The following is a 57263-nucleotide window of genomic DNA, read 5'->3' as shown; positions in this document are numbered from 1 at the left end:
TCTTTCGTATGTTGAACCATCTCTGCATCCCTGGTATGAATCCCACTTGGTCATGGTGAATTATTTGTTTTATATATTTTTGTATTCTGTTCACTAGTATTTTGTTAACGAATTTTGCATCGGTGTTCATTAGGGATATTGTTCTATAGTTCTTGATTCTTGTGGGATCCTTGCCCGGTTTTGGTATCAGAGTTAAACTAGCTTCATAGAAGGAGTTCAGGATTTTTCCGTCTTTTCCTATGTTTTGGAAGAGTTTGTGTAGGATTGGTGTTATTTATTCCCTAAACTCTTGGTAGAATTCTCCAGTGAAGTCATCTGTTCCAGGGGATTTTTTTTGTAGGTAATCCCTTGATAACCTTGTCTGTTTCTTCTATTGCTATGGGTCTGTTGAGATTCTTGACGTCCTTCGGGGATATTCTAGGGTGGGATTGTTTTTCCAAGAATATGTCCATGTCTTCCAAATTGTTGAATTCATTGGAGTACAATCCTTCGTACTACTGTGTAATTATCCCTTTGATTTCATTAGGGTCTGTTGTAATGTCCCCTCTCTCATCCCTTATTCTTGCTATTGAAATTTGTTCCCTCCTTTCTTTGGTTAGGTTTGCCAGTGGTCTGTTGATTCTGTTTATCCTTTCAAAGAACCAACTTTTAGCAGCATTACTTTTTTCTCTAGTTTTTTTATTTTCCCTCTCCTGAATCTCAGCCCTGATTTTTATTATTTATTTTCTTTTGCTATTAGTAGGATTGTCCTGCTGACTCTGCTCTAGTTGTTGTAAATTTCGTGCCAGCATATCAATCATGAGTCTCTCTTTCTTTCTCAGGTGTGCATGTATTGCTATGAAACTTCTTTTGGTAACTGCTTTTGTCGTGTCCCATAAGTTTCTGTACGTCGTGTTCTCATTTTTGTTGGTTTCTTGAAATTTCCTAATTTCGTCTCTGATCTGTGCCATTACACACTCCTTTTGCTGTAGATAGTTACTCATCCTCCAATTGTTTGCTCTTGTTTTCTTTGCCTTCCTTTTGTTTATTTCCAGCCTTATGGCACAGTGGTCAGAGAGGTCTGTATGATATCAATGTGCTTAAATTTATGTAGATTCTCCTTATGTACCAGCATGTGGTTTATCTTCAAATATGTGCCATGTGGGCTTGAGAAGAATGTGAATTTTTTTTTGTATTTGGATGAAAAGCTCTGTAAATATCTATCAGGTCAAATTGTCTATTTGTAGTGTTTAGATCTCTAGCCTCCTTGTTGAGTTTTTTTCCTGTGATCTATCTTTCTCAGAGAGCAATGTATTGAAGTCACCCACTATAATTGTTGAGGCTGTGATTTCTTTTTTCATTTTTTTGGATTGTTTGGTTGACGTGTTCAGCGGGTCTCATTCGGGGAATATATGTTTATAATGCTTAGTGGTTCTTTGTCTACCATATTCCCTTGAGCATTATATAGTGTCCCTCCTTATCTCTTTTTATGGTTTGCACTTTGAGGTCAATTTTATCTGAGATTAGGATTGCAACCCCTGCTTTTTTTGAATTGTTGTTTGCTTGGTATGACTTTCTCCAGCCTTTGATTCTCAACCTATTTTTGTCTGTAGCCTTGAGATGTGTCTCCTGTAGGCAGCAGATTGATGGGTTGTGTTTTCTAAGCCAGTCTGCTACTCTCCATCTTTTAATGCCTGAGTTCAGACTATTGATATTCAGGGTTATTTTATTATCTCCATCTGCGGACTCTATGATGTCATCTTATACCTTTTGTGTTGGGTGTTTTCCTACTTTTCTTTCTCAGTGTGTTGTGCATGTGTGTGTGTATCATTCTTAACTTCTTTCCATTCTAAGCCAGTGCTATCTTGGGGTCTGTTTTCTCTTTGTTGCCCTCTGGGTGAGGTTGTTCTATGTGGCGGTCTCTTATTTATGCTTAATGAGTGTTCTTCTGCCCATACTGGGTCGGCAAGGATCTTTTGTAGGGCTGGGTTTCTTCTAACATATTCTTTGAGTTTTTCCTTGTCTGGGAAGATTCTTACTTCTCCATCTACCTTGATCAAATTTGGCTGGGTAGAGGATTCTTGGATTTGCGTTGTTTTCCTTCAATTTTTGGAATATGTTACTTCACTCTCTCCTCCTCTTCATAGTTTCTGTTGATAGGTCTGCTGAAAGGTCTTACTTGGGAACCTCTATATGTGATTGCTTGTTTTTCTGTAGCTGCTGTCATGATTTTCTCCTTTTCCTAAAAGTTGGATAGTTTAACTATTATGTGCCTTGGTGGCTTCTTCTTGGGATTCAGTCTAGCTGGTGTTCTTTCAGCCTCCTGAATGGTTGCGTGGTTTTCATTCATTAAGCTGGGGAAGTTTTCCTCCAAGAGTTCTCTCACTATTGTTGCAGATGACTTCTTTGTTGTGTCTTCCTCAGGTAAGCCAATAATTCTAGAGTTGTTCCACTTCATAGCATCACACAGAGCTCTTAGGTTTTCTTCAGCTTCTCTGATCTTATTAGATTTTTGTTCGTATTTGGTAAAGTCTGCTTGGCTGTCCTCCCAAGTCACTGATGTGGTTCTCTGCTTCCTCCAGTGGATTCTTGAGGTCCGTGTTTCTACTACTGGTTTTTGTTATCTCCTCCCTAAGCTCCTGTATTTCCCTTTGGTGTATGGCCTTTATCTCCTCTATCATTTCATCCTTTTTCTGCATTGTTTCCCTCATATCCTGTATGACTCCAAGCAGCATTCTGAAAATTTCTTTCTGTGGCAGCTCAATGTCTGCTTCTTCTATACATGTTGTTATGTTCAGGACATCTGCTGTCATTGCCTTTTGTTTCTCCTGTTTTTTTTTCATTGAGGTCATCTGGGCTGATGGCTGTTTGCGTTGCATTTAGAGGAGCCAGGTGCCATTTTCCAGGGAGTCGAAGAGCACTGGCTCTCCCTGGGAGACTTGTAGGAATGCTTCTTTGAACTGCCTACAGCCAATTTCACTATGGAATTAACTAACACTTTATCGCCCTGTGGCTTCCCTCTCAGGGGAGTGCCCCAGAAGGCTGGTGGGTTGCCTGCTTTGGTGTTGAATAAGTTGGGAAGAGTTCTTGCAGCAGCTTGGAACATTGAGGAGTGTTGGCTGAGCTGCCTTATGCCCCCAGGAACACAGGCAGGAATTCCCCGGTAAGAAGTTGGGCAGAGTATCCCCTGGTGGAGGTCGACAGGGCTTTCCCCTGCCTTGGGTTAGCTGTACAGGGTGGAGCTCACCTAACTGTGTGTGGTGCAGGTGTAAATGCCCTAGGCTAAGGGGAGTGATTTGGAGGTCAGCAGTGGAGTGCGAGAGAACATGAAAGAGACAAAGAGGAGAAAAAATTAAAAAATAAGCCTGCTGAGATTGTGCGGGACGTGGGGGGGGGGCGGATATAGAGAAGAGAGGGACTCAAAAGTAGGGGGGGCAGATATAGAGAAGAGAGGGAATCAAAAGTAACAATGTAGCTGATTCCCAATCCCTGCCCATGGAGGCAGCTGCAAGGGGTTAGTCCCTGTCCAGAGGCAGGCAGAGGCAAACTGTGGCTGTGTTGAGATTAAGTCCCCTTATGGGCTCCAAATGGTCCAGGCTCTGGCAGAGACAGTGACAGGGCTAGGGTCAAGCCCTAGCTGGCCTCCACTGTGGTAAGTCAACAGCCCTCAGTCCCTCAAAACCTTGTGGGTCTGTGCATACTTATCTTTATAATGCTCCTCCTGTGTTCTAGCAGTGTTGAATTTCCCTCTAGGAAACTCTCCTGGGTTGAATTCTGTGGAATCCCTCTGGTATGTGTTACTCCGTTTCCATCTTCCCAGAAGTTCTAATTTTCATCTTACATCATCTGCTGTCTTTCTTTACTCGCTTTTCTGTTGTTCAACCCCCTGGGATGGGGTTATATGTCAATCCTTGTGATTGATTTTTCCCTTTCTCCCCCAAGCTTCCCCTCCCCCTCCTGGTATCTCTATTCTCATTGTTGGCCCTGAGGGGTTTATCTGTTCTGGATTCCCTGTGTTGTGGGCAACATTTCCTGGTCATCAGGTTTGTAAGGTAGAATTGAGGTCATGAAAGGGGGGAGGAAGTATTAAAGAACTAGAGGAAAGTTGTATGTTTCAATGGTGTCATACTGCACCTTGACTGGCTCATCTTTTTCTTTTGACCCTTCTGTAAGGAGATGTGTAATTGTATACAGATGGGCTTTGGTGCTCAACTCCATACTCCCCATCATTCACAATGATGTGATTTTTGTTCTGAGTCTTTGATACCTGATACCAGATTCCATAGGCACCTCCTGATCTCATAGGCTGGCGTGCTTCTACCATGTGGACTTGTTGCTTTTTAGCTAGTGTCCACTTGTTTAGCTTCAAGCCTTTAATAGCTCAGATGCTATATCCCTTGATAGCTGGGCACCATCAGCTTTCTTTACCACATTTGCTTATACATCCATTTTGTCTCCAGCAATTGTGTCTGGAAGGTGAGCATCACAGAATCTTGGATTATTAGAAAAGATGCTATACTTCTACAGGAGTAGACAGCCTCATCTCTCTCCTGCAGAGGAGCTGACAAGTCTGAGCTGCTAATCTTTCTGTTAGCTTTCAAGCACTTAACCCCTGCGCCACCAGGGCTACTTTCCATTTAGTCTAAAATGGTAAAGGCTGGTTCATTTCTGGAGGTCAGGGCAAGGGGTGAAAAAGAAGAAAAACACTAGATGGAAAAGTAAGTCTGGGTCCCTCTTTTTTTTTTTTTTTAAGCAAGGAAGACCTGAGGGAGCAGATTGTGAATAAGCAGGAAGGTTTTTAATTACAAAGATGAGTATAGAGAACAGTTCTGTAAAATACATGCATTGTAAAGCTCTGTGGGAAGTCACAGAAAACCAGGTAGAGTGATGTGATCAGGGCTATTTCCAGAAGATGGGCTAGGGCACTGGTGTGACTGAGCTCTCAAAACCAGCCACCCTCACTGCCCTGATCGCAAGGGCAATCAAGACTCGTTGCAATGAGCTCTAGATAAGTGCAGAGGGCAGCAACTGCCAGCGGGAACACAAACCAAGAAGGACAACTAGAAAAGCACAGAGAGCAATGAGCAGCTATTGATGGATTGACTGGTCTTGCCTTGGGCCAAGGCAAGCCCCTCCCTCTTTGAGTCCTCCCCTACAAGATGGCAGTGGTAGGAGTGAGGCAATAATCAAAATATGGCATCAGTGACGTATGAATCCAGGAAAATGAAATGGAATGCACAGACTGGTATCAGCCATTCAGAGTTAGACAAACACCTGGTCTAGTATGCCTGGGATATCATGAATAGGAATGGCATCCCATTTAGAGTTAAAAAGAACATTTCATAGACATCAGACTTGAAGGGGAGGGCAGGGCTTGGCACCTCATCAGACTAAATCAGAAAACTACATAAGGGTCAGCAGACAAACCTGCAACTATTTATAGACTCCCCCTTTTAAAAAAATGTGTATCTATATAAGATAGGCAAGATAAAGAATCCTAAGAAAACAATGGGACTGATGATTCTGGGGGACAAGGGAAATGGGGGAAAGAGAGAGGGGAGCCATCAAACCCAGGGACAAGGGAAATACAAGAGATCTAAAATCAATGGTGAGGAGGGTGTGGAACGCCTGGTGAGGTTTGATCAAGTACAGTGTAGCTGAGAGGAAGTTCAGAGAGCCGAATGATAGTGAGACAGGAGGAGAGTAAAAGAAAATAGAGGAAAGAACTAGGAGGCAAAAGACATTTATAGAGGTATAAACGTAGGCATGTACACATGTAAATAGATTAATATATAACAATAGGGATATAGGTCTATGTACAAATATTTATAGGTTAAGTATTAAGGTAGCAGATGGACATTGAGCATCTACTCAAGTCCTCCCTCAATGCAAGAACACTTTGTTCTAATAACCTGGCATTCTGTGATGTTCAGCTTCCTGACGCGATGATAGCTGAAGTCAAAATGGGTGCATAAGCAAATGTGGTGAAGAAAGCTAATGGTGTCTGGCTATTATAAGATATAGCGTCTGGGGTCTTAAAGACTTGAAGGTAAAGAAGCAGCCATCTATCGGGGAAGCAACAAAGCCTACATGGAAAAAGCACACCGGCCTGTGTGATCACAAGGTATTGACTGGAGCAGGTGTCAGGCATCAGAAGACCCAAAACAACCAACCATGTCCAGGGCAGCATGTGCTGCTTGATGGCATCCCCTCCAAGCCGTGCTGGAAGCCACAGCAGCAGCGCTGGTGCAAACCTCCCTTCCTGTCAATGTCCCACTATGAGGATGAGCTGACAGGCTGTAGGTGGAGCAGGCCAGACACAGGATCAGCCACGGTCGACATGGAGTCCCTTTCTACTCACAGGGACCCCGTGTGTGACAAAGAAGGCTTTCAATGTACCCGGCTTTTCTAAAAACGATGTCAGATCGCCCTTCCAAGGAACCTCTGAGTGCACTCAGACTTCCAAACTTGCAGTCTGCAGCCAAGCATCTGAAAAGTTTGCAACCAATTCCAAAGTGCATCCAACATGATGTTACTCTCATTATTATTTCTATTGTTTTCACACAAGAAACTTTCAGATGGTCGAATACACCTTTATTAATCCTAAAATATGCCTTTTTAGTCCACAATGTGGTTTATGAACACTTAGACAATTATTCATTGGTTATGTTCGCATTCTTTGGAAAAAGATGCTACATAGGATTTGAACACACATACATGCCCAGTTCTTTTAACTCGAGACAAGTGCTGGCTGAATTGACATGGGGTGAAGACACTTGGCCCATTACTCGGGGAAGAGACCCTAACTCTGTTTATCCAGTAACATGTAGATGAGGAACACCGACATGCAATTTAAGCCAATGGCACCTACCACATTTCATTAGCATAAAAGTCACACTGCTTTTAATTAATAGTATAAAAATATTCTGAACATTATTGGTTAATACAAATCAAATATTTTCAAATTAGTCCAACAGCCTGACCATTGTAGATCAATTTGTACTTTAAAAACTATTGTTAGTTTCCTGAAGTAACTGGATGTTGTTGAAAAGGAGACTTCTTGCATTTTGGATGCAAATACACTTCCAAACCAAAAGAGACACCACATTTTACAATCATTTATTTCAATTTCTCTGAAACAAACCTGTCTATACAACTAAATATATTTCCCAGGCAATTGCTAACTTAATGTTTTCACATGGGTACATACGAGAGAGCTACTTTTGATTGGTTGCTAATGACAGCAAACACTAGACACCTAGGGATATATATTTACATACATACATATTTATGAGAACATCTAAAGAAAACGGGGCAGCTATCACACACATCGTCAAAGTGCCTCAGAAATTTCACCTGGCACTAGTAAACTCCAAGTACTGCCAGGACTCTGTAAATATAGAGAGTGGAGAAGCAGTCTTTACTAATGGAGTCCACTGTTCTTAATAGAAAATGTAATGAAAGTGGTTTAATTGGCTCATATGAGGAATGTCTGCCATTCAACCAAGTTCCCCGCTGGGTGAACATCAATAAGATTGTAATTCTTTCAGGGAATTCAATGTTCAATTACACTGACCATCGAATACCTTCAGTGATCTGCAATCTTTTCTATGTGGAAATAATTTCCAGAGAAAATGAAATATTCCACTGGGTACAATACATGATTCCATGTGGATTAATTAAGAACTAATTGGGAGGAGGTAAACTTTAGTTTTTTTAGCTCCAGTTGAAGGAAAGACCATGTGTTTTATTTGCCAAGTGAGGGGGTGGGGGGCTCTAATGTGATAATCAACCCTCCTACAGGGTCCAACTAGTGGATCATATTAGAGCGTGAGACTGTCAGACGAAGTGAGGACCGTTATAGATTGCCATCCAGTTCCCTCCTCCTGATGGCGACCCTGTTAACCACCCTCATCCCACCCCCAGGTGCAGAGCAGGTTCTCAGGGTTTTGTCCTTTGAAAAGCAAATTGCAGGTCTGACCTCGGGATAGGATAGATCAACTCTTTGGGCTAATAATGAAGCACTTAATGGTCTGTGCCACCTGAGGACTTGATAGTGATGCCTTCTGCATCATCAGTCAGGAAATACCCTCTTCCCCCCGGGCACAGTGACACTGAACGGGTCCACATTGCTATTGATACAACACATACTGTGGACTGCTGTCCCGCCTTTAAGTCAATTCTGACTCAAAGGACAGAGAGGATCTGCTCTGTAGGGTTTCTGACACAGAAGCGGCAGCCTCGTCTTTCTCTCATGGTGAATTTGAACTGCCAACCTTATGGTTTGTAGCCCAATGCCCCCGCCACTACACCATCAAGGTTCCTGGTAAATTAAAACTGGGCACAATTGATCTATATATTGTGATGAAGTGTATGAGCCCCAATAAATTGATTAAAAAAAAAAGAATCCTTAATCAAAAATTTAATAAAAGTAACTGGCACTATCCAAAATAAAATAAAATAAAATAAAACTGGGAAAAATTCAGAGGCTGCAAGTATGGAGTTAATAATATCAAAACAAGGGCTACATTATGGGAAAGATTATAGTGTGGAGATAAGAGGAGTTGAGAGTCCTCATTTGGAGGCTGCTGCGCACCTGCAACTCCTTTCCTCTCCCCTGGTTTTTCCATCGGTTGGATGTGTGTGCGTTAGCACTTATCTCAAATGCCCCTGATGGACTAAAACCTGTTCTGTGCATTTTCCTTTGGAAAAAGATTGCAATCAGTGCACTTGAAATCCAACTACAATAGCGAGGTGACATAATAACCACTGGTCTTTACATAATTTCCAATAAAAGCATTGCTTAGAATAGCAGATATAAAAATTTTAAAAAAGTTTTATTGACATGTAGCTCACATAACATACAATTAAACAGCTTAAACATATTAAAAAAAGCTGTGGACTCTCATCACAATCAATTTTAGAGCATTTTCTTCTTTTACTCATTATTGTTAGCTCCCATTTGCTTCCAACCTTCCCTGCCATAACCTTAAGAAACTAGTAATCCAATTACTATCTCTAAATCTACCGATCTTAGATTTCATATAAATAAAATATACCCAAACCAAACCAACAAATAACCCCCCCAAAAAAACAAAACAAAAACAATAACAAAATAGAGAAAAACCTCAGGGGAAAAGAAGCAGAAAACAATAAAAACTACATCAAACTTAAAACTGGTTGAAAGGGAATACAAACAATAAAATGTTAAATTTTAATCCAAGTACATTTTTATTAATCCATTTTCCAATGCGCTCAGTCTGATAGGAAGACTATTCACATCCCTGGTCAACGGTCAGAGGCTTAGTCCATGGGGGTCCCCTGCAAAGGGCTTTTGGGGTTTTCCATCCATCTCTTTCACTGTTATGGAGGCAAACCTTCTACAAACTGGGTGCTCAAAATTTAAGCTCTAATATCGTTCCCTCTTCTGGTCTTGGATTTTATTATTTACAACCATTGGGTCGCATAAGCTAGTGTGCTTCTTCTGTGTGGACTTAGCTGACATTCCACTTTGATGGCTGTTTGTTTTCAGACAAGCCTTTAAGACCCTATATGATATTTTTTCTGACATTTTCACCACACTCTGCTAAAGCACCCATGTCATCTTCAGTGATCTCTTGGGCCATGTCATAAGAACTGATCGTTCTTAGATAAGGGCTATGACTAAGTAAAAATAGATTTTGCAACACACACAACAAATGGGTGCCAGTGCAGGAGGCTGAAAATAATGACTCAAATCACGAAGGCCGTGACTGCCAGCCTAAGGAATGTGCCCTCTTCTATAAGGCACAGTATTACCTGCAGGTTCAAGAGAATGCTTATGTTAGGGAATGTTATTATTCTTGGGCACGCTCAGCTCAGTTAATTTAAGTTCAGCCCTTAATAATGCTAATACGCATTTCGATTTCTAAGAGAAGCTTTTAATATTGCCTTTCTCAAACTATACCCTCTAACTTGGGATGCAATGTACAGGGGCAGTGAATTATTTAATGTGGGTCTTCTCACCAAAGCCTCTTAATCTCACCAAATGACTTTTTCCATCATGGAAAAGGTGGGGGGAGATACTGGTAGGATTCCCAGGAGAGTAATTGTAAACAGGATTCCCTGGAATGCCATCCTCCTGCATATAAAATAAGCTCTCAGAGAAACTGGAAGTGGGATCTAATTACTAGCAAGAGCCAGGAGTGGGGCAAGTCCTTGGGAAGGGAGATTCCTGCTCAGCAAACCTCTTGGATCCACAGCTGTACTAGCAGAGCAGCAGCAGCAGCAGAGCCAGGAACCAGAACTAGGGGGAGAGTGGGGACTCGTAGCCCACAGAGCAAGTAAAGCTGAGTGCTTTGGGGCAGGAGGCTGGCTTGCAGTGTAGGGTGCCTCTGGGCACTTAGTTGGGGAAGTTGGGCTTGAACGGAATGCTTTCAGGGCTGAGGCTTCCACTGGAGGAGTATACATACCCCTTAGAGCATTTTTAGCAGGCCTTAAAGAACTTCGTAATATGCTCTGATGGTTATACAACTCAACCCTGAGCATTTCTCACTGGCAGTAAAACTTGTTAACTTCCTTAATGACCCTTTCATCATGAATTTTGTCCGTGAGTTCTGGGTAGCCACTGCAATGGATCTTAGGACCCAGAGAAGTGAAATAGGCACACCAATCAAGACAGCAACGCACGTGAGGACTTCAAGCTTTGCACTTTTAGTTCAGCGAATAGTCTGGGTCCACTCCACACACCCAGTGTTCACTGACCGTGCTAATGCAGCCGGCACACAGTGGGGCCCAGGACACAAACAGGACGAATGGAACACCTTAAGAGCCCTCACTTGCTCATTGAATGGGAAAATACTACTATAATTCCTAGGAATTGACAAGTTGGGAAGAAGTGATCACAAAGCCTTTTGTAAGTAGAAGGAATTCTTTTGTTTGTTTTGAGATTCAGATCAAAGTAACATGTAAGGGATTTCCTAAAAGAACTCAGCATTGTTGTCTTCAAGCCTATTCAGCTAGAGGTGGTCAACAGCTGTCTCACTGCGAGTTACATGTTGGAAGGGTGACATGAGTAAACCGATCTAGTCTGCTTAAGACTAGGTTTACAGAAAAACTCAAACGGTAGCAGTCCCCTCCCACCTGAACTGGCAGGCAAGTTGAGATTCACGTGTGACTTGTATTTTCCTTTTGAAGACTATCCAAAAGGTGAGTAAGATTTGAACTTGTAAACATATCTACATAATTTTGCTCTTCAATGGCTTTTTCTTTTTTTAACCCAAAGACAGGAGGCAATTTAAAGATCACAATTTTAATGCTTTTCATATCAATCCATTTCAGGAGAGTTTGCCAACCACAAAGGTACATATTTGGAGTTCAGTATTTGCATACAACATAACAGCTGGATGCCTAGAATTCTTGAGCTCAGCAGATAAAGAGCACAAGAATGCAGTTATTAGTGGTGTTTTATTGATAGCTCTGTCAAAATTACGTGAAAGTGCTTTTCTCCCAAGAATTGGTCCACAGACTCTTTTCTGGAAAGCTATGTGTGTATGTATAAGAGGTTGCTCACAGCTGAAAAGCTATTCTGACACGGTCTAGTCAACCGAGTCCCATGGAATGGCCTCTAAAGGGTAGGGTCCCCAAGACAGACCTGACTTCCAGCACAGATTTCCAGCAGCAGGGCTAGGACTACAGGTGAAGCATGTGACAACAGGCTTCAGGGGAAGGAAGCACCCACTCCGAAGCAGGCCACCAAACCTAGTGGCAAGACTGTCTCCACTCTGAGAATCTTCCTGTTCCACCCAGAAAGCCATTCCCAAGGCTCAGTCTCTTAATTGAAGAAGTGGAAGACACATGGAATCAACTTTTAATTTATTCTACTGTCTCTTCTCCTGGCTCTTTCAGTACAAAATGTGCATAGAATACGACAATCCTATGTATTGTTTCCCGACAGACACCTTCATCCACAAAGAAGGTGATGCGGCAATCCCATATTCAGGTCAAAATAACTTTCAGGCAGACATTTAAAATCACCCTTCCAATTTCTTTGAGACCAGCATCATTATTTTAGGTTTGAGCACAATCACTGAAGAACCAAACAGTAATCCAATTCATGATGTTCCAGCTAATTTAATTAATTTTAGTGGGAACAAACAAACATTGCCCTTTCATCAAGTGGTCCATCAAGCCTAAAGGCTTTTGGCAAACCATTGATTTTCTACTTACTAAGGGTTACCTGAGTCCACCTTCCTGGGTCAGCCTATTTCAGCGTCTCCCAAGTTTCCTGCACCTGTTCTCATTCTACCGATGTCTCTGCAAATATGGCAAAGATTGAAACAGACCGATGGTGAAGTCCAAATGGATCTCACCTGTGAACTTCACTGTGAGGTTACTACACAGTCCCCGGGCTATTAATCTATGTTGTAGTGGCGAGTTTCTGTCCAGTGAACTCTGACTCATGGTGATGGTATGTACGACAGAATGGAGGTGGCTGATCTTGTGCCAGCTCCATGATCGTTGTGTGTGGACTCCATCTAGTCCGCTGAGGTTTTCCCTCATTTTCTCTGAGTCTCTAGTTGACCAAATGTGCTCAGCTATTTAATGGAAGATGGAGGCATGTCTATCTGGAGGTGCCGCACAAGAAAGGCCAGGTGATCTCGTCTTGCAAAAACAATCCACCAAAAACCCGACAGGGCACAGTTCTACTCTTACACACATGGGGTCACCAGGAGTTGGGAATGACTGTAAGAGAATTGGACACTTGTCACAGAATTCTAGTTGTAGAATTTGTCATATATTATTTGTCAGACCTTTAACTTTTAAGTAATAGTTTTTTCCTCCCTATCTGAATTCTTATAACAAACTATTATTACTTTATGTAAAATAAATGCCTGTGTTTTATGTTGAGGAATCTAATAACAAATCCCATATTACATACTACTAAAGTCACATATCTTGTTACCTTATCAATCCTTAACAGAGCCTTTAAAAAAAAAAGGTGTATTAACCAGATTCTTTTATATCTAGATTCTTATTTCATAAATACCTCTTCAATCCATAAGAAAGCAGTAATACTTAGTCTTTTAAGGATAAAGCCCTGCTTCCAACCAACTCACAGCCACTGAGTCAATGCCAACTCCTCATGACCCTACCAGAGAGGGTGGAACTGCCTCTGAGTTTCCGAGACGGTAACTCGTTACTGCACTGGAAAGCCCTGTCCTTCTCCTGCAGAGGGCTGGTGGTCTGGAGCTGCTGATCTTGCAGTTAGCAGCACAGCTTGTAACCAGGATGCCACTTCTCACAGGGCAGAGCGAGAAATCGCGCTGCAGGCACTTGCGTCAGCTCCTCATACAGGTAGACTCCATCCTCTCTCCTGCCAACGGCACCTTTAAGCTTCTAAGCAACACAGAAAATCTTATTATTCACTTATCTAGAGACAGGATGGCTTATTATAGAAATCTTTGTAATACTTCTTGTTATGAATCTCTTTCCACCATCCCTCACTCTTCTGAAGACCTAGTAGAAACCAGCCTTAGGGGCACAATGACTCAGCCTAGGAGCAGATGGTCCAGTGGACACATGGGCAGTGCGCGTGGATCTGAAATCCAACCAGGGCAAAAGAAATCACTACCTTCCTTCATTTAAAAAAAAGTGTTATATTTTAAAGATGTATTTTAAAACAGAATCTTGGGGCGGGGGGTGGGGGGGGGGGGTGGGGGGGGGGAAGATAGAAAAACAATAGCATGCAATCCTGGAAAATGACAGATTCTTACAAGAATTTGGTTTTTCAGGGGTAAAAGAAATCCAAACCACACAGACACGAATCTTCTAATTCCTTCTTGAAATCTCTCACGTGAATGATCAGTCTCAAATCCCTTTTCTTGAACTCTTTAAGGGCCAGCAATGATTCTGTCTCACGGATTAAACAGAAGTTGAACGCACAGTCTCTGGAGAACAAAACACAAATGGGTCTTAAGAAAGGGTAAAACTGGATGCTGTCTCAGGTGACCCCTCAATCAGTCCCCCTCTTCTCCGCAATGAGACACCAGTTGCCGTGGTCATTCCCGGCGCTCAGGATGCGCAGCTCGGCCACGTGCTCCGTCAGCAGGCCGCACAGCTCGCCTTCGCGGAACACGTGGTAGTAACGCATGAAGGAACTAGCATCCAGAGCTTCCCGCTGCCGCGGCGCGACAGGAATCGTGCCCTCTGGGATGGACTCCGTGGAACCAGCGGTAGAACTCTTTCTCAACCGTGTTCCAGCAGGAGGATGGCCTTCTTCTAAGCTACCTGCACCCACACGGCTCTCAGGGCCACCGGGCCCTTCTCCATTCCCCCCTGTCCCTCCTCGATGGCCTCCTCGATGGTTCTGTGCTCCTGGCGCTCTCAGCCGCTGCACGTTTGTCTGCGTAGCAGGTTCCTCAAACACTTCCTCATCTAAAGTCTGACCTTGTGTCGACATTGGCTCGCAGCGACCCAGGTCTAAACTGGAATGCCTGGAAGGCTGAACGGAGACAGTGTTGTCAGCCCATCCAGGGTTTGACAAAGGTCTCCCTCTGTCAACCTGCTTCCTCAGAAAGGATTCATCCAAAGATCTGGAGAAAAACCAGGAACGAAACGATTTCCCTAATGTGTTATAGAACCTGTTTTCTTCCTCGCCTTCCTTAGAAATGTTGGCACAACAGGTTCTAGCCATATAGTGGCCTGTGTTGTGGGACTGTTTGGAATCACCTCTCTCTTTAAAACAAACAGAATAGCTACACTCCGAACACGGAGAGTGGTAAGGATGGTTCCTTTCTGCATGTCCGCCTTGTCGAGTCCTTCCAGACTGGCTGGGTTCTGGGAAGGCTGGGGAACACAAGGCCCTGTTCCAGGGAACAAGGACATCTTGCCTCTCAAAGTGACGGTGCTTTTGTTCCATAGCCCACACATAGATCATCAGCTGGCCTCCAGGAGCTAAGACTCTAGCCATTTCTTTTATTGCTCGGATTCTTCTTTGTTTTGTAGAGAAATGATGGATGACTGAAAAAGAAGACAGTAGATAGATCTCACTGAGTATTCACACAGCCATCTACGTTTACAGCCTAGCATTTTCTATACAACAACGAGAAAAAGTTACAATTCGTAAAATCTTATGTCCTCCAGGATAAGTCTGGTAGTGGAAATGGCCTGACTTTAAACCACAATCACAGACCCGGCTGTTGAGCTGATGCAGACTCCTCGTGGCCCTAAAAAAACGTGGTGGAACTGGCTCCCAAGGCCACAGACATTCACAACAGCAGAATGTCGCGTCTTTCTGGTCTGGAGCAGCTAGTAGGTTCCAACCACCGACCTCGGGTGAGCAGCAACATGCTTTATCCCCTGCACCACCAGGGCTCCGGAGTCTCGGTGTACGATGGTGAGCTCAGGTGCTGTCAAGTCAGTCTGACTCAGAGGAGCGGATGTAAAACAGAACCAAACACTACTCAGCTTTGTGCTGTCCTCACAACTGTGAGCCCGCGTGCAGCCGAGGTTTAGGAGAGACAGAGCCGTCACCGTGGGCTTCCGGACTTATCAGGAAGCTCTTGGGCAAATGATTGAACTTCTATAGATTTTAAATGATTTAATATCCAAATAAGTAGCCCAGAGTAAATAGTTTGTAGGGCTGCTAACTGCCAAGTCAGCAGTTTGAAACCACCAGCTGCTCCCGGGGCGAGAAATGAGGCTTTGTGCTCCCATCAAGATGGACAGCTTGCAAGCCCATACTCCGTCCTCTACGGTCACTATGAGTCACAATCGACTTGATGGTGGTGAGTCTTGGAAGATTTCTTCTAGTTCTGAAATTTTATGAATTTTGACAACCAGAAGGATAACCAGTGTGCATTTATAACGTTTTAAAGGAATTCCTAAATTTAGTAAATGTTTCCTGGTAGAGCTTCTTGAAACAATTCATTGTTCTAAGGGGCAACTGGCACTTGTAAAGCACCCAGGGATTAAAACCACCAGTCAATGTTAATGACATTAATAAAGCAAGTGGAAGTGGCAAACAAACGATCAGGTTCTCCAGTCTAGATAATGCAAAGATAACCGGCTCCACATGCGTCCAAATGATTGCTTATCACTTTTAAAGATTTCAGTATGCTATAAAATGATTGTGTATATTTAAAAAAAGCAGCCCAATGGTCATCATTTTACTTCTAACTCCTGCAAAGCCAGTGAGGGTCAAGCAGAGCTGCCCTTAACTAGTCTCCTGTGTGTCAGTAGACATATTTCTAATCCATCACTTGACAGGCAGTGCTCATCTGTTAGCTCCTGCGGGAGTACAATCAAGTAGTATGCCAAGGGAAAACATCCAATTAGTTTTCCACACACATGCCCACCGGGTATCCTGGGGAGGAAATGAGTCCCAAGCAATCTCTGAACACTCCTGTTTGGGCAACCCTCTTCAGTGCCCCATGTCAGCAAGCTAGAGGCTCACAGCGGAAATGTGTCAGCAAAGGCCATCGGTGTGATTCCTTCTAGAGCCACCAGTCGCCAGACTTGTGCCCCTGGCCTGTCGTTTTATCTCACTCCAGATTTCAGACTTTTCTTTTCAACTTTTGTTTTGCCTTTCAAGAAAATAAACCTCCAGATAATAAATTTAAAAGCATATGTATTGAGAAGCAGGGTCTTGGGTCATTGAGCCAGAGGGGGCAAGCCAGAGAAAGATTTGCAATGTCTAACTCTGACGCCTCATAAATATTTGCCATCATTTACAATTAATTCACAGTGAACAGTTTTCCAAATCTTCTCTCTTTATTGATTGTACCATAAGAGAAAAGATATCAGTAGAACAGGATCCTTTGACTACAACAGGCTTTGCAGTTGACTCAGAGAACGCTAGTATTTAGATTCTTAGTTAACAACACACAGCTGTCAGGGCTCAGCTCCTGGGTACGGTGTAGGCCTGTGCTCCCTATCATTTCCATCGCCCATTTTCCAGAAGGCGTTTACCAAGCCTGTCTTCTGAGGGGCCTGTGGAGGGACCTGAACCTCTAACGTTTGGATTAGCAGCTGGGTCTGTGAGCCATTTTGCACTCTATCGGGCTTACACACACTTGTGATTGTTTCGTTTTAAAGAGGACGCTCTTTACATTCCTGTACTTGGGCATTGATTCTTCAATACTTGAAATACTATCATTCCATTCAAAAAAGACCTGACTTTCACTTATGATTTTATATTTATATTTAACATGTGATAATAAATAGCTCCCTGTCATCTGAACATTTATGAAAAAGGAAAAAGCTTACAGATGAAGATTTATTTGTTACATATATAATGTATAATGCATGCATATCTACGCATGTTCTATTAAAAGCATTGTGAACAGAACTAAAATTAGATGGAAGGATGTGTTTCTTTCTATGAATTGTCAATGTCAGGGAACGATGTTGACTTTTTAAAGGATGAAAAAGATGCCCCTCCCATTTTAGAAACCAAAATCATAACTTAAAGGGAAACATATCACTCTCCATATGTTCTCCTGAGAGCCCAGAAAAGAAGTAGGCTGAATTCAAGTGCTGGATTCCAGAACCCTCTTGAAAGGCCTGTTGATACTGTATGATGTATTGTTGTTACTCTTCAAGTGCGTATCTGGTCTTGCTCACCATAAGCATATCTCAATCTGAAGCTATGGGTTTAGCATAAAGCAGGGTTTCCTAAGCTGTGCGTGATTGACACCACGAGTTACTTAATCCTTTGCTGTGTACGTGGAGGGGAGGGGGACACTCATTAAACCCACACAACTGTGACAACTTCCAGACCTTCACAAGTCTTCTGCGGGTGGGGAAGCCAGCATCACCCCTGTTGAGGACTACTAGCATGAAAGGGGTAGTTGGCCCACACTAGCTTAAGGTGCTGCCAAATTTCCCTTGAACTTCTCCAGACTATCCAAAAGGAAGTGGAGTTTCTCATTTCCCAATCTGTTAGTAAAACAGGGATGTGTAGATAACTCTCATGTTCTCTCTCATATTATTATTATCAAGAGACATGGAAAGCAAAAGATATATTATATTCTTGATGTTAACCCTAATTACCCACACATGCAGATATAATTAGGGAAGTAAATCTATGTGGGTGCAAGAGAGAGATTCTTTTGAAATTGCTCATGTTAGAGCTCTAAATGAGAAATCTAGCTTATAATTACCACACGACATTAACCTACAGTTACAGCTCATAAACAAACATGCTATTTCTCCATTTAAGGAGAAAAACGGTAACCAGGTGTGCTCTATTTCCTCCGGGGGCAAGGTGTGAGACTCAGCTGCAACTCTGGACTTAACTGTGCACTTCCCCCCAGGAGCCATGGTCACTATCAGGTGCCCCAGAGGGGGTCCGGACTCAAAGAGCCCCAACCCCCAACAGAATGAAACATGGTCGGCTCCTGCCCCATCCTCACAGTCCTTTCCACGTCTCTCCCACGGTTCAGTGTCACCGTTAGCCTTATGCTAACATGAATGTAAACAGCGCCAGGGCACTTCTCTGATTTCTCATTATTTCAGAGGAAAAAGGAAGCCCAAGTCTTTGTTTTGGGCAAGGGTTCCAAGCATTGTATCATATTGCTTAGTTCAAAAAGAATCTCTCATTGCTTCCAAGCACAACGGACTTCATTGTTTCAACTGCAATCAAACAGGGCTGCCCTGGAATAGGTTTCCATGGCAACCAGCTCCTGTTGGTCCCAACTAGTTTCAAGACTAGGGGGCCTGGGCACACCTCTTCGCCCTATGCAAAAGGCACTACTCCCACTGAATGTTGAATAAATCGCTCCTCCATCCATTATGGGGGAGGAAAAAACCCCTCTCATTCTGTATTTTTATCATGAATAGCAGTCCATTTTTCATAGTCTCCCCTGGCTTTAGAAGAGTTTATTATATATTAGATTAATTTTTAAAAAGTGCACTGAAGCCGACAGTTTGCTTTGAAAGGGGTTTTTCTTTGTGCAAAAGAAGTTGCCACAGAATTGCTCTAGTAAATGGTGGCTGCCTCTGGCCTATCTAAATGGCACTGACAAGCTAGGTTTCAGGAGCACCAGTCTCAGGGGAAATGTTCCTCACCCGTGTGTCTTTCAGGCATGGGTTTTTGCTGTGTCCGTACCTTTGGGGCTCAGGTAGTTGTGGGTACCCTGTTGGGAGGGCATGAAGAACTCCTCTGCCTAGATTCAGGAACACTTATTGGCAGTAAGGAAGCCGAGTGGCCAGGTAAACAATGCGATCTGGGGCCTGGTGGGACCCATCTTTCTCAGGGACTCGAGTGCGAGTGGGTGGCTGATTAGACGACACATTCTGGGTCACATTCAGGGCCCGAGTCGCCTACAACAATCTGCTCCCAAAGGGCATCGTGTGGCCGGAAACGGTAATATGACGCCTGGGAATCAACCTGACGTTGGAGGAAGCTGAGCTCCTTTCAGTCTAGCCCAGGGTTACTCTCATGCACACAGTTCCTCTGGTACTCTTACTCCCAAGAGAAGTAAGCCAGAAGGAAACACTGGACCGTGTACCGTCACACTGTGCAGGTTTAACCGCTTCCTACCCTAAGTGCATTCAGTGGCTATTAGCTAAATAACAGTTGAAATACCAAATCAAAACCAAATTCCAGCCATTGCGGGGATTCTGACTCCTAGCGCCCCTCTCAGACAGCGTAGAACTGTCCCTGTTGGGTTTCTGAGCCAATGATTCTTTATGGGAGTAGAAAGCCTTTTCTCTCTCCCTCAGAGCGGCTGGTGGTTTGAAACTGCTGACCTTGGAGTTAGAAGCCCAATGAGTAATCATTATACCACCAGAGCCCACTAACTGAAATACACACACACACACACCTCACTAATTGAAATACACACACACACACACACACACACACACACACACATATATATGTATATATAGTAATTAGGTAAACATGAATGATTTAGACCTTGCTCCACAGAATGGAAGCTGGATTGTGAGAGTGGCCTCATCAACCCTGTTACATTATTTTCATGGCGAAGAGCGGACTCGTGACCGGGCTGCCTTACCTCCTATGGAGATGATGGTATCGAAGCCCTGATCCCTAAAGGGGAGATTAAGGTTGTCACATACCATGACTTCACACCCTCTATTCCGGGCAATCTCTACCAATGGCCCGCAGTGGTCACAGCCCAGGGTGTGTACCTGGCTGTTCACTTTCAGATACTTTCCAGTGCCACAACCTGAAAGAGAAAAGCCCTGAATGACGCGCTGTCCTTAACCAACAGAGGAAAGCCTGCCAGCTCGTTTGTCTCGTAACAAAGCACCTGTGCTAACGAATGTACCCAAACAGAACACAACACAGCACGAAGACATTCACAAAATTGAAAGCCAGCTTCCAGGGAATGCTTAACGCATTTCCATATGTCAAACATAGAAGAGAAACAGGAAATGGAAACAGGCAATAACATCTGGGGGCAGTTAAGGAGATAAGGTCCGTGGAGCTAAGCACACTGTTGAACCCTCGGAAGAAGTCTTAGCTGACCACAGGGGACTATGCAGTCCCTGGATGCCAGTCACCTGCACCTGAGGATTTCATGCAGTATGCACAGACGGAGGGGCTTCAAAACGTTCATGTACAACTGTGACAGGAAGCTTTTTCCCTCCATCAATGGGCTGTCTTTGACATTCACTTCTAGGATTTGTGCGGCCCAAAGATCAGGCCAATTAGGCCTTACTGATATTATTCAGGTAAGAACCACGCAAGCAACCGACAAAAACCAAACCCACTGCCATTGAATTGATTTGGACTGGGAGAGATGCTCCAGGACAGGGCAGATGGGACCCTGTGGGTTTCTGACACTGTAACTCCCTTTGCAACTCTCTCTGGGAGTAGAAAACCTTGTCTTCGTCCCGAGGAGCAGCTGATGGTTTGGAACTGCTGACCTTGTGATTAGCAACGCCACATGTCACCACTACACCACCAGGGCTCCCATGACTGATGCAGAAGGTCATCATATGAGGGAATAGCTATCTTGAAAAACAACAACAAACTTTTATCCAGAACTTAATACTCTATTTCTCTGATATCTCATTCAGTTTCTTTCTAGAAACATTTAAAGTTTTAACATCTCATGAATCAAATGGAAAGCTTCTATTCGAAAAATGTAACAGATTCATAACCATCATGATCAGAGAAGATAGTGAGCTTTGAGCTATGGGTTACAGAAGAGAATAATAGCAAATGTCCAGCTGAGTTCCAAAACAGACAGTTTTGTGTCTTGTAACAGGTGAACATTTTCAGCATTCTTGTTCATATGTAACCTAAGCTTTCTACAGAATGCAGCTGGTACTGCAGTTATTTAGATACAAACAAATACCTCATTAAAAAATAAAGATATCAGTTGGAGATATTTATATATACAGGTATTAGTGATATATATTTAGCCATTACCAAAAAACAATAGCTATTTAAAGATGATTTATTTGCTACTTCTGACATAATACCATGGCATTCTTTAATAACTCCTCTTGATATGTACTTTTCAGAATGTTCTGAAATGACACAAGCATAATTAAGGTGCATTGATTCCAGCTGAGGGTGGGGTGTTTGTGAGTTAAAAAATATCCAGTGTTATTATTTCGATGTTCACGTCTGGGCTCTGAGAAATGTTTTAGATCAAATGGGTCACCATTCCTAATGATGCTCACTGAGAAAGAATATCCATTGTTTGAGGGCAGAAAAATCACTGCCACCTGGTTAACTCCGCTTCACGGTGACCCCATAGGATGTAGCGCAATTGCCCCCAAAGGTTTCCCGGCTGTCAGCTTCGTGGAAGCAGACTGCCACCTCTTTCTCCAGTGAAGTGACCGGCGGGTTTGAACTGGTGACATTTTGGTGAGCAGCCTAAGTGCTTTCAATCACTAGACTCTAAACAAAACAAAACACACTTCCAATGAGTCAACTGCCCCTGCGGGTTTCTGAGGCTGTAAATCTTTATGCGAGCAGTAAGCCTTACCTTTCTCCTGCTGAGCGGCTGGTGGGTTCAAACAGCTGACCTTGTACTTTCCAGTCCAACAAGTAACCCACATGGACACCAGGGCTCCTACTGGGCTCTTGATTCGAAGGCAATCCCACTAAGTCTCTTTATTCCAGAGCAATCATGGAGAAAATAAAATTCTCTAAGTGTTTAAAAATTAAACCCGAGGGCTTCCAGATGGTGCTCATACATTAAGAAACATTATCCTATAATTGTTATGATTTTTGGCCTTTTAAAAGAAGGATCAGGGACTACATTTAGAGAACTAGAAGGGAAAATTATTTCAAAGATACTATTAAAACCAGGTTCCTAGCCCATTAGAGCTAGAAGGACCTAGCTCTCCAGAAACTGGAAATGAGGAGGAAGCAGAGGTTGTTTCAAATCTAAATAGTCCCTGACACATCCCCAAAGCTCCGGACACCTTTATCAATTTCAGAGACGTGCAATCTTGGTGAATCTCCCAAATAGAATGCAATCATCCATGACCTAATGGAGTATAATGGGATGCTGGAAAGGGGAAGTTTTTATCCTGAGGAATTCAGAAATATTGCCAGGTCTGGCCAGCCAGAATGCTCGATGCCACAGTAAGCTCCGGACTCAACAGTCATACTTCTTTAGAGACACTCCTGAAATGGTCCCCTTGCAGAGAAGTGTGTGCAGGCGGTACATGCTGTTCTGCACTCTGTACAACACCATGCTAAAGACGAAAAATGATTATTTCAATTCAATAACATGGTTCGGTCCATGGAGGGCATCCACTTGTTGAAGCGAACAAAGGGAATCTGAATGTTTCCTCCGAAGTTTGCAGAAACAACTGCTTCGTCACCCTCTTTGGGCCAAATCTTAGCTGAGTGAGAATTGGTTTTTCTCATGAGAAAGAGAAGACTGTATCCCATTTGTGTTCCCATTCATTTCCTGGGCCAGAGACAAGGGGGAATAAGATTTATTCTGTAGGCCCAGGACCCACCACAAACGAAGGGCTTTACCTTTCCAGAGATTCAAGGAGAGAGGATGATAGAGAATGGCTTACCAAACTAACTGGCCACAGACATTTTGAGTAATAAGGGCCAGAGTGGGAGAAGGATGGGGCTTTCTACTCCTGGAGAGAGTTGCAGTCTTGGAAACTCACAGGGACAGTTCAACTCTGCCCTAGAGGTTCGCTATGAGTTGGCATTGACTCAATGGCAGTGAGTTTGATTTTGGTTTAAGGGCCAGAGGCAAAAGGTATCTCAATTACTTAAAAGATAATGTATATTACATACAGTAGAACCCCGGTACTCAACTGCATCAGTACTAGACATATACCGATTTCGACTCGAAATGTCGAGGAAATTTTGTATCAGAGCTTGAACAAAACATCGGAATTCGACCCTATGCATGTGATTTTTTTCTTTAAAAAAATTATTTAGGGCTCATACAGCTCTTATCACATTGCATACATTCATCCATTGTGTCAAGCACATTTGAACATTTGTTGCCATCATCATTTTCAAAACATTTTCTTTCTACTTGAGCCCTAGGTATCAGCTACTCATTTTTCCTCTTCCTCCCTCCCTCATGAACCCTTGATAATTTATAAATTATTATTTTTTCATGTCTTACACTGACCGATGTCTCCCTTCACCCACTTTTCTGTTGTCCGTCCCCCAGGGAGGAGGTTATATGTAGATCATTGTGATCAGTTCCCCCTTTCTCTACCCACCTTCCCCTTCCCCTCCTGGTATTGCTACTCTCATTATTGGTCCTGAGGGGTTTATCTGTCCTGGATTGCCTGTGTTTCCAGCTCTTATCTGTACCCATGTACATGCTCTGGTCTAGCCGAATTTGTAAGGTAGAATTGGGGTCATGATTTTGTGTGTGTGTAGGAAGCATTAAAGAACTAGAGGAAAGTTGTATGTTTCAGCAGTGCACCCTGACTGGCTTGTCTCTTCCTTGTGATCCTTCTGGAAGGGGATGTCCAACTGTCTACAGATGGGCTTTGTGTCTCCACTCTGCACTCCCCCTCATTCACATCAGTATGATTTTTTGCTCTGAGTCTTTGATGCCTGATACCTGATCCCTTCGACACTTCATGATCACACAGGCTGATGTGATTCTTCCCTGTGGGCTTTGTTGCTTCTCAGCTAAATGACAGCTTGTTTATCTTCAAGCCCTTAAGACCCCAGACGTTATATCGTTTGATAGCCAGGTACCATCGGCTTTCTTCACATTTGCTTAGATGCATGTTATTTTTGTAAACAAAAGCAGTTAGTCGTCACTCAGCGTTAGTTGCCATTGTTAGTACGTGTTGTTTAAACCTCTTGCGGCTGTGTTCCAAGTGTTTTGCTATAATTTTCTTAGTTTTTGTGGCTTTTTGTACTGTTTTTAGATAAGACACATGGGTCCTAAGAAAGTTTCTTTTGAAAAGAATCATTATGATAAGGAACTGGTTAACCGTGTTATTGATATTGTTGATGATAATTTAGTAAGCCCTTTTAGAAAACAGTTAAGGAAATGCCAAGAGCAGACCACATTGGACAGGTTTTTTTAAGAGAAAGCCAGCCAGGTCCTGGTGAAAAAAGGCAAAGAAGGGAAAAATTCCTGAAAAGCAGTTACCAGTTGATTCTATGGAAGGGGATTCCTCTTCCCAACAGTGACTCTCTCTTCATCCCTCCTCCCCACATCCTGTCCACAGATCCAGATCCTCATCCATCTCAAGGTATGGGCCATGCTGTAGTTGTTAAAAACTTTTCAATGTTGTGTTATTTAAATTATATTATTTAACTCTGAACTTATTTATTTTGGAATTTCTGTGTAGTATTTGATATAAAAAGGCAAAGTTAGGGTAAAAGCCTGGTGGTTGAGAATGGATTAATCCATTTTCTGTTATTTCTTATGGGAAAAATTGATTCGGAACTCCACTGCATCGCATCGCAATGCTCCTTCTAGAACGGATAATCGCCGAGGTCCGGGACTCTACTGTACGCATAAATAAAATGACTAGAGGTGAAGATGGTGCAAAAGTCCTGGTCAAAAAATCTCTGCTCCTGGGAAGCAACAAGCACACCTGGAAGGAGCACAGCAGCCGTACAATCATGAGGTGTCGACGGGAAGTTCAAAAACAAGCAACCACATTGATGAGAAGGAGCATAGCCACGTGGAGGCCCAGTGTCCATCTGTAAGATAACTGGACAGTCCCTCAGAGAAGGGCCCAATGGAAGGGCCGAGATATCCAGGGTGCCGTAGAGCACTGAGGAAACACATAACTGGTTCTTTACAATGTCCTCCCCCCACTATTAGGGCCTTAGTTTTACCTCACTAATGTCACTAATCTGCATAATTACATTGGTACAATTAAGGTCTCGATGCACGAAACCCAAGATAGATAAATCCCTCAGAAACAGTAATGGGAGTAATGACTCCCCGAGGGTACAGGGAGAGCGTGGAAGAAAGGAAGGGGGAACTGGTAACAACTATGACTATCCAGCCCCACTTGAGGGGAATGCGCATCAGAAATTTAGGTGAATGGATGCACTGGGAGGTGTAAGCTATGTCAAAAAACTATAATAATGATGATATACACGAAGGGTTCAAGAGGGGGTGGTAATGTGGGTAGGAGGGATACAGAGGAACTGCTATCAAGGAGTTCCAGAAGAACGGAAATGTTTTGAAAGTGATGGCATCCGTTGTACACCTATTCTTGATCTAATAGACCTGTGGATTGTAATTTAAAGATATATTTGAGAACTCCTAATAAGTTGTTAAAAGAAAGAAAAGAATCCTAGTTAAAAAAAAAAGAAGCTCTGCTGCTCCTTCTCCTCCTTTCACAGCGGATCCAAGGAAAGACCTGGGGCCGCAGAACAACACCCAAGCGCCTTCGCATGCACTTGACTTTGACTGGCCTCAAATTAACCACCCCAATGGCCCTGCTATAATTGCAAAGGCCACGGTATTTCCTGAGAGTACGCTGGTATATCTGCTCCCTGTAACTAACTAAAGTCCTTTTCATTTAGATGATAGTCCCTACTTATTTAGTCCTTGATATCTGCCCCCCAGGCTTAATTTCCATGCATGAGCCATTATCGCAAAATTGAGCAACTCTGCTTGATTGGGGAATAGGACGATGAGGCTAATAAAATTTCAGTCATCAGCAAGTTGAAATGAAAGCAGCTAAGCTGCCAGCAGCATTCCTGTTTGGCCAACTGGAACGTGATTACTTCTGCTTTCTTTTCTCCTATGTACGGTATCAGTGACGTTACGTTGTCTTTGTTAGGTGCCACAGAGTCGGTTGTGACCCATACTGACCTTATGTGCAACAGGACGAAATAGGACCCGGGCCTGTGCCATCCTCCCAATGGTTCCTACGCGTGAGCCCATTGTTGCAGCCACTGTGTCAGTCCATCTCCCTGAGGGCCTTCCTCTCCTCTGCCCCCCTCTCCCCTACTGGACACGATATCCTTCTCCAGGGTCTAGGTTCTCCAGGGACCCGTCGCTCCTGACAACATGTCCAAAGTTTGTAAGAGGAAGTCCCACCATCCTGGCCTTTAAAAAGCACTCTGGCTATACTTATTCCAAGATAGATTGGTTTGTCCTTTTAGCACCACATGGTACTTTCAATATTCTCTGGCACCACAATTCAAATGCATAGATTTCTTCTGTCTTCTTTATTCCACATTTAACTTTCATGTACATATGAGGCAATTGAAAATACCATGGCTTGCTGTTAGTCCTCAAACATGCACCTTAGTCCTCTAAGAAACATCCTTGCTTTCAGTACTCTAAAGAGGTCTCATGCAGCAGATTTACCTAGTGTGGCACCTCTTTTGATCTCTTGATGGCTGCTTCCATGTTCATGGATTGTGGATCCAAGCAAGACAAAATTCTTGACAACTTCAAGCTTTTCTCCATTTATCATGATAATAATGCATACTAATCATAATTTAATAACCCATCAAATTAACCATACTAACAAAAAGTTGGTGATTTGTGCTAGCCAGAACTCCCAGAATGAAAAGCAAACTATTTTCCTTGGGGACAGTTATCTTATTATCCTTTCCTTCCTTCTATTCATCTCTGGGGTTTCCCTTCACGGAAGAGTTAACATGTGAGCAGAGCAGTACAAAACCCAGGAGACGGACAGGAGTGACGACGGCCTCTTTGCTACAGATGGACCTGGAAGGGTGCACAGGTACTCGGAGGGGGTTATTGTGCCCTACCTGACAGTGGCAAAGCACCACGAGCAATCTCTCATTCACTGCCATCAAGTCACAGAAAGCACGAGAGCCCTTCAAGGTGGGCCCCCAGCGCGCAACACGATACTCACCAAGGTGAATGCCTCTACACTGAACACGGCCAGCTTCACGGGCGGCCCTTCTCATCCTGAGCTAGTCAATCAATGTCAGGTCCTTTGAGGTTCTGGAGAGGCGGTTACTCTGCGGATGTGGCAAGTGGTTTGCTGGCTCACTTGAGCACAGGCACGCGTTTCTGCTATAGAGCAAGAATGCTCAGCACTGGTTTGCCACGAATGGAACAAGAGCATCCAAGCTGATAAGGGAGACACAGGGCTTTCTACTCCCACGAAGAGTTCCAGTTTCAGAAACCCACCGTGACAACCCTCCCCGTCCTCTCGGGTCCCTGTGAGTCGGCATCGACTTGGTGGCAGCGAGTTTGGGTTTTGTTAGAATGGGAAAGCACACTGAATCGGAACAGAAAAACAGCACGAAGGCATGCGTGTGGCACCACGGGACACGGCGCTGGGTTACCTATGTCAGCGACGAGGCTCCCTGGCCTCTGCTCCTGGAGGAACTGGCGGACGCGCGGCCAGGCTTTGCTCTGCAAGTCGCTGAAGAAAGGCGCGGTGCTCTCGTACACATCATGCACGTGCTGCTTCTCCAGCTGGGCGGCTTCCTGGTCCATCCTGGGGAAGACTGGGCCACGCCAAGGGAAGCAGGTCACCGTGTGCACCTGACAGCTGAGTGAGGGGACAGCTGTCCTATAGGTTTGGGGACCTACGTCTGCCAAGTCCCTGGGTGGTACAAAAAGACGAAAGCACAAACAGCTGGCAGTCTTTGTCCACCCAGACGCTCCTCGGAAGAAAAGTCTGGCAACTTACTGCCCAGAACATTTGTGTTTGAAGCCTGTGTGGCACAGTTCCACTCTGACACACAGGGGTCCTCACCACGCGGTGCAGTCTGCAAGCACTGGGCTCCTCTTCAGCACACTCACCTGTACCAGACCCTCGTCACCACTGCCGAGAGACAAGAAGGCAAAGACAAAGTCTTTACCTATGCAGTCGTGTTCAGAAAGTAATGGTTTGGTAATGGTGTCATCGATGGGAATTCCGTGGCCTCTGGTTCCCTGGTAATGTTCAGGGAGTTGGGGGTGGGGGCTATGGAGGGGGTTGGAGAAGCTATCTTCTCCCATCTCAGTTGGCTGCTCTTCAAGGCTTAATTTGCTCTTTTTATACCTCAAAAGTGATTGGCTTAAAACACATTCGGCATTTAATAATTGTACACGTCCACTTGAGAAAACGGATGTATGGTTTGTTATAATATATGTAAAATCCCCCAATAAATGATTTATTTAATAATAATAATAAGAAAACACTTTCAGCATTTATATGGCCTCTCCACAACAAGAATGAATTCCCAAAGAGAATTATAACCACAGGTCTGAGGGTAAGATTTACAGCACACACACACTCACACACACACATTTCAGAAGGTGGGACGGGACATAATTCAATGCCTTACACCTGGATAACTTCTATTCATTCTTGGCACAACTTACCTCCTCCAGGAAGCCGTGCCTAGCCCTCCCCTGCAGCATCTGGGCCAGCAGAAGAGGGGGAAGTACACAATCAGTTCTGCGGGCTGCCCGCTCCATCCTTTAAAGATTCTCTGGCCGTATCAGAGTGAGGGTGTTCCACGGGAAAGGACAGGGGCTCAGACTGTCGTATGTTAGCCACTAACATAAGCAATATTTGCTCTCATGTAAGAAGCCACATAGCCCTACTGGTGCGTACCAGGTAGTGCAGCTCTGCGCCCCCCCCCCCTCACCGTACCCCCTTAGACTCGCCCTGCACCCCACGATGTGTCTATGGAGTACAAGGCTCTGTCGTCATCCTTCAGCTGTTTGTCTCTGGCACTGGCGGGATGCCCCTGGAGGAACCAGGTGGGTCACGGAGGGCTGAAGCCTCCATACTCAACGCACAGGAGCTCCTTAATCAAGGAGGAAGGAAACACGCAGAATGGGCTCTACCTTTGAGCAGAGCGGAGTATTCCTTGCTGCCCTTCGTCAGGGGGCCGTGGAGTGCAGTCTTGAGCCAGCCTCACAAAGGTGCTTACGCTTGAGCACCTTGTCGCAACCACCGTGCACGGAGCCGCGGTTGCCCACCAACTGGCTCTAATGCACGGCGACCGCATGTAGAACAGACGGAAACATGTCCCGTCCTGCATCAGCTTCATGACTGCTGCTACGTCTGAGCCCACTTTGACCGCCAGGGTGCTACGCCACCTCTCTGAGAGCTATTCTCACCTCGCCACTTCATGAGTGTGATATATCCTTCTCCAGTAACTGGCCGTCCTGAGGACATAGCCAGAGGACGCGGATGGATGCTTCAGACAATAGACTGTGATCCACAGTTTTCGGGGCTCATCTGCAAAAGAAGACCACCAGGCCTCTTTTCTTAGACTGGAAGGCCCGCTAAAACCACCCATGGGTAGCACTATAGTTTCCCGTTTCATAGCAACCCACTAGCTCTCACCGCCCTACAAATGGACCAATCAGGAGTTTGGGCAGAGGAGGGCATCATTCTTCTCCCCCTGGGGAGCGAGGAAAGGAGGAAAGCCTACACTGGACACCTTTCAGACGGCAGTGTGGTGAGAGAAGGGCCCGAAGCCAGGCAGCCTCTGCTCCTCCCCCCGACCCTGGCCACCCCCATCCCGGGAAATAGGAAGTACTTAGTAAACCTACTCCATGGAAAAGTAACGATGTTCCCCTCTGTCAATCTTGTGGAGAGGGATTTTGAGACTGTGCAAACATCCTGATTTCGCATACTTTAACTCACTACTTTTAACCTCCTTCGGCCTTTCCCGCCTGTTACTGTGATTAACCCAAATGATGATTTTCTAATTCCATCCTTCCTTCTGGATTTATTCCTGGGATTCTATGATAAGGAAGAGCATTCCAGGATAAAATGCAAGAAGACAAATGAGTGAAAGGTTGTCTTTAATCACTCTGGACCTGAAAAAAAATGACCACAACCCTATAAAAACGAATTTCCAGCAGACTCCTAGCAGCATAAGTCTGAGTTTTGAGGTCTGACCAAATTGAAACAGTTTATATCGCACCTTCAGCCAGAGTTTACAAAGCAAACATATGAACAGCTATGACTGCCTACACACCAGAGAAACCCAAACACGGAGCGCTTTCTTTTTAATCACGCTCTTAGCAGACTTAAGTCTATTTAAAAATTTCCCACCAAGGAGTCAGCCAGGCAAGATCATTAAGAGAACACAAACAAATGCATTTGATTTTATTGCACTTGCAGATGTCAGAGTTGCTAGCAACTGACATCATACGGCCCATTCCTTCCAGTTGGCACGGAAGGAGTTGACTCCAATGGGAAACTCAAAATCTGCCATATGGGGAACTCAGTCCCCTCAGACACCGTCCTCTGTCTCCCCTCAAACTGCCAAAGAGGGGGGACCCTGTCGGGTCTATTTTTAAGATTTGAGAGCTATGAAACCATATTTTAAGAACTGTATTTTACAGTTAAGATTATAAAAATTCATGTGTAGGCTTAGGGCTCTCCAGTACTACATTTTAAAAGACTCTGTGCACGTAAATTCCCTGAAATTTTTTTCATATGAACTTTATATATAAAAGAAACTTTCTGCTCAACTTGGTAGTGTGATTAAGAAAAGAAGATTCACACTAAGAGCAAAAGGTAAAACAAGTTAATATTCCCATGAGATAACATCACAAAATCATAAAGAGTATTACATGGTCCCTGTCGATCAGAATAGCTATGCCAGCAATGAGTGGACTAGGAATAGAAACAAAGAGTGGAGGGAGTGTTCACCTCGGGCGAAACCTAAGCTAAGGATGTTTAATTTAAACCAGTGAAGAACTGAAAACATTTGCTCTTTGTTTTCCTATCAGGGAGGGCAGCAGTTAAGGGAATTATGAGTTTGCTGAGAGAAAAGACATTCCGTTTGCTTCCTCTGGTCTACGTACTGTACTTCGGAGACACTGAAGAACTTTATCTAGTCACTCACGTTGAAATAAAGGATAAAACATGTCCACTATCGCCTCCACTACCATGATAGAGGGGGAGCACGGAGCTCAACAACTGATGGAAGCAGATGGTATCAAGGATCCTGGCTGCATACTACAGGAGCATCAGCTTCTAACAGCATGGGCTCCTGTTTGTATGCACCGTCATTCTTTGATAACCTTGCTGTTTTATTGTCACTCTGCCTCATTAAGACAAATCTCAGCTATGTTGGAATCTGCTTTTCAGAGCTTCAAACTGGTTCAATCATGGCTGATGGAGGGACACCAGAAGAGACCCAAACTTCCATGAATTTGGGTGATAGGAATAATAACCAGAAGAAATAAAGTTGTGGGTTGAAGCTCTGGAATGAGAGATTCGCAAGAGGTGGACAGGGGCCTGATGTGGGAGAGCGACCCACATTTGAAGCGGTGTGCTGGGCTGCTGTCTTTGAGTAGGGCACCACTGTTTCCAGCTCGGCTTAAAACAGCTCACTGGCAAGAGGATTCTCGAAGGTTGCTCTGCAATGCAGACTCTACCCTTGTCTTCTAACAGGGCTCACAAATAGACTTACACATTCCAACCTCATTGAATCATACGATTAAACACTGATCAATGCAACTGAAGTTTGCTTGGACCTTTAAACCCCAAATATGAGCTGATTTCTACTACCAAAGAAGGCTAAAAGCTCTTGCTGTAAGTCCAGAGCTGTAATATGTTGGAGTTTAACATATTACCGTAAGGCCACTGCTATTCATTTCCAGTGTGATTAAAAAATAAATCTTTAAGAAAGAAATTTACCAGTCAGCTCTGGAATCATATACTGTAAAATGAATGCATAAAAATTGGGCCTTTTACCTTGGACTTCAGCTTAGAAGCACTGGCAGGAAAGAAAGGAATTCTATAAAAATGATTTTGTCTGGCAAAAACTGTACAGTTTTTTCTCTTGCAATTTAAAGTGAACTTATAAAAGGTATCTGCTCAAGGGTGCTCGAAAGAGGTCAGGTCACTTTGATTCTTGGCGGTGCAAACGTGAACAATGGGAGACAGGGAAGGCACACAGGTCAGTGAGTTCAGGTCACTTGAGGTGTTTGGAAAGCTGGCCACGAGGAAAGGAAGGGATGGAGGGGACAGAGCGGATCCTCGTTCGGTGTTTCATAAAGAGCGGACCTACAGACACCAGGAAGGTGTGAAGTATCGCTGGAGGAGATTTCAGGTGAACATCAGTATTCTTTTTTCCCTCCCTTTGAACAGTAAGCCATTCATTTGAAAGGAAAAGAAAGTCTATCTAAAACAATAGGGACAGATCATTTTGGAGAACCAGGAAGTAGTTAATCTCTCCCCAGGCCTATCAAGTGCACTTATTTGCAAGCTAGATATGTTAAAGCTCAGAGTGCTTTTGAAAACAGGCATGTTTTATTTGTTTGTTTTGGGTGAGAACATACACAAGCAACAGCCGATGCAGCAGTTGCTGCATGTGCACTTCAGCGACATGGACCCCGCTCTTCAGGCCGCGTCACTGTGCTCATCAGCCTTCCCCAAATCACTACACGGTCATCGCCGACCAACCTTTGCGTTGCCATGTGTCAATGTCACCACACGTGTTCCTGTTAGGCACCGTCGAGCTGGTTCTGACCCACAGAGACCCTGTTCACAACAGAAGGGAACACTGCCTGGTCCTGCACCGTCCTCACCTTCATCCCTCTGCCTGAGCCCACTGTTGCCGTCACTGCGCCAAACCATCTCCATGAGGGACTCCTGTTTTTTGCTGCCCCTCTATTTAGCGAGCATGCTGGCCTTCTCCCGGGACTGATCTCGCTGGGCAATGTGTCGGTCAGTTAGCAAGTTGGGCGGTTAAAATAATGTGATTGTATCAGAAGAGTACAATGATGAGTTAGTTTGCTTTTATTTTTTTTTTGCATTTAAAAACACAGCACATCTCAACACCCACGTCCATGCAGTATAGATCGTGTAATGAAAATATCTATGGGACAAAAATTAACATTCACCAATGTGCCTAAGACCTAGCAAAAACATTTCGCTCTCTTAAAAGATAGTAAATAAGGTTTGGTCATTTTTACTTATTCCACACAATGATTTGGAAATCTTTTTCTCACTCAGTGCAAAATCAACTCCAAATTCAGTTTACATCATGTTATCATACAGATATAACTATATATATTGGGGCAAATTACATTGACTGGATGTGCACATTATCAAACAAGCTGACAAGAGTTTGAATTGCATTAGGCGCTGAAAGAGCTTCCTCACCTGAGTCATCTTGTGGTTACAGGAAAATGACTTATCCTCTTTGTGAATCCTGGCAGGTCCCAGCTCAGAGTAACAATTGTTCCTCAATCTGTAACGTAAATGAGAGGTCTTTCCCCTGGTGAATTACTCTGTTGATACAGGCCCTGTTAGGGAGAAAGAGAGGCTTAGTGATATTTTTACATAATGAAAACACTGAACCACTGGCTGTAACCCAGGCGAACCTCTCGCCCCTGCAGAGCAGCAGGAATTAGAAAGCACTGTCAACACGCGGAGTGTGCCAGAGAGACCCAGCAAGCTATAAATCAAGTCCAGAGCTTTCCGTAAAACATACAGGAATTTCTCCAAAAATGAAAATGAATGGTTTCATCATGTGCCTGGAAAATGTGCAAGCATTGAGAATCAACTCTGAATTCTAGTGACTTAATTAAATGTAATTAAAAAGAAAATACTACTGTACTAAATTTTATTAAACCTTTTTAAGTATAATTTGATGGCTCAATATTTATTCACAGCATCAGCTACTTGCAGATCGCCTTGACAAATGCTGCTAATTATTCTTTATGGTGGGCACTTTCTTCTCCTAACAGCGGGCCTGCCAGCCAAAGGCTCCGAGCTACTAACATGTACACTGGTGGTACCAAAAGCCCAGAGGCTGGGGTCCTACGAGGACATCTGAGACAGCCTCCTCGCAGGTCCTTTATCTGCAAATGAGGCAGCGGAACCTTCATTAGGTCAGTCTCAGTCATGATCCCTAGTCTCCATGTCCTTGTCTGTGGACACCACAATGCCAGAGCCTACCTCGAATCACAAACAAAAGGAGCCAGGTGGTGCTGAGGATAGGCACTGGATTGCTAACCCCAAGGTACCCAGTTCGAACCTACCAGCTACTCCAAGAAGAAAACTGAGGTTGTCTGTTCCTGTACAGATTTAGTCTCGGGAACCCTAAAGAGTACTTCTACGCTGCCCTTCAGGGTTTTTGAGTTGGAATTGACTCAATGGCAATGGGGTTTTATTGGGATCACAAAGGAGCCCTGGTGACGTCATGGTTAAGGGCTAGCTGCTAATTCAAAGGTTGGGGCTGAAACCCACGTAATGGTTCTGCAGGCAAAAGGCCTAGAAATCTATCCGTTACTATTACACCCTAGAAAACGTTCTACTACGCCACAGTGGGGCACAGTATGCATGATGACAATATCACACACACACACTGATTCTCCAGACTAGAAGGGGTGCACAGTGGCTCTCCCCATCTCTGAACCCCCATCCCAATCCCATTCTCTCTTAAAGAATCACCAGCATGCCCACGTAGGTCAGCTTTTGCAAGCTGCTCTCTGGCCTTCTGCTGTGTAGCTATCATTTAACCCCCACCCCTCTTTGCCATTGTGTAGGCCTGTGATCTTTGCCACTGGAAGCCACCGGCATTTTATTTTGAGGAAGGGGGCTTAAGAAAAAAGAATGTAAGGGCTGCTAGTCCAATGGTCAAATTTCCTTGCGTAATCTAGAGGCTGCCTGGTGGTGCAGTGGTCACTGGAGTCTAGCAGTTCGAAACCACCATCTGTGGGAGAAAGATGAGGCTTTCTACTCCTGTAAAAATTTACAGTTTCAAAGGAGCCCTTGGCGGCATAGTGGTTAAGAGTTGGGCTAACTGGCAGGCTGGCAGTTCAAAACCACCAGTCACTAGAGGGAGAAAGACAGGGCTTTCTACTCCAGCAAGTCTCTGAAGCTCACAGGGACAGTTCTATTACCCTGTCCTATTGGGTTGCTTTGGGTCCACAGGGACTCGCTGGCAGTGAGAGAGTGCATCTCTACAAGGCTACTTCTGAGCAAATACATGCTTACAGAGAGCACACCAAATGAGAGCAGTCTATTGCAGACCCCTGATGGTATAAACAGTGAGCTAGTTCAGCCTCGAACAGGAACATTGGCAGTTAATGCCCACCCAGAGGTGACTCAGAAGAAAGACCTGCCGACCTTGTTCTAAGAAACCAGCCATTGACAGCTCAGTGGAGGTGGTTCTCCTCACCTGGGGTCGCCACGTGATGGCAACTGCTTTGGTTTCTTCTTTTCTATTTTAGGGGGAAGGTGATTATTCTGTGGGAATAATTGGGCTGTGTGTGAGAAGAATTTCAAGGATTAGGTGTCTAAATCGACTTCCTGTAGGAATAGAATTGAAATCAAAGGAACTGACCGTGGTTGGACCTCAGCAGGAAGTATGTATGGGCTGTGTGTGTGTGTGTGTGTGTGTGATTTCAAGAAGATAATACATACAGTAGGAAACATGATAAAAACCGGAAGCACGGTAATGATTAGGAGATACTGTGAAAGGCTGCGTCTGCAGAGGTAATGGCTAGGCCATTTTGATTGTAACCAGACTGCAATCCATTTTGCCTTTGTAGATTAGAGAATGCCAGAAAAGAACATGGAAATCAAATATGAGATCTGTTTCCCCCACAGGCTTTCATTACTGGTATCAGTTGGACCAGCCCAGCCCTCAGTTTGTTTGGAGATTAAAGTAATAGGACGCCCAGGTAATCCGCATGGGTGGAGCTTGCTCTGATGGTAGGGAAAGCAGTAAATACCAGAGGAGAAGCAGAACATTACGGTCCTCTTTCCTCTCAGGAAAGAAGGCAGGATAGGAAACATAGGACCCACAGTCACCTCACTGGCAAGATTGTTCCCAAAGGGCATGGCCGCGGAGCCCGTGGCCCTCAGTGATGGAACACTCGGGATGATTCTACGAGTGCAGTTCAGAGGATGAGCTGTGTACTAGTGCATCTCATAAATTGCACTCTCAATGTTTGACTCATGGGGGAGATACAGGGATAGGCTCTGATGATGTACTGAGGGTTTGGAAAGGTGCACGCAAAGCACTGCGGGATCTGAACGGTCTAGTCAGTTGTCCTGTAGATCCCACCTGTCTCCGTCCTCTTCTGGATCTTGCCAGCTCTTCCCCAGGCCTCCCCAGAGAGTAGGCCTTCACCTGGCTATGAGGTGCCAGTCTTGTGGATTTCCCAGATTATCAGAAGCTCCAAGAGCTCCAAGGGACCCAGCAACCAAGGCTTTATCTGAAGGACAGCATTAATTACACAGAACAAAGCTCCATAATCTACTGTCACCCTAACTGCATAAATGAATGAGTGATAAACTTCTTCCCAAAGTTGGAAGGCTGTAATTTCTATCTGAAGGAGAATCCTTTAAAAGAGAATAAACTTAGCTGGACGCGACACTCTCTGAACTGTCTCCGACGGTCTCAGTTCACTGCAGATAGGTGAGAACACGACCGGAAACCAGAGCAGGATCGAGAACCGAGTGCTCCAATACGATGCTCTCCAAGCCGACTGGACTCCCGGTGGGTTCTGTGTCCTGATGTTCATGCTCTGCACCACCCCCACCCCCCCAGCTCTCCGTTGTACTATCCCACCTTCTGCTCCATGTCCGATGCACTACCACACCCAACCCATGGCCACGGAGGTGACTCCCATTCAGGGAGACCCCATTAGGCTCACAGTAGAACTGCCCTATGGGTTTCTGAGGCTAAATCTTTATGGGAGCAAACAGCCTCATCTTTTTTCTGCAAAATGGCTGGTGGGTTTGAATTGCTCTCAACAGATGGGACACAGCCCCATCTGGTAATTCACTTGTGGCAGTTATCTAATCTGGTGTCAACTCGAGACTATTAAAAATAAAGCGGGGTGGGGTGGGGGGTGGGGGGCGAGGTTAGCCTGTCAAATGGGTCGCAGCTTGATGCCTTCCTTTGGAGGTGCTACAGAAATAAATACCTCGCTGGACGTGGGGCACAGACACTCTCTGCAGTGAGATATTCCTGTTGATAAGACACATGGACCTACCCTGATGGAGCCAGAGCCCTGGAGCTGGAGGAGTCATGTGGAGACCCACAGCATCACTGACAAGAGTTGCTTCCACCACCACTGGATCCACAAGATTTCCCACCCACTGGCCTGTGATCTTCCTGCATTCAGCATCATTGTATGTGTTGCATGAATCTGAAGAGGCATTTATAGACTGCTATCAGTCATATGGGCTAATATCGGGCTTGATCTGGACTGGGCTGGGATGTTTTCTTAATATACTATTACTCTTTATATAAAGCTCTTTCTTATACACATATGAGTGTCTATGAATTTGGTTCTCTAGTCTACCCAGACAAGCACACCACTTCACTACCCCTGCCACTCATTATCGCAGTCAAAAACTGTGTGCTACAGTGAGATATAAGGACTTTGCATCAGAATGTAGACCTGTTCCTTGTGTGGAGAAACGCTTGGTGCACTCAAACATAAAAGCTGTGGACGCATCAGCTGAGTGATCTCATTCATTTCCATTCTGGAGGAAGCTCCTGGTCTAATGGCACTGCCCTGCCCTAGCGTCTGGCATTCTCTGAAAGCTTTCAACATTTGATGTCTTCCTGCTTTTGCATACCTGTGCCTTCTTCCTGGAGTGCCCTTTCTCCCACAGACCATCTGACAAGCATACTTATCTTTGAAGGCTCCCCTGGTGTCATATTTTCTAATTCCTCAGGTAGGATCTGCTACTCTGTGCTTCCTTGCCAGGCAGATCCAGTCAGTTCCCTTGTGGTCCACAGTAACACGTAGACACACTCGGTCACTAAGCTGTGGTGACCATTGTTTGGCTTATTTGGGCTGCCTGATATCAACTTCCTTGCCTACTAAGACCAAACCCATAGTATGCAGTACTGGTGGGATGCAGGGTCTTGCCTCTTACTACACTTCTGGAAGTAGGAAGATCTCCCTATGCCCTATGCTCTAGAGGGTGGGTATGGTGTGGTCCTATGGACTGTACTCAATCAGAAACTCCCATCCTGGAATTTGAAACCAAAGTAGGCTATTCGCAGGCAAAGGGACTGTGACAGTATTCAGAAGGGACTGTAACCCATGCCAGTGGCAGCACTCTGTAGCCCTGGCCCAACAATCTCTGCTAAAAAGCAGCACTTAATCTCTGTGTTCTTGCTCGGGCTGTCCTGATTCATGTCCACTTTCTAGCTTAAGTTCTCCTGATTCAGTGAGGCCTGCATTGGATACCAGAAAATGTTCTTTTCCAGTTGATAAACCCAGAATGAATTTCTGTTGTTTGCAATTAAAAAATGACAAGCAATCAAAAAAGTATCAGCAATGGACACAGATAGTTTATTGTGCCAGCCTGGCTGATAAACACAAGTGGGATTAACTGAAGGGCAGAGGGATAAATGGCTTGGTGAGCCTTGCTTTTCTTGTCTCTCGCTCTGTGATCATCGGACCAGTGTGCAGCTGCCTTGCTTGTTCTGTGCCTCAATTTAAAGGCTACACAGCCTCGAAAGTCTCCGGGGCAGTTCTACCCTGCCCCAGGGGGTTGCTGTGAGCCAACACTGACTCGATGACAGGGAGTTTGGTTTGGGTTTGGAGCCTTCAGAACTGAGAGAATACATTCCTGTGTTTTAAGCTACTTGTGGTTGTGATGGGTAGGTTTATTGTGCCAACCTGGCCAGTAGGACATGTGGGATTAATAAAGTGGCACTTTGATTGGAGGGCAAAGAGATAAATGGCTGGGCAAACCCTAACTCTCTCCCTCTTGCTCTCTGGCAATCGGACCAGCGTGCAGCTGCTAGTTCTCTGCCTCAACTTGTGAGCTGCACTACCTATGGGACTGCCAACCTGTGGATAGTGTTGCTAGAGTTTGAGGTTCCTTTTAGACCTCCTTTGCCACACTGCTGACGTATACATCACTTGAGCTGTCAGATCTTGTCGTCTTGCTGACTGTTGGTGACCCACCCTGCTGTTTGCTGCCCTTGGTCAGACTGCCTGTATTGCTCTATGGAAGACTCAGCTGTCTGCTTCCTTAATCTTGGACCCAGTGGCCCTTGTGAGTTGAAGGACTCCCAGTATCTTAACTGTTCCGCAGAAGTGAGTTGAACTGAGCTCTCTGTACTGCTGCGTGGACTAATTAGCTGTTATATTCCTTCCTTTCCCACAATATATTTGGAGTCTGTTGTTTCTTACCTATGTGCTGACACATCATTTTAACACCTTATATAAGTATGCCACGGAATACTGCTCTGGTCAAAACTCACTTTCTAATGAGATAAATAGTGCATGATGCCCAGTCATCGATCTTACAGTGTATGCATCATCTAGAAGTCTCTGTACTTATATAATGGTGGAATGGGCTACAGAAAACTCAGGTAAGGGCCATATGGAAAACAGTATCTCCTGAACTTGGGATATGGCCTGGCATATATTATTCTGAACCTGATGCTCTTTTCCCCCACAAAGTCAAAGTACTAGGGTCTTGGAAACATGGTTGAGGAAGGAAGCAAACATTTAGAGCAGGGACTCTTGTAGTTACACCTAATTATTCACGTAAAATATATTTAAATTCATCTAGGTTTTCCAGACTTAGTGGTATTCTTACGCAAGGGAAAAAATGCCGTCAGTGGAGTGGGTCCTGGGAGGGCTACTGCTTCCCAAACAAGACCCTGCACTGCACTGCCAACAGCTGTGTCTCCAGTGTTCACATTCTGTGTCACCCCATTGCCTCATGTCCTCGACCCTGTAGGGGCCCCTTAGAGCACCTGCTATTTGACTTGATAGGGAGAAACACGTCCAACTGTTCTCCCAAGGAGGAGGATGATGATGATGATGGGTGCGCGCGCGCGCGTGTTGGTTGGCAAATGCTATGGATTGAGCTATATCTCCCCAGAAGGTGTGTAGACAGCTTCATCTTTCTGTCTGTGAATGTGACTCTTTGGAAATAGGTTTTTTGACAATGGTATCCAGTAATAGGAGATCATACAAGGTAGGGTGAATCCAATCTGCACAGCGTCCTATAAAAGAGGAAGGGACACAATGGAGAATGGCCAGGAAAGATAGTGGCCATTGCACCAACATGTCAAGGAATGCCTATGACCAGGAGAAGCTGGAAGAGACTTAAAGGATCTTCCCCTAAGCACGGCGCTTTTGACATCATGAAGTTGGACGTGAAGCTTCCAGCCCTGATATAATAATTTCTGTTCTTATGAGCCACCGAGTCTGTGGTACTTTGTTACAGCAGACCTAGGAAAGGAATACTGCACAAGGATGTCAACTAATCTCTCTGCATTAATCTTTTCCCCTGTGTCTCAGTCCTTCAACACGGGTGTTGGGACCCAACACCAGATTTCAGCTACCATATATACTCGTGTATAAGCTGAGTTTTGAAGTACTTTTTAATTCGGTTTTTGTGGTAAAATCAGGTGCTTCGGCTGATATTCAGGTTGGCTTATATTCAAGTATATAGGTACTTCCTCTGCCAGCCCTACTTGAGTAGTCTAGCAACTAGTTTCTGCACATGGGAGATTGCCCACTAGCATTACTTGGGCGTGGTCCTGCTATGAATTTATTGTCCCTCCACTCCAAACTCACCTTTCTACACAGTTTTGTGTTGTGGGAGCAAGGCCTCTTCAAACAACATCTCTTTCTTTGCCAAGTCGCTCTGCCAACAGGGGCATTAAAGGCAAGAGGAGGGAGAAGGGGCTGGCTCCTTTCTGTTAGCTTCCTGTGCCTGCCCCAGTTGCCCAGCAACAGCCCTCCACCCTGGCAGCGGCATTTGCTTCCAGCAGCAGTGGGTTATTTCTCAGATACTGGCATTAACCAAGTAGCACCCCTCTTCTGTGCCCCACCTCCTCATGGTCCTTTCTCTTAGCTCATGAGGGGTCAGCACCACCTGGCCAGCATCCCTTCCTCAAAAGTTTGATCCCCATCCCCTGGGGTCCATGAGTTCCGGATGTCTGAGTCCCATGATGTTGGGGACCTATTTCTGGGGGCCCATCTTCTCTGTGTTCCCCCAACACAGGTGGCAGCTTCTTCCTGTAGTCACTCTTGGGGTGCTACCTCAATGCTCCCTCCGCATTCCCAGTTCTCTACTAGCTGTTTAAAGGTCCCTGTTGGTGTTAGGGACTAACGAGTCAGTTCTGCCTCAAGCGGACCCTATGTACAAACAGCATGAATTACTGCCAGGGCCTGTGTCATGGCCACAGTTGCCTTTATGTTTGAGCTCGTTGTTGCAGCCACTGTGTCAATTCATCTTGTTGGGACAGCATGAACAAAGTTAAGGGTTCAGAGATTCCCAACCTCCAAAATGTTACCTTTAGGTTGTTATGCTCCACCTGGTGGGATGCCTTCTCATAGTCAACAAAACACAAGTAAACATCTCTCTGGTCTTCTCAGCTGTCAGCCAAGATCCTTCTGACACCAGCAATAATATTCATACAATCAATCAAATAACTTTGCTTGGGGTAGAGGAACCCAGCAATGGGCTGCTAACTTCCATGTCGAGGGTTCAAATCCATTAGCCACTCTGCTGGAGAAAGATGAGGCTGTCTGCTCCCATAAAAATGGACATCCTCTAAAACCCTGCATAAGGTTGATTTGAATGTGAATTGACTTGATAGATTTTTTTGGTAGTAGATGTTTGGAGTACTTTTACTATGTGCTATAAGAAGTCTGAATAATATACTAAGAAGGGGCTTGGTGGTGTAGTGAGCTACTCGCTGGACTAATACTAACTGCAAGGTCAGAGGCTTGAAACTGCTCTGGGGGAGAAAGCTGCAGTTTTCTAGTCCCATAAAGTGCTACAGTCTCAGAAAACCACAGGGGTATTTCTACTTCCCAATCCATTTATTTATGTTACTGAAAACAAAAATCATTTTCACGCTATTGTAGAATTGTATTGTACTCCCCACGTTCCTAGAATATTATCGAGCCAGACTGAGCTACTGGCAGAAATGCTCTAGCCAAAGGCAAGAATCCAGAACGGCCTTACTCTCAGGCAGAGATCATTATAATCTTGATTATGCTGGATCGAACTGACACTTGGCCAGTTGACCTCCCTGTAAACATGACCTGAATTTGTACTGGGTCCAGGTATCTCTTAGTTGTTCCATGACAGAAAGTTCTTCCCTGGCTTTGTGAATGTTGATGGGAAGCATTATTTGTATTTTTGTTTTCATACTAATATGATCTTATCTTTACCACTTTAGTGTGATTTGTTTTTCATTCTTTTCTGCGGGTTTCCCAGCTGTGAAGCACAGGAGTGTATGTAGAATGATAATAACTGATACAAGGTGTTACAGAGAATGCAAGGGTGGGAGGTGGGCGATAGGGAGGGAAAGGGGTTTGCCAGAGTAAACTGATGGGGAGGGGGAAGGGAACAGTAGAATGGATCGTGATTGCACAACTCATTTTAAAGTCGACTTAGTTATTGGGGGTGGGGCTGCTCTGAGGTTTATGGTGGTGGTGATTGTACACTTCCCCAAGATATGATCGAACGATTGAACTATTTAATTGTATGATATGTAAATTATGTGCCAATAAAACTGTTGGGAAAAAAAACCAATCAAGGTAGGTAATGACAATTAACATTACCTTTTTGTTCAATCACATTCATAAGAGTCATGCAATCATCATCGCTATCAATTCCGGGGTAGAGATTTCTTCTTCCCTGTACCCGCTGCTGTTTGCACTTCTTTATAGAAAGCTTATAGATAAGCTACTTTCAATAGTAACCCTGGCCAGTGAGGTTGCCCAGGAGCTTCTATTATAAACTCAGTGGCATCAGGCTATTTTCTGAAGCACTCATTTTTGCTTCTTCATCATGTGTCTGTCAGCCTTACTGTTGGCTATGACTTCCGCCAGTGTGCCTCTCCTGCAAGCTCCTCCATTGTCTCATTTTGTGCTCTAAGTTTGGTTTGGATTTAAAAGAAGGAGACAAATATCCAGACAGCTAAAGTCTGTTGGACTCCTGTCTAGAATAGGTAGAAAAAAGACTTGCGCATCTGTGGGATGTGCTTTGGATGAACAACCTTTGTGACATCAGATGACTTCTCTTGAGCCTGCTAGGTTCTGAGCCAGGATCTGCATTCTGGGCAAGGCTGGTTGCTCCTGTGACCTTCTGATGGCCAGCCTTCTGCTTCTGAACCCGTGCCTCCACCCTCATTCCTTTGTTGGGCATTCTCTCCCAGGCTAGTGCTGTTTTCTTCATTCCTGCGCGCAGAGACCGTGGGCAAGGGAGCTTCAGAAAGTTCATAGGAAAATTCCATGATCGTTTAGGCCAATTTTCCAGGAGCTTTTTGTAGCCCCTTCATGGGGTGAGGCAACCCACACACCTGCCTAAGCCCGATGAAATCAACGCAGCGTGCCCTTTGTGTGTGTCCGTCGCACATCGAGGCTCTCGATTGTGAGTAAGTGCCACAATTATAAAAGCTGAGCAGAGCGGAGCGTGCCAGTTGAATGAATAGTCTCATTTGCAGGCAGCTTGCATTGTGTTTTTTAAGAATATGTTTGACATTTTCAGCTTTCCTGTGGCAATCAATTGTACTTTTCCTAGCAGCAGGACTTATTATTTCTGTGCCCAGGATAAAGCACACTGTTTTGAAAAGTTTAATTTTTCCCCCTGCAGTTTTCAGACTCTGTGTTTGTTTCTCCAGAAGTAAGCCTGGAAGTATGCACAGCCCATTATTTCACGTTTAAAACCACAACAACTATGCTTTAACCTTAGGGGGTTTCATTACGATCTATTTTAAAGTGAAAAAGTTAAATGGGAATACAGAGTACTGGTTTTAAATTAGAAATTCACAATAAATAAATGAGAAAAAACACTCAACCTAAAGTTCCTAAGGGAAGATGGAACTTTTTTATTTCTTGCAAATGACTCTAAAAGATTTCACAGAATCTAGAATGCCATCCATATTGTAATACCCGGGGAGGGAGGCTTTGAAACGTGCTTCTATAAAGATGGACAGCCTTGTGAAACCGATTCTATCTCCAGGGTCACTGCTAGTCACAGTTGACTCATCAGCCATGGGCTTGGGAGCGGTTTGGTTCCGAAGGTGAGTATCTTTCCAGGAGCATCCGCCTGTCTTCTCTCTCCCTGTCATTGTCCTCCTCTTCCGAGCCCGTGAATACACAGCAATAACTCCCTCTCTGCCTCGATTCTGACTCACAGCGCCTCTATGGGGCGAGGTTCCCAACTGTAAGTATTGAGGCTAGTGGAACGCCGTCTCTTTCTCCCGAGGAGTGGCTGGTGGTTTTGAAATGCTGACCTTGAAGTAAGCAGCTCAACGGGCAACCCACTATACCACCAGGGATCCGAGATGCCTAGCAACGCCTCTTTGGAGACAAACAGACCAGCAAGTACCATTGAGCAGATTTCGACTAATAGCAACCATAAGGAACAGAGAACAGTGTTCCTTTGGGCTGTCCACAGGCTAAATTCTATAAGCCACTATACCACTGGGACTTTAACATAAACAGGCAGCAGTACATACATATAACCTCTCTCCAGATCTGGCTTTTGCCCTCAAACTTGTTATTGCTGTTTGGTGCCTCTGAGTCCAATTCAACTTCTAGTGACCCAATGCGATGAATAGAACTGCCCTACAGTGTTTTCAAAGAGGTCATCTTTTTTTAAAAAAAAATTGATTATTAATTGGAAGTTAATACATATAGCATATCATTCCATAATTCAATCATGTCAAGCAGTATTGCACAATTGTTACCACAATCAATTTCCAAACATTCTTTTTTCCTTTCTGGATTCCTTGACATCGTCTCCCTTTTACTCTCCACCCCCATCCCCGTACTCCCGCCCCCTGAAGCCCTTGTGATACTTGCTGTCCCTATAGGTTCATCAGTCTTGAGTCACAAATACTGAAGAACAGAACAGCACATAACACAGCTTCAAGAGGGTGACCTCTGATGACGTAACGCCTCTGAGATAGACCCTAATATGAACGAACAAAAACAAAACAAAAATACAGAAGATGCTGAAAACCAGATCAGGTCCAGCATGCATCATAGGGAATCAACTGACCAAGTTTGAACTGTTCAAGTCAGATTGATGATTGATGCCTTTGATCTTCTATCCTCCTCTCTCCAGTGCCCTCTCTTTAGTAACCCCTTACCTCCATCGCTCAAATGTGCTCAGAAGGCTTCACGCGAGGCCTATTTCCTATGTAGTTCCCAGAAATGAATCTTGGGCTCCCACTGTCATCTACAGGCAAGGCGGTAATCCTTATGGGAACAGATCTCCAGGTCTGGCTGCGAGGGTTACATCCTCCAACTTTCATCAGCAGCTGAGTGCCCCTCAGCTTCAGCCTCCTCCTCTTTCTCCTTTCCTTCTCAAGGACAGGGCCAGAAGCATATCTGCTTCCTCGTCCCCTCCTCCTTTCAACCCGTCACTACCTACCTGCTATATTTGTCTAACGCCATTCTGCTTCCGAAGTCTCTGGGTTTTATAACAAGATCACCCTTGAGAAAATTTACTGCGGAACGCCGCTGGATAATAACTTTGTTGGCAGTTATACCAGCAGGTGGACCAGAATGTGCTCTGTGGGAAGCCATTGACTGGTGAGGGGTCATCTCCAAACCAGCAAGAGGCAAGTCCCAAATAGTGAACCTGAGGCTTGGTGAAGGGTTTGTGATACTTAGGCCTAAAGAGCAGTGGGTGCAGGGGATCAAGTAGGAACAAAATGTAGCATCACATGGGGCCAAGGGTTCTATCAGCTCTGTGTTTGATGAGGTTTATGCCACAGTAGGTGAAAATGATTGCCAGCGATGGCATTTATCAATACTTAAGAACCAACTATGGAAAACCACACTCTGTGGCTAGTTTCCTCCATACTGAGGCCTAGAATCCAGTGTACTGATTCGACAAGCCCAGAGATGCCCTGCCACACGTGGGTATCAACAAGCAGGTCTGATGCCTCCATGAAGTGGGGTGACTACTCAATAAGAGTATTAATGGATTGTTGCGCTAAGTAGTCAACAACCTGTATCAATGCCCCAGTTACCATTCACCTGCACTAAAGATGTCCATGTCCAAATATAACACAGCTCTTCCTCTGTGTTTTATTATCCAATTTCCTGTTATAAAGGGCGAAGCATAATGCACGGAGCCCTGGGTATAATTTCAAACACCAACCTACATGGTCAAAAGTAAGTGACTTGATTGTTGAGTTGGCAACTACCTCTTGCCTACAGCACCATAGCAGAGCCACTGCGCTGCGCTGACCTGCTTTGAGCTGCATGGTGATGGGATCTCAGTGGTTTCTGCTTTTCAAAGCCTCCCTATCATTCTAAAGTGGTATACCATGCACAAAACCATCAATTTTATGCCAGGATGCATCATCTTAATGAGAATAAAAAGCTTTTTGTAGGCACCCACTGCCAATACATTTTAAGAGGCCCACCTTTTAACAAGCAGAATAGACAAATCCAACAGACATGAGAACATAATTTCGGGGGGGGGGGCTGTAAAAATGTTTTTAGAAGATCTGGCACAATACTCTGGGTATGGGCTTCTACATTGCACACATGTGGGTTTGTGTGCATGTACACACAACCCTTGAAAGGGAATGCTGTGTGGTCTGACCCATTTTTCCATGGTTACACGGGAGCTGCGATATTCTTTGCCAGCAGTGGCAGAGGAACAAGGTTTGCATTTCTATCATCCTGATTCAAAGCTCCAAGAGCATCCTGTCAAGGAGAGCCAGTGTGGAGAATCTAGCCCGTGGGAGCCGTGAAAAAAAGCTAATGGGGGAAGACTGAAGGAACTTGATGACGGGTGGCTGATAAATCCTCTGCCACCGTGAGCCGCCTACAACTCACAGTGATGCTACACAGGTTTGCCCAGATCGTAAATCATTACAGGAGCAAATAACTTCATCTTTCTCTTTGGCAGTGGCTGGCTGATTTGAACACCAGCTATTTGGTTAGCAGTCTGGCCCCTAACCCACAGTGTCTCCAGGGCTCCTACCTTTTGAATATAAGAAAAAGAAAAGTTTCACAACTGGAGCAATCAATAATATCATGTTAGACGGTGAAAAAATTGAAGCTATCAGGGTTTCATCCTTTCTGATGGGCCCCCCAAAGCTAACATTGTCTGCCTCTTCTACTGCAACACCAGGCGAATTAGCCATCAATTTTCCTGCTCCACGAACACAGCAAGATGCTTTGAGAACAGACTTGTGAACAATGTTCACTCTGGGCTGCCATAAGACTTTGGATCTTTTCCCCCCTTTTTTCAGAGAGCTCCTTGTGGCAGTTACATAATGTCCTGTCAACTTGTGAAGGGATGGAGTCTAGTCTGTCAATCAGGTCACAGCTTGATGACCTAATTTTGAGCCATGAAGGAGATAAAGAGCTCATTGGAGGTCAGACAAGCTCTCTGCTTCAGACACATCTTCCTATGACAAGCCACATGGAGTTATGCTCATGGCAGCCAGAGCCCTGGAGCTGGAGGAGCCATGTAGAGACCCACGCCAGTGCTGAGGTGCTTCTACTGCCACTGGAACCACAAGACTTTCCACCCACTGGCCCATGATCTTACACTGCATGTGTTGAGTGCGTCTACAGAGGAATTTATGGACTAATCTCGGATATATGGGTTAATATCAGACTTATAGACTTGATCTGGACTGGGCTGTGATGTTTTCTTAACATACAATTACTCTTTTATATAAAGCTCTTTCTTATACACATATGAGTGTGTATGAATTAGTTTCTCTACTTTACCCGGACGAACACACTCCTGAAGACCTATTTAGCCTTAGCTAGCATTTTTGATTGCTAGAGAACTTCTAAAGGGTCACATTCGTCAAAACTATGGAGCACTACTCTGTACGTGGGGGTCGCTGTGAGTTGGAATGAACACTACAGTCACTGTTATGTGAGTGTATGTGTGTGTGTGCTTACTATTTCTTTTAAAACTAAAATCCTCTAACTTAAAAAAATAGCTTTATTGTCATACACTTCACATACCATACAATTTAAACGTTAAATTCTCGTAAGAAGACTTGTGTAATCATCACCATAATCATTTTCAGAACATTCTCTTCTCCTGCTCATTGTTCTTAGCTCCGTTTCCCCCAACCTCCCTGCCATGCCTCTAGGTAATTATTAATCCAGCTGCTGTCTCTGTAGACTACTTACCCTGGATTTAATACACAGAAAGTCATACAAAACACATCAAGATACAAAGAAACCCAACAACAATGACAAAACAAAGCAGAGAAAAAATTCTCATTCTTAAGCAGAAAACATTAAAAACTAAAACTTTAAAATGGATCAAATGGGAAATAAAATGATAAGGTGTTACATTTTAACCTGACTACATCTGCCAAATCATCTTTACAGATAACTTTGTTATCTGTTTGATAACAAGGCTATTAACATCCCTCAACTGTGGTCAGAGGGGGTTCACCGGAAGCTTAATTCATGTAGGGACCCTGCAAATAGGGTCATTCACAGCCTTTTGTAAACCAGGTGTTTAATGTAAGCTCTGATACTATTCCCTGCTTTGGCTGATATGATTGTTTACAATCCTTAAATCATACAGGCTGGTGTGCTTCTTTCATTTGGGCGTAGTTGACACCTATTTAAATGACTGCTTATTTGAAGACCAACTCTTAAGACCCCAGGCACTATTCTTTCTGATAGCCAGGCACCATCAGGTTTCTTCACCACACTGTACTACAGCACTCACATCCGCACTGATTTCTTCCTGAGGGTGAGCATCAAGTAGGGCCATTCATAAGAATTTATTGTTCTTAAACTGAGGCTAGAATTAAGCGTGAGCCCAAAATCCATTCATATATCTGTGGCTTAATTATGTTATATATCTATGGCCTAGTTAGTTTTGTTCACTTTAGAGACATCACTATCACTTTATGATAGAGAACAGTGTAAACCATCCTCCTGGAACTGAATCCTATTGATACTGTCATTAATCTAGTCAATGATATGAAATTTCAGACATTGCTGAAAAAAGGAAATTATACAAATATAGGCCAACTTTTCAGACCAAAATACATGAATTACTGACTTATATGGATTAAGTTCTTAAGAGATTGGACACGAATTATTTACACAAACAATGGAGACTGGCGATAAGGCAAAAATCGTCAATAGCAGTCATTCAGAGGCAGAAGCATGCCTATGAGACATGGCATAAGAAATCAAGGGAAGAATTAAAATAGTAAATATGTGTAGTCTCGGGCCCCCATTCATTTAGCACCCCCATAGCAAGCAATCGGAACCAATGTCCAATCGCTCTGGGATAGCAGTCATCAGCTTCTTTTCACACTAGGGCATTTTAGCCTAAGTCCAAGGGAGTATGTCAGTTCCTTAAATCTGCTACAGGTGAGTTCGAGGTAAAGCCCAGTTCACTTGGTGGGGTTTCTACATCAACCCTTTCCGATGTGGCCTATGCAGGATGTGGTGTGCTTCGACAGGACAGTCTAAAGTCCCAGTTCGCTATAGGACCTGGGCTGGGCCACCCAGGGCTGGATAGGACCTGGGTCCAAAGTCTATAATGGGGAACACAGTAGCAGGTGGGGAGGCTGTTCCACCGATTTACCCAGCTTCTCTGAGACATCCATGGTCCTCTCCCCTCAGCTTCACTTGAGTTTCCAGTAAGATTCGCTTATCACTCGTACAAGACCCGTCTGTCGATTTGGCGTGACCTGAGCACAATGCTGTGTGTCAGCAACGGAGTGGTCTTCTCCCTCTCCCCTAGCGGAGGGGAACATCTCCTCAGCCGAAGTTGTTTTTAAGATGTGATCTATGATTCGTGGGCACTGGGCAGGCTTTCTAGCTCATCCCATGGGAGACTGGATTAGAAAATGACATGAGCTGAGAGTAGAAGCTGCCTTTATCTTGGTGCTGATCCTCAGAGTAGTGGGTGAATACAATATTCGTCCTTTTGTGATTGACTAACTTCACTCGGCATAGTTAAAACCCTCTAACTTTTGACAAGCTAACATATTCCAATTTTTGTGCGTTAAAGGAATCAGATGAAAGAAAGCCACAGTCCTAGACAGCTACCGCTTTATGACTCTCCGCTAATTTTCATTGTGTTATTGGGGAAAAATATCAGCAATTATTTCTTAAAATCAGCAATATGATTTTGTTCCCATTAGCTCCATATTTTACCTTATCAGGACAGAATAGACTACTACTTTTCCTCCGAGGAAGCCACTGTTCTCCATGTCATAATAAAAGTCTCCAATGATCCTCACCTTATATTTATGGATACCACAGATCCCAACCCCAGACTATCAACCTCTCAAGGGCAAAGCCAGAGATAGGCAACTCCCAGCACCCATCCTGGTAGAAAATAGGTTAATGCCCACTTTTTAAATCAATAAATCATCAAGTCATTCCATAAAGCATACATTTATCCTGCTTGGTACACAGACACACACACACACACACACACACACACACACTCCTCTACAATTTGAGACATCAGTGGTAAACCCAGAGAGGGACTCCATTTTGGGATGTTCTTCTACTTTTTATGACACTTGGCCAAATGACAACTCATTGAGATGTCCCGTTCATAGAAGGAGTGGTATACTACGACTTAATCTTCCAAAATATTTGGAGAGGGCAAGAGTGTGTCGCCCTTATAACAGAGCGAGGGGAATCTAGGTTTTTTTCTTTGATGTCCACGCAAATATGACGAAAGAGAAACATGGAGGCGGGGAGAATAGAAGAAATGAGAACTAGAGGAGTCAAGAGAGCACAACTACAATGTAGACCAACAAACACAATTTGCTTTCTCTTGTAGCTAACCAAAGGATAATCTATGCTAGGTCTGGACACTTCCCATCTGGGGACATGAGTCAGGTGGGGACCAGGGACAGCAGTGGGGCAGGCAGGGACCAGGATGGGAGGAAGCAGCCCTGTGCTTACACTGCATCTCCAGGGCAGAGCACTGCTCCGCTTGTGCTGTGATTATTTTTGCTGGCTTGGCCAAAATTCTTGAGCCCAAACAGAGGGTGCTTTACCCAAGGCAACATAGGAGTTTCACAGTTAGATACTTTCCCAATACCTTAGAGAAGGTATCCGAATGCATTCCTATCTTTTAAAACATAAAAATCAATGAAAATATATGTGTAGTAAACCAAAATATTGACTAAATAATCTGGTTCCAGATCTTTTCTAACTTATAGGAAAAACAGAAGATGAGTTCATTCAATAATCAATTCCTAATTCCTAGATGTTCTAATATAATTGCTGGGTAAAAATATACAGATGATTTATTAATTGGGAGTAGGAACGGCATGATGCTATCTGCTTTTATTGTTTGTAAAACCGAGAAAGAAGTCTGGCCAGCACCAGGGTACACATAAGTGATTAGAATGGAGTCACACATACTTATTTGAATCTCCAGAAGAGAAGGCATTTCTGGCTTTGCACACTTGAAGGGCACCAGGGAAGTCACAGAGCCACGCCTGATTCGACAGAAACAGATACACAGACAATGCCTTCAGTGAACCAGCAACTATTATTTCTGAGATAGGACACCATATTCTTTTTTGAGGTTTGTTAAAATGGTAGGCTATCTGGGACTTTGGTTGAAAGGACCTTCCTTTCCTTTTTTTTTTAAAAAAGTATTTCTGATATTTCCCTTGCTTGCTAAAGCAAACCAAAAGAATACCATGTCATATTGAAATAGCACCACATGCAGAGGCAGGTGCTGGTAATCTTTAGTAATTTTTTTGTTTGATGCTGTCTCCAGTCATTTTAACTGTAATAACTATAATATCCATCTGTTTTAAATGGATGAGGGTCGGCAACTCAATCCTGGTTTGATCCTTACATCTCAAGCTCCTTAGTCAATCTCTACTGCTTTGGACTATACATTCTAGCTAGGACTCCTCTGCCACAGTCACACATCTTAGCTCGGTGTGGTAGACGAGATGGATTCTCACTCAGCATCCACTCCAATCTCGTTCAAGAAGGAATTCCTCTACGTGAGGTTGGAAAGTTGCAATCGATGTTTCCCAGAATCCCTAGCAGCTAGGGTCCTGGGTAGAAATTTAGTTGGGTCAAGAAGTGAGGTAGATGGCATTCTGTGATGATCACCTTATGGACAGGATCGCTGAAGACAAAATGGGTGCATAAGCAAATGTGGTGAAGAAAGCTGATGGTGCCGGTTATTACAAATATAGCATCTGGGGTCTTAACAAAAGGCTTGAAGTTAAACAAGTGGCAATCTAGCAGGGAAGCAACAAAAGCCACATGGAAGATGCACACCATTCTATGTAATCATAGGTGTTGATGGGGTCAGTTACCAAGCATCAGAAGACCCAAAGCAACCATTTCAATGTGAGCGATGCAGGTCGGAATGGAGACCCAATGTCCATCTGTAGACAACTGGACATCCCCTCACAGAAGGGTCACAAGGAAGGGACGAGCCAGCCAGGGTGCAGTATAGCAGTGAGGAAACATACAACATTCCTCTAGTAGTTTCTTAATGTTTCTGCCCCCATGCCCCAGTATCATGAGCCCAGTTCTATCTTACAAATCTGGGTAGACCAGAGCATGTACACTGGTACAGTAAGAGCTCTTGACACAGAATGCAGTACAGATAAACTTTTCAAGGCCAATAATAAGAGTAGCAATGCCATGAGAGTAGGGGGTGGTGGGGGGAGAAAGGGGGAACAGATCACAATGGTTGACATTATGACCCTCTCCCCCAGCCCCCAGTGGGGATAAACAAAAGAAATGTGGATGAAGGGAGACAGCAGATGGTATAAAATATGAAAATAAAAATAATTTATAAATTATCAAGCATTCACTAGGGTGGGAGGGTGGGGGAGGGAAGGGAAAGAGGAGCTGATACCAAGGGCTCAAGTAGAAAGAAAATGTTTTGGAAATGATGATGGCAACATATGTCTGCATGTGCTTGATACAACTGATGTATGGATTTTTATAAGAGCTGAACGAGCCCCCAGTAAAATTATTTATTAAAATAAAAATTTGGAAAAGAAGTGCGTTGGCGAGTACTTGGGGAAGATGCTCATTTGGGTGTTTTTGTGGTGGTAGCAATGGTCCTCCACCAGCTTCCGAGGCGGGAGAGGCATTGGCGGCTCCATCCCTGATCCCCAAGACACAGCCTGACAGTGTGATCTGGCTGTCAGCAGGTTGGAAGGTACTTCCCACCTCCAGCTCCCCGACTGTGGCAACTCTGACAACCAATACAGCAGCGCTGTCTGGGAGTCACTCCTCCACGCTCAACCTAGCGCCTTTTCTCCAGCATGTCTAAACTGCTTCTGAGCACCTCGTTTCCATATTCAGTCCCTTTTGGCTTAAAATAGTTAGGGTAGCTTTTGTGACTGAAACTTGACAGATTGGAAAACAAAACAAAACAAAACATGAGAATGCAGCATTTACTTCACCAGAAATCTGGCAGGTAAGGTCTGGGAGAACCACAAATAGGAAGAAGGCAAAAAAAAAAACAAGCAAAACCAGAGCATGTTAGTTATTAGGGAAAATATTAAGGATAGAGAATGGTAAAGAGATAAGATTACCTCTGGTTAAGAACGGCTTGTTTATTCTTTTCCATGATCACAGTTAGCATCAGATCTTGGTGATATATTTGTATCCAATAAATAAATTTAAGCCTTAAACTTTAAACTCCTGTGTAGTTAGTAAGAAGATATTTTATTTATATTTAACTAGGATTCTCAAGTAGGAAGAGTTCTAATATAAATTTCAAGGTTACCTGACTTTAAGCAAAGTGCCCTTTTTTGCTTCCTTCTAGTGGTGTGGTTGCATCCATTATCAATCAACTTTCTGCTGGGTGATTACATAATTGTACAGGATGTTTGGGCTCCAAAAGGCGCTAAGAAATTACTCAGAACTTTCAAGCTGTGCTTTTGTCTCTGCTGGACGGTGTCTTCAGGGAAAAGGAGGTGACCAGGAGGACTCGCACCCAAGTGGTTCCTTCTTCTACCCCAGTGGTTCTGGCTTTCCTTCATTTTGGGTGTTGGCTTCTCTGGGTATTTTTTCTGGGATGGGATTGGGGGGTGAGGGGTGGTGTTCCATAACCTTAATAAAGCAGGTGAATGCCATGGAGTTAGTGAAAATCCTATTTTCTAGTAATTATCTGAATATAATGCTCATGCATCTTTCAGGGAAAGTATCATTGCTTTGCAGGCAAAGTTTTCAACGCTTAAAAATAGGTCACTGGTATGCTCCGTGGTGATGATAGCACTTGAATTTGTGCTCTTTCCAACAATCTGTTGTTGTGTGCTGCCATAGAGTCGGCTCTGACGCATGACAACCTTCTGTATTACAAACGAAACGCTGCTCTTCCTGCTTCATCTTTCTGATCGGCGGTGGGTGTGAACCCAACGTTGCGGCCGCTACGAAAACCCGTCCTGGGTCGTCCTTGTTTCCAGCCCCCTACACCAAGCGTGATGCCTTTCTAGCGACGGGTCCCTCCTGATGACATGCCCAAAGGAAGGGAGATGAAGTTGCAGTATCTTTGGGTCTAAGGAGCTTTCTGGCTGTACTTCTTCCTCCAAGACAGATTTGTTCATTTTTCTGGTAGTTGATGGCAAATTCAACATTCATTCGCGTGATGAAAGCCTGTCTGTTCTTCAATTTCCCTTTTTCATTGTCGTTTTGGCACACACATGAAATGACTGAAGAGGCCATGGCTTAAGTCAGGTGTACCTTAGCTGCTTTAAATTTTTTTTTTTTTTTTGCATTTTAAGATTTTAAAGCAGTCTTGAGCCCAAGTGGCGCAGTGGTTACGCACTGGGCTGCTACTTACAAGGTCAGCAGTTCCAAACCACCAGCCTCTTCGAAAAAGACAGGACTTTCTACTCCCGTAAAGAGCTGTAGTTCAGAAACGCACAGGGCAATTCTGCCCTGTCCTATGGGGCCACAGTGAGTCGGCGTCAACTTGATGGCAGTGAATTTGGGCTTTTTGCTGCAGATATTCACAATGCCTTATGGAGTTTCGCTTCTTGAATGTTGCTCCAAATAGAATGAAGCCCTTGACAGCTTCAGTGAGGCCACTTATGGGTCCAGGTGTGAGGACTGCCCTTTCGTCATCTCAGGTCTCATTCACAGTGAGAGCTGCAGTTTTTTGCCTTTATCGGGATGCCCTTCAAGCGGTGTTCATTCGGGGCAAGCAAGGTTGTGTCTTTCTACCATGTTGGTGGTGGTGGGTGCAGGTGATTCAATATTCAAATCATGGCAACCAGACATGGCAACAGAGCAGAGCGGGTCCTGAGCGTTTCCTAGGCTGTAATCTTTGTAGGAGGAAAATGTCAAGGCATTCTGTTCGGCCATGCAGCGCTGGGGGAGTTGGGAACACCAACCTTCTAGGGAGTAGCCACATGCTGACCTGTTGTGCCATCACTATTTTAAAATAATATGATTGCTGACATTTGCTGAGTACTTCCTATTTATAAGGCAATATGTGGTGCACTTTACATACTTTCATTTAATCTTCCCTGGTGGTGCTGTTGGGTAAGTCTCGGGCAGCTAACTGAAAGGTTGATGGTTCAAACCCACCAGCCACTCCAGGGAGAAAAAGATGAGGCTGTCTGCTCCCATCAAGATATACAAAGCCTTGAAAACCCTACAGAGAGTCACAACGAGTCAGAGTAGATTCAATGGCAGTCGTTTTGGTTTATGGCTCTTTGGTATGAGAATTAATGCTAATCACACTTTACAAAATGCAATCTGTAGTTTGTCCAAAGGTTTTGGTAGTTTGCCCAAGCTTAAGCAGGAGTCATACCCAGGGTGCTACTTCCGGCTCATAATGTTGCAGAAGTGCCAGGCTACCCTTTGCCAAGAAGGTCTCCTCTTTGGTAGCTGGGGCCATCGTCTCAAAAGTGCAAGTACCTGGAACACCTGAAGCAGCCGTGGCAAAGGGAGTAGAGGTTGCCCAGAGGTTGCCCAGTGGCAAAGGGAGTAGAGGTTGCCCAGAGGTTGCCCAGAATGCCTTCCACCCCCTTGGAAAAAGCCCAACTCCAAAGCAAGCATGTAGCCAAATCATCTCCAGGTAGGCAGTGGTTAGACGTTGGGCCTGGTGTCTAGGATTTCCCTGAGAGGTTTAATAGCATTGATTATTCAGAGCCTCGACTCCCCCATCCCCCTAAACTCCCAGGCCCGCAAGAAAATACACCGAAGCCTGGGTTATAAACCAGTAAATGCCTTGTTGTTGTGTATTTCACATAGAGGGTTAATGCTGAAGTAAACACTCCCCGCCAGTCTTTCCTCGAATGGGCATGTACTTTGATTACGCACCTAACATGACACAAACAAGAAAAGATAAATAAGGAAACACAGCACAAGCAAAACAGCAACCGCAGCATGACAAAAAGCAATTGCGAGAGACCATCAGCCACACGTGAAATGAAAACAGAAAACAGCCCTTTCTCCACAAGGAACGCTCAGGTGGAGCAATTAAATCACTAAGAATAGACAATAATAAATTGGCTGTTTCAGAGGATGTGCGGGAGGGAGACACAGGCATTTTTCTGAGATGAGATAAAGGCAATTTCTTTACAACAATGCATGTTCCAGAAGACGGGATGGGAAGGAGGTGGGGACAGAGAATGTACGAGAGAGAACAACTAGAAATCTCTCATTTTAACGATTAAAACTCTAATAATGTGCTAAGACTATGATAGAATACTTTTTTAGTGTGCTTTCTTAGCTGGGTTTTAAAAAAAAATCATTTTATTAAGGGCTCATACAACTCTTATCACAATCCACACACACATCAATTGTGTAAAGCACATTTCTACATTCATTGCCCTCATCGTTCTCAAAACATTTCCTCTCCACTTAAACCCCCGGCATTAGATCCTCATTTTCCCCTCCCTCCCCGTTCCCCCCTCCCTCATGAGCCCTTGATAGTTTATAAATTATTATTTTGTCATATCTTGCCCTGTCCGACGTCTCCTTTCACCCACTTTT

The 57263-nt window shown here is 44.3% G+C and overlaps 1 protein-coding gene across 8 annotated transcripts; it reads right to left on the bottom strand.

Annotated features, from left to right (window-relative positions):
* Positions 1-13165: 13165 nt before the first annotated feature.
* On the bottom strand, positions 13166-33620 carry TRMT9B (tRNA methyltransferase 9B (putative)). 8 transcript variants are annotated; one of them, XR_006679782.1, is made up of 6 exons: positions 33481-33620; positions 29469-29589; positions 27695-27859; positions 19983-20156; positions 13734-14979; positions 13166-13356 (listed from the first exon to the last, which is right to left on the bottom strand). XR_006679782.1 is itself a non-coding variant. In XM_045286949.1 (5 exons), the coding sequence occupies exons 2-5, from the start codon at positions 29524-29526 to the stop codon at positions 13973-13975; spliced, it is 1404 nt and encodes a 467-aa protein (XP_045142884.1). In that variant the 5' UTR covers positions 29527-29589; positions 33481-33620; the 3' UTR covers positions 13672-13972. The 8 variants fall into 8 exon arrangements, 7 of the variants coding, with proteins under 7 accessions (XP_045142884.1, XP_045142886.1, XP_045142885.1 ...); XM_045286949.1 differs by lacking the exon at positions 13166-13356 and having other exon boundaries at positions 13672-14979; XM_045286951.1 differs by lacking the exons at positions 13166-13356; positions 19983-20156 and having other exon boundaries at positions 13672-14979.
* Between the last annotated feature and the right edge of the window lie 23643 nt (positions 33621-57263).

The sequence above is a fragment of the Echinops telfairi genome, unplaced genomic scaffold, assembly GCF_000313985.2.
Source record: "Echinops telfairi isolate 266 unplaced genomic scaffold, ASM31398v2 ScPeMD7_9;HRSCAF=40, whole genome shotgun sequence".
NCBI classification, from domain to species: domain Eukaryota; kingdom Metazoa; phylum Chordata; class Mammalia; order Afrosoricida; family Tenrecidae; genus Echinops; species Echinops telfairi.
The sequence above is the reverse complement of the archived record's forward strand: the minus strand, read 5'-3'. Positions and strand labels throughout refer to the sequence as shown.

Excerpts from the sequence above, each read along its gene's own strand:
- TRMT9B (XM_045286949.1), bottom strand. The coding sequence starts at position 29,526 with ATGTCCTCAGGACGGCCAGTTACTGGAGAAGGATATATCACACTCATG. Across the intron at positions 27,860-29,468 it reads CACACTCATGAAGTGGCGAG|TCTTCCCCAGGATGGACCAG; the intron begins GTGAGAATAGCT and ends GGCGTGGCCCAG. Across the intron at positions 20,157-27,694 it reads GAGCCTCGTCGCTGACATAG|GTTGTGGCACTGGAAAGTAT; the intron begins GTAACCCAGCGC and ends TTTCTCTTTCAG.